Genomic DNA, 72,089 nt, shown 5'->3' with positions numbered 1-72,089 from the left:
CTGCTGACTGGGAAGGCCTCAGAGGTTGCGCCGTTGTAGGACACCGTGCTGTGCATGTTGTCGTGAAAGGACATGACCACAGCAAGCAGATGTGGTGGACAGCCAATCTTCTGTAGCAAGCTGAAGAGACCGCTTCGACTGACCAGATCAAACGCCTTCGTGAGGTCGATAAAGGCGAGGTAGAGTGGTTTATGCTGCTCGTGACACTTCTCCTGCAGCTGGCGTAGGGAGAAGATCATGTCCACTGTTGATCGGCCAGCTCTGAAGCCACACTGGGACTCTGGGTAGACGCGGGAAGCAAGGGTCTGCAGGCGGGCAAGAGCGACCCGGGCGAATACTTTGCCGACTACGCTGAGGAGAGAGATGCCCCGGTAGTTGTTGCAGTCGCTGCAGTCTCCTTTGTTCTTGTACATGGTGATAATGTTGGCATCTCTCATATCCTGGGGGATGTAACCCTCCTTCCAGCAGCGACAGAGTAGATGGTGGACCGGCTATAGCAGGACTGGTTTCCCGCTCTTTAGGATTTCTGGAGGGATTCCGTCGCTTCCTGGTGCTTTCCCGAAAGCGAGGCGGTCGATGGCTTTGCCGAGCTCTGCCGCAGTAGGTGGGGTGTCTAGCTCCTCCATGACTGGTAGGTCTGGGATGGCGTTAAGAGCAGTGTCTGTTACGGTGTTCTTCGTTGCGTACAGCTCGAGGTAGTGCTCGGTCCACCGCCGCATTTGCTGTTCCTGGTCAGTGATGACCTCACCTGTCTTGGACTTAAGGGGGGCGATCTTGGAGGGGATTGGGCCTGTTGCCTTCTTGATACCCTCATACATTCCTCGTGCGTTGCCTATATCGGCGGCTTCCTGAATGCTTCTGCACAGGTTTAGCCAATAGGTGTTGGCACAGTGGCGGGCGGTCTTCTGGACTTTGTTCCTGGCAGCCCGTAGAGCTTGAAGTGTACTGGGAGTGGGCGTGACCTTGTAAGCCACTAGGGCCTTCCTCTTAGCCTCGATCACGGGTTCCATTTCTTCCCAGTGAGCCTCGTACCAGTCAGCGTTCTTCCGCTCTTTCTTCCCGTAAGCAATAATGGCGGAGTTGTATATGGCGTCGCGGAGACGTGGCCAATTGGATTCAATAATGTCATCTGCCGCCACTCCCTCGCCGAGTGCATCTTCCATCTTGTTGATGAATTGCTGGGTCTTAACTGGGTTGCTGGCACAACTGGTGTTGATGCGTGGGCGACCCTTCATCTTGGAGTGGTGCGACCTCTTTGGCATTATGCGCACCTTGCTTACCACGAGGGCATGGTCCGTGTCGCAGTCTGCACTGTGGTAGCTGCGGGTGAGGAGGGTGCTGCCAATATCCGTTCTTCTGGTGATGACGAGGTCAAGCTGGTGCCAATGGCGGGAGCGGGCGTGCCTCCATGACACCTGGTGGATCTCTTTGCACTTGAAGAATGTGTTTGTCACGCACAGGCCGTGGTGACACGAAAGCTCAAGCAGTCGCTGACCATTCTCATTGATCTTTCCTCTCCCAAAGTTTCCAAGGCAGGTGGGCCAGGCCATGTGGTCGGCTCCTACTCTTGCGTTGAAGTCTCCAAGGAGATAGAGAGCGTTACTTCTGGGGATCTTGGATAACGCTTCATCCAGTGCATGGTAGAACTGTTCTTTCTCTTCGATGGTGGCGCAGAGGGTTGGGGCGTACGCGCTAAGAATGCTGACTGGGCCGAAAGTTGTTGACAATCGGAGGGTAAGTAATCTCTCTGTGCCTCCTGTGGGTGGCTCTATGCAGTTAACAAGCGTGTTCTTCACAGCAAACCCAACACCGTGCTGTCTTGGTTGGTCCGGAGACTTCCCTTGCCAGTAGAAGGTGTAGTTGGTTTCTCTGATAGTTCCGTTGTCGGCCAACCGGGTCTCCTGTAGAGCCACAATGTCGATGTTTAGTCGTGCCAGTTCCCTATCGATGACAGCGGTTTTCCTGGCACCATTGATCCACGGAAGGTCTGCAGTAAGTCCGGGGCACATGGTCCTGATGTTCCAGCTAGCGAGACGAAGAGCTGGAGGCTTCTTTCTTGTTGTTTGCTTGGAATTAACTGGTGCGGGTGTTTTGTGGCCCACTTTTCGAGAGGCGCCTCTCTGATCCCCACGCACCCAGTGGGGCAGGCGAGCCATGGCGAGACGGCACCTAATTGGCTGGGGCTGCCCAGCTTGAGGCGGGCGGTAGCTGTCCAGTGAGGTGCGATGACCTCTCCCACCGTCAGAGGAGACCCCTGACGCTCGTTTCCTTCACCAATCGGATGAGCTTATAACCGGTATCTGTCTCCTCCCGTGTTGAGTCGACATCTTGCGATGACGCTGGAGTGTCCTCTCCAGTGAAACTGAAGCTACAGAGCCTGGGCAGGGTGATATGGAGGGTCTGCTGTTGCCCATGCAGCAGACCCCCCCTCTCTTCGCAGCTGAAGGGTCCAAGGGAAAGACGAAGTCAATACAGCTTGGCTTCAGGTGCGCCGCAGGAGTTTCCGGTGTTGACTACAATGTCAAACCGCCTTAGGGACTCCGGCTCCGGATTTTCTGTCGGGGTTTACTCCCTTAGCCTTTCCCCTGAAGAGGTATGCCGCAAGGCAGCGGAGGTTTTTTGGAGTCAGAGTTTTCCTTCTCTGATTTTAGAGATGTCCTTCCTCTTTCCTGCTTTACAGGAGTAGAGATGGCCCACTTGGTGATGGTAAATAAGGCAAAAACCCAACCTACCAAGAGGAAAAAAAAAAGGCTGAAAATGCAAATCCCATTCCTCTCTGGTACAGTAGTTCCTCTATGTATCGCGGTTCACTTATCGCAGCCTCACTGTATCGCGGGATTTTAAAAAATATTATATTTAATTATTTATTGCTGATTTTTCACGATATCACGGGATTTTGCAGTAATGTACACATATGTTGTTAAAGTTACGTAGGTTTAAGAGTGTAGAATAAATGTAAGGTTCCTACTTCGCGGGGGGGGGGGGTCTAGAATGTAATACCTGCCGTAAGTGTAATTAGTAATTGCTGAATTTTAATGGAGAACACCTGGGACACAAGGGCGCGTGGCCAAGGTATGGTGGTATTTCAGGCACTACAGGAAATCAGCAATGGGAGAACCACTGTACAGCACTGAAGCCTCTGCTTCTGTCCAGGGTCAAACAGTTAAAAATAAAAGAAGAAAGACGAGGTGACTTCAAAGATATAGGTCTCATTAATGAGCAAGTCATTGTTTACTCAGGGTGAGCACTTCAGGTTAATCAAGGAAGTGCAAAGGGTGACATTCCAGACCTTCAGCCCTTTTAAAAGCCTTTCTTGAATCCCCTATCAAGATGGGCCCCTGTGTTTCTCCCTCCATAGTCTTCTCTGTGTCTTGATATTATACGGGGTTTTTGTCCCCTCTCTCCCACCATCTTATCTCTACTGCACCTATGACATGCCAGGAGCATTTTCTTTTCCCAGAAATTCCCCCTCTCCCATTATTCATTTATCCAGAACCTTGTCCTGGGTCAGTTTTCAGGAAACAGTTGTTGAATTATTGACTATCTCTGAGATTCAGAGTTTGGGCTTATGAACCAGGACTATTAGCAAAGATGCTCTGGGATGGTCTTTCTGGAATCTGGGGGGAATCTGGTATTGCCACTTCTTGGCAACTAAGGACAATTCTTGCTGTTATAGGAGGTTGTGTTTGAGGGTATAATACAAAAGAAAACCCACATGCTGTCCTTATGACTGTCCAGTGAAAGTGCCAAAGATGGGGGAGAGGAAGGTGAAGGGCAGGCACAGTGCAGAGGGCACAGGTGTTCTGAAATCTGCTTTGAGAGAAGCAGCTTAGGAGGATCAATTTGGCATCTTGGATAGAAGGCATATAGCCTCTCTAGATAGAAATTAATGAAATAGTTATAGCACATATATTCCAAAGATATGAGCTGTAGTAAATATTAATAAGGTGAGTCCATGTTCCAGAAGGGTAGACAGCATTATTTTCCACTGAATATTGCCAGTGATAATATATGCCCCTTTTGCAGTTTCTCCACTTTGCCTCCTGGTAGAGCCTTGAACTACATCTGATGAAAATGATAACTTAGGCTTGAAATGAGGGAAACCAAGTCAATAAAGGGAGCCCTTGCAAATGAATCCTTCCTGTGACCACCCTTGATGCCAGAGGCAGGGCTGTGGTGACCCCACTTTGGCACAGGGTCCTCTCCTCAGCCCATTCCATCTCATCTTTAAAGCCTTCATGACCTCTCATCAGCTGCATCCTCACTAAATTTTTTTATTTTTCTTCTACCAAAAAGGTCCCCAGAAAAAGTTAATACTAAGCCTGAACAATATAGTGCCATACATGTAAAAATGCATATAACAAGTGCTGGCGAGGATGTGGAGAAAAGGGAACCCTAGTGCACTGTTGGTGGGAATGCAGACTGGTGCAGTCACTATGGAAAACAGTATGGAATTTCCTCAAAAAATGAAAAATGAAACTGCCTTTTGACCCAGCAATTTCATTGCTAGGATTATACCTGAAGAATCCTGAAACACCAATTCAAAAGAACCTCTGCACCCCTATGTTCATAGCAGTGTTGTTTATAATAGCCAAGTACTGGAAACAGCCTAGGTACCAATCTGTAGATGAGTGGATCAAAAAACTGTGATACATTTATACAATGGAATACTATGCATCAGAAAGAAAGAAGGAACTCCTACCATTTGCAACAACATGGATGGAACCAGAGAGAATTATGCTTAGCAAAATAAGACAGACAACGAAAGACAAAAACCATATGATATTACCTAATACAGAAAACTAATGAACAACGCAAACAAATGTGCAAAATTGAACCAGAGGCATATAAACAAGGAGCAGACTAACAGTTACCAGGGAGGAGGGGGAGAGGGAAGGAAGAGGAGGAAGTAAAGGAAGGGTCTAGTCAAGGAACTAGTATAAATAACCCATGGACATGGACAATGGGGTGGGGATTGACTGTGGGAGAAGGGGTGGACTGGGTGGGAGGAGAGCAATGGGGGAAAAAGTGGGACAACTGTAATAGAAAAATGATAAATAAAAAAAAGAAAAAGGCAATAGGTGAAATAGTATGAAAATACTTATCAAAACTGTGTGTAAGAAATAGCATTTCACTTAAAAACTTTTAAGAATCTCACTGAATTATAAAATTATAGAATGTACAGAACATTGTATTTTGAAATTGCCTTAAAATCATTTGAACCTTTTATTTGGATAAATAATCCGAGGCTCAGAAAGATTACATAGCTATAGTTGATTAGTGAAAGGGTTAACAAGGTAAAACTGGTTACAAAGTGGAATATATGTATGGGAATTTGCGTATCTGTATCATTAGTTCACATGTTCTATTTTGAGGAGGCAAAAAACGCTTTCTTGTTAGTTATGTTGAGTTTTAGTTGTTAACTACCAATGACAAACAACTGATTTCAAGTTTGAACATTTCCCTCCTATCCCTAAACCTTTACAAATCAGCACTAGGTTTTCAGTTGGGTCAAAAGAAAATCTTTTTTTAAGGTCAAAAAAATAATAATCACAAAGAAATGGAGTGATTCCAATTTTACTCTAGCAGACAATGCAATTTCAATACCTTGACTAATATGGTTTATATACAACTTTATACAGTTTATTCTATTTTATCCTATGTCTCTGGAATGTGAGTGCTGGATGTGAGACTTTGGAACATAGAGATGGCTATCACCAAATAATAATCAATGAAGCAGAGATGTGTAATTATTTAGTTCACTTTGGGAGAGGAAAGATCAATGAGAATGGTCAGCGACTGCTTGAGCTTTCGTGTCACCACGGCCTGTGCGTGACAAACACATTCTTCAAGTGCAAAGAGATCCACCAGGTGTCATGGAGGCATCCCCGCTCCCGCCACTGGCACCAGCTTGACCTCGTCATCACCAGAAGAACGGATATTGGCAGCACCCTCCTCACCCGCAGCTACCACAGTGCAGACTGCGACACGGACCATGCCCTCGTGGTAAGCAAGGTGCGCATAATGCCAAAGAGGTCGCACCACTCCAAGATGAAGGGTCGCCCACGCATCAACACCAGTTGTGCCAGCAACCCAGTTAAGACCCAGCAATTCATCAACAAGATGGAAGATGCACTCGGCGAGGGAGTGGCGGCAGATGACATTATCGAATCCAATTGGCCACGTCTCCGCGACGCCATATACAACTCCGCCATTATTGCTTACGGGAAGAAAGAGCGGAAGAACGCTGACTGGTACGAGGCTCACTGGGAAGAAATGGAACCCATGATCGAGGCTAAGAGGAAGGCCCTAGTGGCTTACAAGGTCACGCCCACTCCCAGTACACTTCAAGCTCTACGGGCTGCCAGGAACAAAGTCCAGAAGACCGCCCGCCACTGTGCCAACACCTATTGGCTAAACCTGTGCAGAAGCATTCAGGAAGCTGCCGATATAGGCAATGCACGAGGAATGTATGAGGGTATCAAGAAGGCAACAGGCCCAATCCCCTCCAAGATCGCCCCCCTTAAGTCCAAGACAGGTGAGGTCATCACTGACCAGGAACAGCAAATGCGGCGGTGGACCGAGCACTACCTCGAGCTGTACGCAACGAAGAACACCGTAACAGACACTGCTCTTAACGCCATCCCAGACCTACCAGTCATGGAGGAGCTAGACACCCCACCTACTGCGGCAGAGCTCGGCAAAGCCATCGACCGCCTCGCTTTCGGGAAAGCACCAGGAAGCGACGGAATCCCTCCAGAAATCCTAAAGAGCGGGAAACCAGTCCTGCTACAGCCGCTCCACCATCTACTCTGTCTCTGCTGGAAGGAGGGTTACATCCCCCAGGATATGAGAGACGCCAACATTATCACCATGTACAAGAACAAAGGAGACTGCAGCGACTGCAACAACTACCGGGGCATCTCTCTCCTCAGCGTAGTCGGCAAAGTATTCGCCCGGGTCGCTCTTGCCCGCCTGCAGACCCTTGCTTCCCGCGTCTACCCAGAGTCCCAGTGTGGCTTCAGAGCTGGCCGCTCAACAGTGGACATGATCTTCTCCCTACGCCAGCTGCAGGAGAAGTGTCACGAGCAGCATAAACCACTCTACCTCGCCTTTATCGACCTCACGAAGGCGTTTGATCTGGTCAGTCGAAGCGGTCTCTTCAGCTTGCTACAGAAGATTGGCTGTCCACCACATCTGCTTGCTGTGGTCATGTCCTTTCACGACAACATGCACAGCACGGTGTCCTACAACGGCGCAACCTCTGAGGCCTTCCCAGTCAGCAGCGGAGTAAAGCAGGGCTGCGTCCTCGCGCCTACGCTGTTCGGAATCTTCTTCTCCATGCTCCTCCAATACGCCTTTAAGGACTGCAGCGAGGGTGTCTTCATTCACACCAGATCCGATGGCAAGCTCTACAACCTGGCCCGTCTACGAGCCAAGAACAAAGTCAAAGAGGTGCTCATCCGTGAGATGCTCTTCGCCGACGACGCAGCTTTGACATCACACTCCGAAGAGGGACTCCAGCAGCTAGTCACTTGCCTTTCCCACGCATGCAAGGAGTTCAGACTAGCCATCAGCCTGACGAAGACGAATGTTATGGCTCAAGGCACGGGGACTCCCCCATGCATCACCATCGACGGATACACCCTGGAGGTTGTCAACGACTTCACTTACCTCGGGTCCACCATCTCGAGCTCTCTGTCAGTTGACTTGGAGGTCAACCGGAGAATCGCCAGGGCAGCCACAGTTATGGCCAGACTGAACCGGCGAGCGTGGAACAATTCCAGCCTCACTGAGAAAACCAGACTGCGCATCTACCAAGCCTGCGTACTCAGCACTCTCCTCTATGGCAGCGAGACGTGGACCACCTACGCAAGGCACGAAAGGAAACTCAACAGCTTCCACATGAGGTGCCTGCGACGCGTCCTGCATGTCGCCTGGCAGGATAAGGTCCCCAACACCGAGGTGCTGAAGCGAGCCAATATGAGCAGTTTGCATGCAGTTCTTAGCGAGAGACGCCTCAGGTGGCTCGGCCATGTCAAAAGAATGGATGCAGGCCGTATCCCCAAAGACCTCCTCTACGGCGAGCTAGCAGAAGGCAAGAGGATGAGAGGGCGCCCAAAACTGCGGTTCAAAGACATCTGCAAAAAGGACATGACACAATGCTCCATCAATCTCAACACATGGGAAGTTCAAGCAGACGACCGCCTAGCCTGGAGGCTCGCGGTCAGGCAAGGTACGTCACGCGCGGAGGCTGCGCGCAACGAGGAGGCGGCCCAGAAAAGATCAAGGCGGAAGCAGCGTCAACAGCAGCAACAACAGCCATCTGCCTTCACCTGTAACAAGTGCGGCAGGGATTGTCACTCCCGAGTCGGACTGCACAGCCATTCTCGGCGGTGCAGATAGACTCTCAGGAAGCTACGCCATCGTCTCTCGAGACGGATGGCTGCCGACGACGACGACGACGATGAACTGTTCGATAGCTTACCTGGGTAACTCACTTCAATTAATTTTTCTAGTTTTCATCATAGGTATACAGTAGATGCTTAACGAATGCTCAGTGATGAGAATGAAAACTAACATTTATAAAGCATGATACACTCCATCGAATCTTTTCACACACAAAATACTAATAATTATAAAAGCTTCACTATATGTTGTGGAATTACAGCTAAATGAAAATGTTGTGAGACTACTATAAGCATTATATGCCTATCTCAATCATCAATTTATTTCAGGTCTTTTTTTTCTTTCTTTGTAAAAACTGACACATTAAGCTATTTGACCTATGAAGAGAGGGCTAAGAAGGCTTTGTGCCTTTTCGGGAGATATAAACATGTGATACTTTTTCAGCTTGTAAATATTAGAAGAAGTACCAAGAAGAAATGGACATATGCTGATATAGGGTCAATTTGGAATCTCCTGGGAAGATTTCCTAGTCTAGAGAAGTGAATGTGTGTAGGTCTGGGGACATAGTTTGTAGGGTTCTAGACTCAGTGACAATGAATGCAAGGAGAGTGAATGCTGGACATATGAAAAAATTAATACTGGCCTATATGTCTAGGAACAGAAAGTAAACTTTTTCTGTTTTCTTTGTATTAAGAGAAATTTAAACATAACAAAGGGTAAGGAGAATAATATAACGAATAACCCATATGTCCATTGCTTATATGTAATAATTGTTACTATTTTGCTGAAGTATTTTGAAGAAAATATATGTAGTATACATCCCTAAAAATTAAGGACCATTTGTCTTCATAACCTTAGTGTTTTTATCACACCTAAAATTAGCAGTATTTTCTAATATTATCTAATATCTATAAAATAAACTTCATATTATTATTTCATAGGCAAATGAAATTATGAACATTAAGTGGAAAAAATCCATTCTTTAGCAACTGATATTCATCTTTGTTGTCCACAAAGGTGGCTTGGTGTTGTAATAGCACTCTAGGGCTGAGGACACCTGGGTTCTGTTTTGAGGTATGCTGCTAATTCGTGGTGCAATCACAGACAAATTGCTCAACTTCTTTTCTCAGGTTCCTTGCTTTAAACAAAGAAAACAGAATAGATTATTTCCACTGGGGTTTACTTGAAGAGCTGATAATCGGTAGGCCTGAAGATTATTTGGCTCTGTTTTCACGCATTGTTGGGATAGTCCAGGAATACTGCAGAAACAAGTTGCTTTACTGTCTGTGTCCATTCAGGCTGCTGTAACAAAATACTGTCCCACAGACTGGGTGGCTTATAAACAACAGAAATTGATTTCTCACAGTTCTGAAGGCTGGAAGTCCCAGATCAGGGTGCCAGCATGGGTGAGTGAGGACCTTTCCCTTGGTCCCAGATTTCTCCTATCCTCACATGGTGAAAGGGGCTAGGGAGCTCTGTGGGATCTTTTCTCTAAGAGCACTAATGTCATTCATGAAGGCTCCACAAAGGCCCCATCTCCTAAACACTATCAAAATTCAGTATTAGGAATCAAAAATGTTAATTTGAGGGGGGCACAGACATTCAGACCATAGTCACAGACATTGTTTCTATCTAAGGCAGCATTCTTTCTCTGCAAGAATATACTTGTATCACTAACTCCTTACTCTTTTTTCCATATTATTACCCTGGGAGTGTCGCTGTGGCTGCTCCTTAAATGAAACTGAGTCAGAGCATTTTCTGAATTTTCTAGGGTGTCACAGGAAAGGAAATGCATGTCCCTAGATTTTTGTTTCTTGACTTGTATGATGGTTAGTTTTATGTGTCAACTTGGCTAGACTACAGTACCCAGATATTTAATCAAATACTAATCCAAGTGTTGCTGTAAAGGTATTTAGTTGATGTAAGTTTACATCTACCATCAATTGACTTTAAGAAAGGCAGATTACTCTCAATAATGTGTTTGGGCCTTTTTCAATCAGTAAGTCCTTAAAAACAAAAGCAGGTTTCTTGAGAAGAAAGTCTGCATCAAGACTGCAACATCGACTCCTGCCTTAGCTTCTAGCCTGCTAATCTGCCCTACAGATTTCAGACTTGTCAGCCCCCACAATTGCATGAGCCAGTTCCTTTATTCCATTAGTGAGTCTCTTCATACACACAATATATATCCTAGTGGTTCTGTTTCTCTGAAGAACCCTAACTGATACAACCTGTTTTATAGATCAGAATAATTTTAAACATTATATATCTTGCAAATTAACTTGGATTTCTCTAACTCAGGATTTTATTTATGTAGAATTCTAATTAGACAGATGTTACTTTGAAGTCTAACTTTTTAATATCTATGAAGAAAAGCATAGATCACAAATGGTAATGGTAATGGTTTACCCAAAAGGAGAATAATGTATAGATTGTATAGATGGAGAATGTATACCCTGGACTCACCTTCTAAACAACTACCTGAGTACAGGTTGGTAGCTCAGGCTCTGGTTTTGGGAGGCATCTAGACTAAGACAGTGACAGAAATTTTCTGTTAAAGAATGGCTTCAAGAAGCAACTGAACCTGTTGATTAGAAATAAGAGTTTAAAATAATTTATGTTAAAATCATTTTTACACAATGTTTTTCAACATTAATTTGGAACGCTTCTTTGAAAGAAATCTAACAAACAAAGAAAATTGGGTTTCCACTTCTATCCTTCCTCCAAAGGATATTTCTATTAGTTTGCTAAGCTGCTGTAACAAAATACTACAACCTGGGGAGGAGGTGAGAGTCGGCAGCGGCGGCGGCAGCCGTCCGTCTCGAGAGACGATGGTGTAGCTTAAGAGTCTATCTGCACCGCCGAGAATGGCTGTGCAGTCCGACTCGGGAGTGACACGGTATCTGTCTCCTCCCGTGTTGAATCGACATCTTGCGATGACGCTGGAGTGTCCTCTCCAGTGAAGCTGAAGCTACAGAGCCTGGGCAGGGTGATATGGAGGGTCTGCTGTTGCCCATGCAGCAGACCCCCCCTCTCTTCGCAGCTGAAGGGTCCAAGGGAAAGACGGAGTCAATACAGCTTGGCTTCAGGTGCGCCGCAGGAGTTGCCGGTGTTGACTACAACGTCAAACCGCCTTAGGGACTCCGGCTCCGGATTTTCTGTCGGGGTTTACTCCCTTAGCCTTTCCCCTGAAGAGGTATGCCGCAAGGCAGCGGAGGTTTTTTGAAGTCAGAGTTTTCCTTCTCTGATATATATATAACTCCTTTTGTAGTCTAAGAATTAAAACATTCCAGACCTACATGCCCAATATGATACTTTGTTGGTACTAAAACCCCAATACAGAGAAACTTATTTATATCCCAATTTCTAAAGACCTAAAATTCACAAAATCCAAATTCCCTAATTGTAAGAGACTCCGGGTCCCTTGGAGTGGATGAAGAAACTACTCAGACACTCACCATCTGAGGAAGGAAGGGAGGGGGTTTTCTCTGAGGAAAATCTCCCTTGTTTCTTTATTAGCCAGCGGAGGTGAGAGTAGGGCTTAAGCAAAAGGAATTTATTATCTCACAGTTCTGGAGGCTAGAACTCTGAGGTCAAGGCATTGGCAGAGTTAGCTTTCTCTGAGGACTGTGAGAGAGGGATCGTTTCCAGACTGTTCTTGACTGGTATATGGACATCTTGTCCCCACGTCTCTTCACGTTGTCTTCTCTCTACGTATGTCTGTGAGCCCAAATTTCCCCTTTTTATAAGGACACTAGTCATACTGGATTAGGACTCTCATGACTTCATTTTAACTCTGTTACCTCTGTAAAGACTATTTCCAAATAAGGTCACATTCTGAGGTACTGGGAATAGGATTACAACATATGAATTTGAGGGCGGGGGTCACAATTCAACCCATAACAGTATCTAAAGACTCTTAGATCACAGTTTGAAAATGAATACTCTCAAAATTCAGTTGTAAAATTAGAAACAATTCCACCCATCAGATTAACATTTTTATTTAATAGGATCACATTATGTAGATCCTTGAGGTAACATCAAAATTAAACATTTCACATGAGTGATATTAACTTTATTTTAGGGTAGAAATATTTCATGTGGAAACTTCTGCCCTCAAAATTCAGTGGTTTTCTTGTATCACAGATCTTTAAGCTTTCAGCAGATTGGAAACTTCTGTTTGGGAAAAGTTTTAGCCAAGGCCACAAAGTCTTACACTTTCATATAGTTTCTCCTATGCCTGGTCATTAGAATAGTTGGGTGTTGCAGGAAGACAGATCTCTGGGTAGGGGCATTCTCGTGCCCCACCACCCAGGTGGCATCCCGTGACTCAGGAGACGATGAGCAACTCTCGTCTCCGCCTTCGGCTTTAGGCTGTCGAGGCCACTGAGTCATGGAATCCTGGGTAAAACAGGTTCTGTTGTGTACTCCATCTGCTTCCTTGTTAATGAAGTCTTGATATGGAGCTGGCCTTGAGGATTAGTGGATCTGCCTTGCTTCCTTGACAAGTGCTAGATAAAACAGGAGTTACCCTGGCCGTATTTTACATATTAATGCTACTGTAAGAATTCTTTCACTTGTAAAATTCTCCTGTTGTTGGCTGGAATGTCACACCCTGTTCTATTTTTAGTAACTTTTGAAACCCTAATAAAAAGATGAGGCTTCTCGCTCTCCGCTGATGGTCTGAGCGAGCCACAGCCCTCCGTTCGTTACTGGCCAATCATCCTGCCTGCCGGATTTATTTCAGCGTCCGAAATCACAACCAACGCAACAGTTGGGCCTCCTATTAATCAGTAGTACAGGATGCCTGAATTGTTCCCTCCCTAAAGTTACTGTATAGGATTGTCAGATGCCAAAATACCTTATTAGTTTGGAACCTGACAAAATTTCATCAGGAAGAAAACCCTAATGGGAATATTAAAGGTTATTCTCAAAAGAGTGAAAGAGAAAACTAGCCTGAGCAATATTTTAAAAATAATAGATTTTATTTTGTAGAACAGCTTTAGATTTACAGAAAAATTAAATATAGTAGAGAGCATTTCCATGTACCCAACACCCTGCTTTCCCAATTAGTAACATCTTACAAAAGTACGATATATTTATCACAGTTGATGAACCAAATAGTCATCCATTCCTGTTAAGTAAAGTCCATAGTTTACTCAGATTTCCTTAGTTCTATTTATCATTTTATCTTCCAGGATTCCATCCAGGGCACCATATTATATTTAGTGGTCATATCTCTTTAGGTTCCTTTTAGCTATGGCAGCTTCTCAGATTTTCCTTGTTTTTAACAACCTTGACAGTTTTGAGGAATACTAAAATATTTTGTAGTGTGTCCATCTATTGAGATTTCTCTGATGTGTTTCTCATGATTAGATTGGGGTTATGCTTTTTTGTGAGGAAGACCACAAAGGTGAAGTGCCATTTCATCACATGATATCAAGAGAACATACAATTAACATGATTTATCACTGCTGATTTTTACTTTAATCACCTGCCTGAGGTAGTGTTTCTCAGATTTCTCCAATGTAAAGTTACCTTTTTTTTTTTTTTTTTTTTTCTGTCTTCATATCAGTAACTGTAGTCTTTGGAAGGAAATTACTATGCACATTTAAGAAACAGGGAGTTGTACTCCACTTCCTTGAGGATAGAGTATCTACACAAATTATTTGGAATTTTTTTGCAGGGGAGATTTGTTTCTTCTCCCACACTTACTTATTCAATCATTAATTATATCAGTATGGACTCATGAACATTCATTTTATAATTTAGGGTATACTCCAATGCTCCTTTATTTTGTTGCTCAAATTGTTCTTTGACTACTGGAAACTCTTTCAATTGGCTTCTGTGTCCCTTTGACATATCCCCACACTTAGTAAGTTTTCTGTCTTTGTCGTATTTCCATACTTTCTGGTGGTATAAGATGCTCTAGGCTCATCTTGTGTATTTCCTGTCCCAGTCTTATAATCAGACATCTCTCCTGGGAGCCTTGGTTCCTTTTATTGGAAATTGGTATTAGAAACCAAGGTTTGGGAGCTAGGTATGTTTGTTGCTACTGGAGTGTCATTATTTCTAGGCCCTGTCCGCAGACAGAGCAAGGAGATATATGCATATATATTGACCTGTTTATATACATACACACATCTATAAATATTTCTATATGTAACCATCTGTATCTATATTAAGCTAAACATAATATAGTTCATACTGATGTCTCCCATGCTAATCTACTTCAGTCTCTTACTTATTTATAATTTCCCATTCTAACAGTGAGAAACCTTGTTCCCACCATCCATTTATTTAATTGTTCAATTCCATTTTTCATGGACAGCAGTGCAGAATCATTAACCTGTACCCCTGTGGGAAATAACACCAACTAGAATATAGTGTTTATGTGCAGTTCCTTTTGCTTTTAATCTTATAAACTCTAGTCATTTTTAAAGTTACTTAGGCCAGAACCTTTCCCCCACTCCCTACTTCAGTAAAGTTGTCTCATACATTTATAAGAGTTCAATTCACTCGTCACTCTCTGCATTCCTTCTTGGAATCCCCAACCTCCTAACTGATTTTTAAAAAATCTTTCTTTAATAAAGCTCATCCTTTCTGCTGTACAGTACTCAAGTTTTGACAAATGCACAATATCATGTACCTACAATTATAATATCTTACAGAATATTTTCAATGATCCCACTCCCAAATTCCTTTACTTCATCTATTTAACCCTCCTCTTTTCTCAAATTTGATGTAGCAACTTAATATAACCCCCAGAAAATTCCACCTTGGATTTTTATGCAACTTAAAAAACTGATTAGAATACAAATGTAAGAGCAAATATCTAAAAATATATCAAACAATTCTGGGGGAAAATAAAGAACAAGGAGGTGGGAATTTCTCTTTAAAATATCAAGTCATTACAAAGCTTGAGCAATTAAAATAACTTGGTACCAGTTCAGAAATGTTCAAAGAGATCAGCTGAGTAGAATAGAAAGCCCAGAAATAGACTCATGCATTTAGGAGTTCTTGTTCTGTAATGGAAGTGATATTTAAATAAAGGGTGACAGGATGGATGAGTTGATAAACACTGTTGGAATACTTTACCTTCCATATGGAAAAATAAAATTAAGACCCCTATTTCACACAAAATACAAAAGCAAATTTTAGATAGATTAAAACTTGAACTATAAAAAACAAAACTAAACTTGTTTGAACAAAACGTAGGGAATATCTTCAGGAACTTGGATCACAGAGGGTTTCTTAAACTCGATACAAAAAGTACAAATCATAAAGGCAAAGAACTGATATTTGACTACATTAACCTTTTTTGTTTGAAAAAAATACATATAATCAAAATGTGATGAAAGGCACAAAAAAACTAAATAAATGTGAACAGAGACCAAAGGGTCTAGGAAACTGATATTCTTTATCAACATGTGAAATGATGCTCAACTTTATAGGTAATAAGGAAAAAAAAAAAATAAACCCATGCAAAACCATGAGAGACCATGAATCACCAATTAAGTGTTGGCATGAAAGTTGGGGAGAAGTAAATCTTTGAAATTTAAGTAGCAACTTAAATTATTGGATATATTGTTTTCATTACATTTTGTCACCTAGTTGCTGCTCCTTCTGTGTTCTGGTGACTTACTATAATCATACACGGTGTGGCAAAAATAGGTTTACAGTTGTAAGTACATGAAACACAGAGTTTATTCTTGTATTATTATTTATTAATTGTTCTATTATTTTCCACATGAACAACTGAACCTACTTCTGCCCCACCTTGTGTATATTTAAATCATTTGGAGGTATCAAAAAAGATATTACTCATGATAACTTAGTAATTATGCAAAGTCAAATGTTAGGCTTTCATTTTAAGGTCCATTTTCACATTTCACTCCTTTTCTTTGAATTAGCCATTTTATGAGGGCTATCTTGAGTTCCTCTTATGGAAAACCCAGTATAACAGTGTTTCTTTGATTTTATAATGAATGGTACAATTAAGATTTAATTAGAAGCACACTAGTAAGGGAATTAAAAGCTACTTTGAACCTGCAAATGAAATGTTCCACTTTTAAATTGCTCAAATGTTTCAACTCACCCTCTCTAAAGCTACCACATATAAGCTTAATTTGAGAAGCAGCTTTTTAAAATAACATGAGTGATTGTTACACTTAACCTCTTCCTTGCCATGAGCCCACCAAAACTCATTTTATCTCAAGAAGAACATGGTTCAAGGAAGAAAAGGGAACTTTGACTATATTTTCTTTACAAAGAATATTCTGTAGAAGTATTTAAGGGTGAGAAGACCTTACTCTCATTAATGCATGTCATACTTACTTCTCTCCACAAAGAAGCACATTTGGGAAGTGATTTATCCATCACATATGAATCAATTTTGAATAAATATGTAGATTTATATTTAAAACAATGTTTTAAAAAACTAATATTGATACTTCCTATTACAATGTCTTCATTATTGCTTCTAATCCCATAACCTTTTTTCACATTTAGATATATCATTTTCAAGACTGAAAGAGAGGGTACATTAATTTAGATGCAATTAAAGGCTCTCTCATTTGAATTGGGATTAGTTTCCTGAAAGGTATAATGGAATAGCAACTTAAAGGTTTGAGGTGAGAGAGTTCAAGGCTGCTGAAAATGAACTAACTACTGATCTATCTTGGTTATATAGGAAGAGGAATGTGTTTGCCCCAAACTGGATTTCAGGCAATTATGTATACAAATACCTAGGAATTGGAAGATTTCTGACAGCTTGGCCTGAAAGTTGAGAGTTAGTGTCTTAGAATCCTTTCCTATCTATCTTGTTCTTGACATCTAGGTCTAGAGGGCCTAATCATGGATTGAAGCAGAGAAATAACCAAGTGCTTGTGATCATTATAAAAATGAGAACTTGCAGGAAATATTAAACATACAAGGTCTTGACATTCACAGGATTATCCAGAATTTGTTTTAAATGGAGCGTATTTCTGGAATAAACTTATTACTTACATGTCTCTGTCATTAAGGCAATATATTATATTATCTTAATGAATACGTCTTCTAATAATGGGATAGATGACATTTTAAGATATTTTAAGAGGAAAATAGGAGGATTTTCCAGAGGTCATTATTTTAGAGAGATGGATAATTATCTCATGTTTATAGATCTCTAGGAAAGATGACTTAGTAAACTTGAACTTTAAATTTATCTTTTTACAGTTTTAGAATATAAAAGGAATAATAGTGGCCACTTATCAATTTATTAAAATCACATTTCTCTGAGAATGGAATTTATTTACTCAGAATATAACCAATTACTGTATATATGTGCACACATTCATGCATATGTGCATGTGTGTAACTTGAGCTTAAGATCAGAATGAAATAATAGGCTGGCTGCCCTGACTTCATATCATTCCATTCTAAAGCAGAGAAATTTGATGTTGGGTAGGTTTGTGTCAGGGACATTTATGATTTCCTTTAGACTTTATAAAATACTGGAAATAAGCTTATGGATCTTCAGTTCTTCCTGTATGGACTCCTAGATGTCTAAGAATCTCAGGCTGGAACCTGGTTTAAAGAATGGAAACAATTGAGTCACTGCGTGTCTAAATATTATGGTCATTTTGGGCACTATGATAACTGAGTTGAATCTCTGCAAAGCTGATCTAGATAATTAACATTCAGTTCTCTTTGAAATGGCTTAAAATCCAGGAATATACTTGTCACAATTAATTAATTCTTTTTGTGTAAGAATGGCTCAAAGAATGAACTATATTTAAAAAAAAAATACTTGTGGTATGAATTGAAAGGAATCCCATCCAAAGGCCCAACAGTCTCAAAATTCCTTCCTTTACCCAGACTAACTTAACATCACCCACTTCTTTTTTTGCACCATGGAGTCCAGTAGCTACTATTTATAGTCTATTTTTTATTAAGAGGGGAGAGAAGGGCCTTTCAGTGGACACCTATTAATTTTGTTATCCAGCCTCCCACTTCTGCAAGCTTTTCCCTCCTCCCTTCATCCAAATGGTCACAGGATAGCCTCTGAGCAACCATGGTTATAAATTATGACTGCCTAAGTCTCTTACTGACTATGGTTTGGACTGAATAGAGACTCAGCTATGGAAAATTTGGAATCAGGACTAAGATCCAGCCTTTGTCTAGGTTGAAATCTTCAATACAGGAAATATAAAAATGGAGTTTGTGCAGCCATATTTTCTACCATGAAGACTGGGTAAAGATACACACAGAGTGAAACAAAGACAGAGTTCCAGTCCCATTCTGAGACATGGCCTTGGTTTCATCCTTATAATTTCTACTTTTTGTTTAAGTTGACTTGAATTGGTTTCTATTTCTTGAAATGCAAAAAGATTCAACAGACATATGGTCTTGATGGAAGCCTATTGTCAAGCCCAACAGTCACATTATTGCCTCTATTAGATCAGCCAGGAGTTTATTCTCCAAAGTGCAGAGAGTACGGTCTCTGAAGATCTGGGTATGCAATCATGGTATCCCAGGAAAGTCAAATAAAATCTTGGTTTACATCTAACAGGTCCAAGATTTATATGTAAATGTGAATGTGTGTGTGTGTGTAATCAAGCAAGTAATTTAAATAATTGTCATAGTATTTAAAATGTTAGCAGACTAATAAGATGGAATGGATGACTTATGGCCAAGATGGAGGCTTAGACAGACACGCTGGGTCTCCTTCCACAACTAAAAAGGAATACAACTACCTCAAAACTAGAGACAACCTGAAGTTCCAGAAAATTGAGCTGCATTGAAGTCAAACAAACAAAGATATAAAGAAGAAACACTCATCTAGACAGGTATGAGGGGCCAAGCTGGGGCAGAGAGGACGCGGTGTAGTGGTGGCAGAGGCAAGCCAGCAGAAAGCACAGTGAAATGTTTTAAAAAGTAGGGAGGGACACCTGGGGAGGGCTCCCAGCACCAGACCAGACTGCACAGCTCACAGTCCCAGCACCGGAGAAAATAAAGCCTCATTGCTTCTGACTGTGCAAACCGGTGGGGTTTGGGGTGGAGAAAGAAACTGCCAGTCTCTCTGTAGAGTCTGCTTGTTTAAAGGGCTCCCAAGATCCTAGAACATCCGCAGACCCACCCACTCTGGAAACGATGGCCAGGGCAACAGCTAGAGGGGCGCCAGTTCCATACAGAAGTGGGAGAAGTGCCTGGAAAAGGGGTGAGTGCTGGGAAGGAGGCATTGTTCCCTCTCAGACCCCTCCTCCACATACAGCGCCACAATGTGGTGAAATGGGTTGCCCATATTGATGAATACCTAAGGTTCTTCCCCTTACAATGTAACAAGTACAACAGCTCTACCCAAGACACAGAGGCAAACAAGATGCCTGTCAAGATGAGGAGACAGAGAGGTATGGCTCAAAAGAGGGAATAGATCAAGGTTCCAGTGGGAGAACTAAGCGACAAGGAGATAGCCAACCTAACAGACAAGGAGGTAGACAACAGATGTAGAGTTCACAACACTGGTGATAAAGGTGCCCACAGGCTTGACAGATATGCTTAAGTATAGCAACCGCATAAGGGAAAAGTGAAGGCTATGCTAAATGAAACAAAGGAAAATCCACACAAAACCAATGGCGCAGGGAAGGAAACTGGAGTTCAAATCAATGATTTGGAACACAAGCAAGAAAAAAACAGTGAACCAGTACAGAATGAGGAAATGAGAATTGAAAAAAATGAGAAGAGGCTTAGGAACCTCTGGGACAACTTTAAACATACCAACATCCAAACATAGGGGTGGCAGAAGGAAAAGAGGAAGAGCAAGAAATTGAAAGTTTATATGAAAAAATAATGAACGAAAACTTCCCAAATTTGGTGAAGGTAATAGACATACAAGTCCAGGAAGCACAGAGAGTCTCAAAACAAGCTATGCCCAAGAAGGACCAACCAAGACAGATCATAATTAAAATGCTAAAGGCTCAAGATAAAGAGAGAATCTTAAAAGCATCAAGAGAAAAACAGAGAGTTACTTACAAAGGGGTGCCTATAAGACCATCAGCTGATTTCTCAAAAGAAACTTTGCAGGAAAGAAGGGACTTGCAAGAAGTATTCAATATGATGAAAAGCAAGGAGCTACAACCAAGATTACTCTGTCCAGCAAAGCTATCATTTGGAATGGAAGGGCAGATGAAGTGCTTTCCAGACAAGGTAAAGCTAATGGAGTTCATCATCACTAAGCCATTATTATATAAAATGTCAAAGGGACTTACTTAAGAAAAAGAAGATCAAAATTATGAACATTAAAATGACAACAAATTTACAACTATCAACAAAAGAATCTAAAAAATAAAAACAAAATCCAACTAAGCAAATCAGAATAGAAGCAGAACCATAGGTATGGGGATCATTTGGAGGGTTATCAGCTGGGAGTGAGAAGGGGGAGAAATGGGGAAATGGTGCAGGGATCAAGAAGTATAATTGGTAAATACAAACTAGACAGGGGGAAGTTAAGAATAATATAGGAAATAGTGAAGCCAAAGAACATATATGCACGACCCATGGACATGAACTAAGGGGAGTGGAACTGCTGGAGTGAAGGGGTGTACTGGGCAGAGGGGAGCAAAGGGAAAAATTGGGACTACTGTAACAACATAATTAATAAAATATACTTAAAAGATGGAATGGAGAGAAAAATATCTCCCCTATGGTACTGAGAGCAGCAGAATAGTTATTTTTTTTGTGTGTGTGTGTTTTGTTTGGTAATTTACTTCTCTAACTTTTAGGAGGAAAAAAATGACCCTGTCCATAGTTTTATCATTCAAATGCAGAAAACATAGCTCTCCATTCTCTATGTAAAGCTGAGGTGGACAGAGCTACAAAGAGCTGTATAATTACAATGTCAGTCAGCTCAGGAAAGAGTAAGACTTTCCTTGAATAGAGCATTTGGTAAGAAATAGAATTGGAAAGAAAATAAAATAGTTTGCAAAAGAAGCAAAGAAAACATTTGCTTGGTCTTCAAGTAAGCACAGTGGAAAGATGACAACAAGTAGTGTTTGCTCCAAATGTTGCCTGCCATAGGAGAATTGAAGAAGATCCATTTTCTGAGATATGGACATTCATATACTTTATTTTATTTGTAACAATTGCTTCCTTCTGTCATGTACACAGTGAATGGGACTAACAAAGAATATTTAAAATTTGATATTAAAAAGGCATACTGTATAGAAATAGCATCTTGGACTTCTGGTCAAGATGGAGGCATAGATAGACATGTTTCACCTCCTTACATGACCATAGAAAGAATTATAACTAGATCTCAAAACAAATAACAGCCAGAACCATCAGAAAATTGAGCTGTATGGAAGTCCAACAATCAAGGATTTAAAAAAGCCACATTCATCCAGATGGGTAGGAGGGGCGGAAATGCAGAGGTGGGCAGACAGTTGCAGAGACACGGTGTGGTGTGGAGAGCCTTCAATGGCAGTGGAACAGGTGAACACACATTCACATATGGTGGATAAAAATAGAGAAGGATACTTTGGGAGCAAGCAATCCCAGTCCCAGGCCAGACTGCACAGTCCAGTGTTCCAGCAGTGGGAAGATAAAGCCCCATATTTGGGCTAGAAAAACCAGAGGCATTTGGGGAAGCAGAAGAAACTGCTGGATTTTCAGGAGACATGGCTTAAAGGGCCTGCACAAATTTAGAATGTATGAAAACACACCCACTCTGGGATTCACCATCAGGGCAACAGCCAGAATGGCTCTGGTCACATATGGGAAGTGGGTGAAGTGACTGGAAATGGGGTGAGTGCCAGGCAAACCTCCATAAGCCAGGTAGCAGCATTTTCCCCTCTCTGAGCCCTTCACCCACACAGAGCCACAAAACAGTGAAGCAGGTTGCCCCACCCTGGTGATTACCTAAGGCTCCACCCCACACAATTTACAGGTACCTTTTATAATAGGCAATGCTACTAAGACAGGGTGTCAAAGCAGCTCTACCTAATATACAGAAACAAACACAGGGAGGCTGCCAAATTGAGGAGACAGAAATATGGCCCAAATGGAAGAACAGAACAAACTCAGAAAAAGAACTAAACATAACAGAGATAACCAATCTATCTGATACAGATTTCAGAACACTGCTGATCAGGATTCTCAAGAACAAATTGAGTATGGCAAGAACATATAGGAAGAAATGAAGGTTACACTAAGCGAAATAAAGAAAGACCCACAGGAAACCACCAATGGAGGAGAGGAAGCCAGAATTCAAATTAATGATTTGGAACATAAGGAAGAAATAAGCATTTAACCAGAATAGCAAGAAGAAAAAGAATTTTAAAAAATGAAGATAGTATAAGAGCCCTCTGGGACATCTCAAAATGCACCAGTATCTGAATCATGGGGATGCCAGAAGGAGAAGAGGGAGAGCAAAAAATTGAAAACTTATTTGAAAAAAATAATGAAAGAAAAGTTCCCTAATTTGGTGAAGGAAATAGACATACAAATCCAGGAAGCACAGAGAGTCCCAAACAAGTTGGACCCAAAGAGGATGGCACCAAAATATATCATAATTAAAATGCCAAAGATTCAAGATAAAGAGAGAATCTTAAAAGTAGCAAGAGAAAAACAGAGAGATACCTACAAAAGAGTTCCCATAAGGCTATCAGCTGATTTCTCAAAAGAAACTTTTCAGGCAAGAAAGGACTGGCAAGAAGTATTCAAAGTGATGAAAAGCAAGGACCTACAACCAAGATTACTCTATCTAGCAAAGCTATCACTTAGAATGGAAGGGCAGATAAAATGCTTCCTAGACAAGGTAAAGCTAAAGGAGTTCATCCATACCAAGCCATTATTACATGAAATGTTAACGGGATTTATTTAAGAAAAAGAAGACCAAAACTGTGAACATTAAAATGGCAACAAATTCACAACAATCAACAACTGAGTCTAAAACAAACAAACAAAGCAAACCATCAGAACAGGAACAGAATCATAGATATGGAATTCATTTGGAGGGTTATCAGCTGAGAGGGGGAAGGGTGAGAATAGGGGAAAAGGTGATCGATTAAGAATCATAGTTGGCAGATACAAAATAGACAGGGGGATGTTAAGAATAGTATAGGAAACGGAGAAGCCAAAGAACTTATATGCACAACTCATGGACATGAACTAAGGGGGGGTAATTGCTGGAAAGAACGGGGATACCAGATGGAGGGGGACAAAGAGGGAAAAACTGGGACAACCATAATAGCATAAGCAATAAAATATATTTCAAAAAAGAAATGGCATCTTGTTGATTTCTCTAGCATTCTATATATTCCAAAAAATTAAATGGATAATCAACAATAAGTAATAAAACATACTCTGAAACTTTCAAGAGATAATAAATTCCATATGTGGTTATTAATAACTGCTAAACCGGAGTCCTCAACCTCTAGGACATGGACCAGTACTTCACTCGGTGTGCTAACGAGTGAAGCTTCATCTTTATTTACAGCCATTTGCCATCACTTGCATTACTGCCTGAGCTCCACCTCCTGTCAGATCAGCGGGTGACGTTAGCTTCTCACAGGAGCATGAACCCTACTGTGAACTGCTCATGGGAGGGATCTAGGTTGCATGCTCCTATGAAAATCTAACATCTGATGATCTGAGGTGGAGCTGAGGCGGTGATGCTAGTGCTGGGGAGCAGCTGCAAAAACATTATTTTTAGCAGGGAGATTTGACAGCACAGAGACCATAATAAATCAATTGCTTTCAGACTCATATCAAAACCCTATCAATGGGCAGGGCAGGGGAGAGTAATGGGGGAAAATTGGGACAACTATAATTGAACAACAATTAAAAAAAAACCTATCAGTGAGTGGCAAGTGACAATTAAGCTACATCTGGTGGCAGGCTATAAAGCCATAACCCCCTTCCCCACCCCAGTCCATGGAAAAATTGTCTTCCACAAACCAATCCCTGGTGCCAAAAAGGTTGGGACCACTATAGTAAGCAATTAACAAGATTTTTAAATAGTGCAATTACTTTTTAATTTATAATTAAGTTATCTTTATTAATCAGGGTTCTGCAGAGAAATAGAACAAACAGGATGTGTGCATGTGGGTACATATACATATATACATGCATATATATGTTATGATCTGTCCAGAAGCTATTCAGCCATGTAATATGAAAAGTACAGACATTCATTAAAGAAGACACAAGATAGAAGAAACATTGTACATACGACAATGACACTTCAGTCCCCTTCAAAGCAGGCACCTTGTGGCCTCACACAGTTCTCCTAATCACCATCAGCTGCCCTGTCGTATTTTCCTAAATCTCATAAATGATCTGAAATCTCTTCCTTTTCAAAGGTGATTTTAGTTTTGGGAAAAGCCAGAAGTTACAGCGTACCAAATCTGGGCTGTAGGGTGACTGAGTCACTTGGGTGATTTGATGTTTCACCAAAAATCTCTGCAGAAGACAATGATGCATTAGTGGGTGCATTGTCGTGATGAAGCTGCCAATCACCAGTTGCCCACAGCTGCGGGCTTCTGAATCATCCCAATAGTTCCCATGGAGGAATGTTCAAGCTTAATGCAAAATTTGATGCAGATTCATTGCTCTACTTGCTCAGTCATTTTGAACATGATGGCCACACAGTACACATACTCACTCAATGGCATCTACAGTCCCCACTGACTAGTACAGTGAAGTTATTGTTCACACATGCACATTCCAGTCCACTCTCCTTGGCTGCCAGGTTACAATGATGTTGCACAAACTGTTCTTGTTATATTAACAATGGCTGGACTTTTCCCAGACACATACACAGAGAAAGTATAAGGATTGTCTCATGTAATCTGGGGACTGAGAAGTCACAAGGTCTGTAGTTAGCAATTCAGAGATTTAGGAGAGCTTATGTGTAATTATAGTCTGAGTCTGAAGGCCTGAGAACCAGGAGAGCTGATGTTATAAGTTCCAGTTTGAAAGCGGGCAGTCTCAAGACCCAAGAAGAGCTGATGTTTTAGTTCAAGTCTGGAGGCAGGGGAAAAAGAATCAATATTCCAGCTCTAAGCAGTCAAGTGGGAGGAGTTCCCTCTTAGCCTTTTAATTCTACTTAGATCTTCAATTGATTGGATGAGGCCCACCCACATTAGGAAGGGCAATCTGCTTTACTCAGAGTCTGCATTCAAATATTAGCTTACCCAGAAACATCCTTAGACACACCCAGAATAATGTTTAACCAAATGTCTGGATACCCCATGAACCAGTCAAGCTGACATGTAAAATTAACTATCATAGGTCCACCCCTTGTTAACTTGGCACCCTTATGCATCTTCTAAAACCAAACAATCTCTAAATAAAGACAATAACAAAGCCATAATTTTACCTAACGTGATACACCTATACTGCGTACAGCCAAAAACAGACTAACCCCTTCCCCATCCTTAGTGATGTTTACTCTTCTCTTTGACATCTCATAACTTAAATTCTATGATGTAAAATTAGCAATACTTAAATACTATGACACAAAGTAAATATACCTTATGTTATAAGAGAATAAGAGAGGGAAGAAAATAAAGATTTTATACACACATTCATAAAAAAATAAAGAGGAATACTTATGACAATTGCAGTTCTTGTTTCTATAACCAATCATATGTCAAAGTTGGTATTAATAACTACTTTCTTCCACTACTCATTCTGTATTCCCTTTGCCTATAGCAGTGGTTCTCAACCTGTGGGTCGTGACCCCTTTGGGGGTCAAACGACCCTATCACAGGGGTCGCCTAAGACCATCGGAAAACACATATATAATTACATATTGTTTTTGTGATTAATCACTATGTTTTAATTATGTTTAATTTGTAACAATGAAAATACATCCTGCATATCAGATATTTAATTATGATTCATAACAGTAGCAAAATTACAGTTATGAAGTAGCAACGAAAATAATTTTATGGTTGGGGGTCACCACAACATGAGGAACTGTATTAAAGGGTCACGACGCTAGGAAGGTTGAGAACCACTGGCCTATAGCAAGCACCTTAACTGGTCATGGCTCTTTACCTGGTGGGGTCACCCAAAACTCTGTTCCTGGAGGATCTGGGCCAATAGTGGTCCTGCCTGGACTGGGTTGGAGTTTTACATTGGCCTTAATCACAAGGCATGGTAATACCAAGAGACATTCTAAGGGATCTCCTGTTTTCCAGATATACTCTTCCTTACTTCCATCATGAAGCAGTAGTCCAAATTCCCCTTGGTAGTCAGGATCAATCACCCCATTCAGCATAGTTACTCCTTCCTTTGCCTGTTGTTTCAGATGTGTGAGGAGCCCAAAGCAGCCCAGTGGCAGCCTTAACTTCCCGTTCAATGGAATCATTGTTGTATCTCCTGGTGGAAGCATTCCCTCCCTTTGGAACTAAGACATCTGGGCGAGCAGAACATAAGGTCCTGGGAAAAGGAAGCAAACATTTTGCTAGTGTATCATTAGGGGTAATAGTGAGTAGTGCTACTCCCATATCCACTTCTTGATTCCTTACCAATGAATTTTGGCTATGGTAGAAACAGCATCATATATTAGATATCTAATTTTCAATAGATTTTTCTGTTATATCAGGAAATGGATTCAGTGATCATAATTTGGTCACTGATAATACAAATACTAACATGCACATATGTATATTTCTATTCATTTCTTTATAGATCAAGTCGATCGATTGGCAGCCGTCCGTCTCGAGAGACGATGGTGTAGCTTCTTAAGAGTCTATCTGCACCGCCGAGAATGGTTGTGCAGTTCGACTCGGGAGTGACACGGTATCTGTCTCCTCCTGTGTTGAATCGACATCTTGCGATGACGCTGGAGTGTCCTCTCCAGTGAAGCTGAAGCTACAGAGCCTGGGCAGGGTGATATGGAGGGTCTGCTGTTGCCCATGCAGCAGACCTCCCCTCTCTTCGCAGCTGAAGGGTCCAAGGGAAAGACGGAGTCGATACAGCTTGGCTTCAGGTGCGCCGCAGGAGTTGTCGGTGTTGACTACAACGTCAAACCGCCTTAGGGACTCCGGCTCCGGATTTTCTGTCGGGGTTTACTCCCTTAGCCTTTCCCCTGAAGAGGTATGCCGCAAGGCAGCGGAGGTTTTTTGAAGTCAGAGTTTTCCTTCTCTGATGTGTGTACATATACATAAATATATATACATATACATTTACATTTATTTTTATATCTATATATATTTTCAACCACTGTTATTGCTAGTTCTGATCTAACACCATCGAGTTCATCCTACTTTTCCCCCTTTTCATATTTGTAACTTCCTTCTCCAACAGTGGAAAAAACAGACTCCCATTATCCTTAATATATTTGCTTGTTTGATCAATCCCTTTAAATGTAAGCAAACTCCCAGTCACTGCTGCCCCCTCCTCTCTATGGAAATCCTTCTTACCTCACTCAGGATGCTCTCCTCCCCCACCAAAGTCCTCCTCTTGTTTTGTAGATGCTACATCTTTTAGTATTTACTTGAAAATATGTTGATACAAACTTGAAGTTCTAATAAGGTTCATCTATGAGAAATATGTTTACAACCATATAGTCTGTCAGGTAAATGTGATTAAATGTCATTGTTTTAAAAATATCTCCTAATAAAGAAGCCATAAAATGCTCTATTTCAGGATGAGAGATTTGGAAATAAGGAGTAAATACATGAGACTCTGCAAAGTGTCATAAATGAACAATATAACTTACACATTCCATGTGTTCATGTCATTCTAGTCAGGCATGCGAAGTTTATAGGCATTAGAAATTAATTTACTGCACTTTTTGAATATTAAAGAATTAGAAACATGAAAGCATAAGTTTTGGCCCCGGCTGGGTAGCTCAGTTGGTTAGAGCATTGTCCCCATATGCCAAGGTTGGGGGTTCAATCTCTAGTCAGGGTACATACAAGAAGCAACCAATGAATGCATAAATAAGTGGAACAAATCGAAGTTTCTCTCCCTTCTTCTCTTTCTGTGAAAATCAGTAAATAAAAAAAAGAAAGTATAAGTTTCTACTGATGTATCAATGGGAAAAACATTTAAAGTTGATGTGCATTTGCACTACATAAATTCAATGTAACAAATGTATTGAGTGCCTACTATGTCCATGTCATCAGGCTACTTGGAGAAAACAGACTATGAGGAAGAAGAAGAAAGATGTAAAAAGATGTAGCATCTACAAAACAAGAGGAGGACTTTGGTGGGGGAGGAGAGCATCCTGAGTGAGGTAAGAAGGATTTCCATAGAGAGGAGGGGGCAGCAGTGACTGGGAGTTTGCTTACATTTAAAGGGATTGATCAAACAAGCAAATATATTAAGGATAATGGGAGTCTGTTTTTTCCACTGTTGGAGAAGGAAGTTACAAATATGAAAAGGGGGAAAAGTAGGATGAACTCGATGGTGTTAGATCAGAACTAGCAATAACAGTGGTTGAAAATACATATAGATATAAAAATAAGTGTAAATGTATATGTATATATATTTATGTATATGTACACACATCAGAGAAGGAAAACTCTGACTTCAAAAAACCTCCGCTGCCTTGCGGCATACCTCTTCAGGGGAAAGGCTAAGGGAGTAAACCCCGACAGAAAATCCGGAGCCGGAGTCCCTAAGGTGGTTTGACATTGTAGTCAACACCGGCAACTCCTGCGGCGCACCTGAAGCCAAGCTGTATTGACTCCGTCTTTCCCTTGGACCCTTCAGCTGCGAAGAGAGGGGGGGTCTGCTGCATGGGCAACAGCAGACCCTCCATATCACCCTGCCCAGGCTCTGTAGCTTCAGCTTCACTGGAGAGGACACTCCAGCGTCATCGCAAGATGTCGATTCAACACGGGAGGAGACAGATACCGTGTCACTCCCGAGTCGAACTGCACAACCATTCTCGGCGGTGCAGATAGACTCTTAAGAAGCTACACCATCGTCTCTCGAGACGGACGGCTGCCGATCGATCGATATGTACACACATACATATGTATTTGTGTACATGTATTTTCCCTGGCTCTGTACACAGGGAAAGCCTAATAGCAGAGGCACCCCAATAATGACCACACATAGTGCCCAGATGGTGGCTTCTTAATATTATTCTTCACTTAAAACAAACAAAAACAAAACAAAACAAAACAACCAAGAATCCTTGGAGAAATACCTGGTTCCACCACTGGGGCAGGAAATGCGCAAATTTAGCCTGAGTTATCTTGTGCCAGAAAATAAAGATGTGCTTGAAGAATGATGGGGACATAACAAGAACACACCGAAACCAGATTGAATAGGCTCCTACTGGCCAAATCTGGGACAATTTGACCATCAAATTCAGTTTTTTGGTAACAAAGATGAAACAAAACACAGCCATCACAAGCAAATTTAGGAACTCAGAACAATAGCCAAACAGATTGGGTAAAAAATAACTCTAAGGCCCCTCAGGAACATAAATTAACACCATAAGCTGAATAAAATTTAGTATAGTAACTCTGCAATTTACAAGGCAAAAATGAAAGCAGGATGACACAAAGCAGCTGAGAAATAATTTTGTACACTTGTCAGAGAACTGTTTTCCAGATCATTAGCTTAAATTCTTTTTACACCCCAGCACTGGTATCAGGACGTTTGTTAGAGTGTACCGTACAATTGCCTTGAGTGTGTCAGAAACTGGATGGGAGTTTGAAGTTGAGAGGATTTTCCAGATTTTTGGACTGGATGAAATTTGTACTGTACCCCAGGAACCCCTTCCCAAGCACACCTAGACATTAGCCATCCTTGGACCAGGCTACAGAGTGAGAGAACTTTTTCCTTCGCTGTCCAACACAGCACCACTAGCTGGACGCAGCTATGTACAGCTAAATAAAATTAAACATTCAGTTTCTTGGTAGCGGTAGCCACATTACAAGTGTTCATCATCCACATGTGGCTTGTAGCTACTGTATTAGACAATGCAAATAATCTTTCTATCATTACTCAGAGTCATTGGACAGCACTGATGGAGACAGTTTTTTTTTTTTCCTAAAGAAGAGAACCAATTTACTACATTCAATACTGACTTCTCTGCCATTTTTCTGTAGAAATACTGGTTTATTTTATTAAAAATAATAACTAACTAGTTATTATTTTTAATAAAATGAGACACTATTCTATTGTTTTAAAAACCTACTTGTGTTGGTGGTTTACTTAGTGAAACTGATCCAAATGTTTGGCTGCCATTGCACTGCCATTTACTAATTCGAGGCATGGCACTTGGAGGACATTTAAGAGATGTTTATTGTTGGGTGAGTATACCCAAGCAGGGTATTGGTAGTATCTGCTTAGAAGGTTACACTGCCAGTTTTCTATTTTAGCCTGTAAATGCTGCCCTCAAGACTGTAAAGGAGGAAAGAGGAAGGACATCTCTAAAATCAGAGAAGGAAAACTCTGACTCCAAAAAACCTCCACTGCCTTGCGGCATACCTCTTCAGGGGAAAGGCTAAGGGAGTAAACCCCGACAGAAAATCCGGAGCCGGAGTCCCTAAGGCGGTTTGACATTGTAGTCAACACCGGCAACTCCTGCGGCGCACCTGAAGCCAAGCTGTATTGACTTTGTCTTTCCCTTGGACCCTTCAGCTGCGAAGAGAGGGGGGGTCTGCTGCATGGGCAACAGCAGACCCTCCATATCACCCTGCCCAGGCTCTGTAGCTTCAGTTTCACTGGAGAGGACACTCCAGCGTCATCGCAAGATGTCGACTCAACACGGGAGGAGACAGATACCGGTTATCAGCTCATCCGATTGGCGAAGGAAACGAGCGCCAGGGGTCTCCTCTGACGGTGGGAGAGGTCATCGCACCTCACTGGACAGCTACCGTCTCGCCATGGCTCGCCTGCCCCACTGGGTGCGTGGGGATCAGAGAGGCGCCTCTCGAAAAGTGGGCCACAAAACACCCGCACCAGTTAATTCCAAGCAAACAACAAGAAAGAAGCCTCCGGCTCTTCGCCTCGCTAGCTGGAACATCAGGACCATGTGCCCCGGACTTACTGCAGACCTTCCGTGGATCAAGGGTGCCAGGAAAACCGCTGTCATCGATAGGGAACTGGCACGACTAAACATCGACATTGCGACTCTACAGGAGACCCGGTTGGCCGACAACGGAACTATCAGAGAAACCAACTACACCTTCTACTGGCAAGGGAAGTCTCCGGACCAACCAAGACAGCACGGTGTTGGGTTCGCTGTGAAGAACACGCTTGTTAACTCCATAGAGCCACCCACAGGAGGCACAGAGAGATTACTTACCCTCCGATTGTCAACAACTTTCGGCCCAGTCAGCATTCTTAGCGCGTATGCCCCAACCCTCTGCGCCACCACCGAAGAGAAAGAACAGTTCTACCATGCACTGGACGAAGCGTTATCCAAGATTCCCAGAAGTAACGCTCTCTATCTCCTTGGAGACTTCAACGCAAGAGTAGGAGCCGACCACATGGCCTGGCCCACCTGCCTTGGAAACTTTGGGAGAGGAAAGATCAATGAGAATGGTCAGCGACTGCTTGAGCTTTCGTGTCACCACGGCCTGTGCGTGACAAACACATTCTTCAAGTGCAAAGAGATCCACCAGGTGTCATGGAGGCATCCCCGCTCCCGTCATTGGCACCAGCTTGACCTCGTCATCACCAGAAGAACGGATATTGGCAGCACCCTCCTCACCCGCAGCTACCACAGTGCAGACTGCGACACGGACCATGCCCTCGTGGTAAGCAAGGTGCGCATAATGCCGAAGAGGTTGCACCACTCCAAGATGAAGGGTCGCCCACGCATCAACACCAGTTGTGCCAGCAACCCAGTTAAGACCCAGCAATTCATCAACAAGATGGAAGATGCACTCGGCGAGGGAGTGGCGGCAGATGACATTATCGAATCCAATTGGCCACGTCTCCGCGACGCCATATACAACTCTGCCATTATTGCTTACGGGAAGAAAGAGCGGAAGAACGCTGACTGGTACGAGGCTCACTGGGAAGAAATGGAACCCGTGATCGAGGCTAAGAGGAAGGCCCTAGTGGCTTACAAGGTCACGCCCACTCCCAGTACACTTCAAGCTCTACGGGCTGCCAGGAACAAAGTCCAGAAGACCGCCCGCCACTGTGCCAACACCTATTGGCTAAACCTGTGCAGAAACATTCAGGAAGCCGCCGATATAGGCAACGCACGAGGAATGTATGAGGGTATCAAGAAGGCAACAGGCCCAATCCCCTCCAAGATCGCCCCCCTTAAGTCCAAGACAGGTGAGGTCATCACTGACCAAGAACAGCAAATGCGGCGGTGGACCGAGCACTACCTCGAGCTGTACGCAACGAAGAACACCGTAACAGACACTGCTCTTAAAGCCATCCCAGACCTACCAGTCATGGAGGAGCTAGACACCCCACCTACTGCGGCAGAGCTCGGCAAAGCCATCGACCGCCTTGCTTGCGGGAAAGCACCAGGAAGCGACGGAATCCCTCCAGAAATCCTAAAGAGCGGGAAACCAGTCCTGCTACAGCCGCTCCACCATCTACTCTGTCTCTGCTGGAAGGAGGGTTACATCCCCCAGGATATGAGAGACGCCAACATTATCACCATGTACAAGAACAAAGGAGACCGCAGCGACTGCAACAACTACCGGGGCATCTCTCTCCTCAGCGTCGTCGGCAAAGTATTCGCCCGGGTCGCTCTTGCCTGCCTGCAGACCCTTGCTTCCCGCGTCTACCCAGAGTCCCAGTGTGGCTTCAGAGCTGGCCGATCAACAGTGGACATGATCTTCTCCCTATGCCAGCTGCAGGAGAAGTGTCACGAGCAGCATAAACCACTCTACCTCGCCTTTATTGACCTCACGAAGGCGTTTGATCTGGTCAGTCGAAGCGGTCTCTTCAGCTTGCTACGGAAGATTGGCTGTCCACCACATCTGCTTGCTGTGGTCATGTCCTTTCACGACAACATGCACAGCACGGTGTCCTACAACGGCGCAACCTCTGAGGCCTTCCCAGTCAGCAGCGGAGTAAAGCAGGGCTGCGTCCTCGCGCCTACGCTGTTCGGAATCTTCTTCTCCATGCTCCTCCAATACGCCTTTAAGGACTGCAGCGAGGGTGTCTTCATTCACACCAGATCCGATGGCAAGCTCTACAACCTGGCCCGTCTACGAGCCAAGAACAAAGTCAAAGAGGTGCTCATCCGTGAGATGCTCTTCTCCGACGACGCAGCTTTGACATCACACTCCGAAGAGGGACTCCAGCAGCTAGTCACTTGCCTTTCCCACGCATGCAAGGAGTTCAGACTAGCCATCAGCCTGACGAAGACGAATGTTATGGCTCAAGGCACGGGGACTCCCCCATGCATCACCATTGACGGATACACCCTGGAGGTTGTCAACGACTTCACTTACCTCGGGTCCACCATCTCGAGCTCTCTGTCAGTCGACTTGGAGGTCAACCGGAGAATCGCCAGGGCAGCCACAGTTATGGCCAAACTGAACCGGCGAGCGTGGAACAATTCCAGCCTCACTGAGAAAACCAGACTGCGCATCTGCCAAGCCTGCGTACTCAGCACTCTCCTCTATGGCAGCGAGACGTGGACCACCTACGCAAGGCACGAAAGGAAACTCAACAGCTTCCACATGAGGTGCCTGCGACGCGTCCTGCATGTCGCCTGGCAGGATAAGGTCCCCAACACCGAGGTGCTGAAGCGAGCCAATATGAGCAGTTTGCATGCAGTTCTTAGCGAGAGATGCCTCAGGTGGCTCGGCCATGTCAAAAGAACGGATGCAGGCCGTATCCCCAAAGACCTCCTCTACGGCGAGCTAGCAGAAGGAAAGAGGATGACAGGGCGCCCAAAACTGCGGTTCAAAGACATCTGCAAAAAGGACATGACACAATGCTCCATCAATCTCAACACATGGGAAGTTCAAGCAGACGACCGCCTAGCCTGGAGGTTCGCGGTCAGGCAAGGTACGTCACGCGCGGAGGCTGCGCGCAACGAGGAGGCGGTCCAGAAAAGATCGAGGCGGAAGCAGCGTCAGCAGCAGCAACAACAGCCATCTGCCTTCACCTGTACCAAGTGCGGCAGGGATTGTCACTCCCGAATCGGACTGCACAGCCATTCTCGGCGGTGCAGATAGACTCTCAGGAAGCTACGCCATCGTCTCTCGAGACGGACGGCTGCCGACGACGACTGGTTTATTGTATGGAGTTTCCAATGTTTACCTATAGCTGATTAAAATGGGCAGAGCATGGAGTATTCTACTTATTTCCAGGTGAATTCTTCACATATACTGGCTTTTGAAAGTTCTCCTTCCACAAATTTTTTACAACTATGTATCCTGGTAAACCCCAGTCATAATTTCTTTCCTCTGATCTAGCCCAATGCGATGGCTTGTGGATAATAGAGAGGCAACATCAGCTTCTTTGTTTTTGAACCTCTAGACAAAAGGAGTCCAACAATTCCAGCAAAACCAGGAACAAGTCTTGGGAAAAATCCAGGAGGTACATTTGAATGATACTCATAGCTGCATAAGCATCACTGAACCAAACTTTGAATCTTGGGCTCAGTTTGAGAGTGCAGTTCTGACACCAACTTTTATATGGCTCGCAATACTGTCAGAAATGTGAGACGCTTTCTTCAAGTTGAGTCTGGCTCTTCCACATATTTAGAAACGAAGTGGAGTGAAAGCTCATTAACCTCCAAGGAAGTTTTGTGAATTGACTCCCTTTTCTGTGATGCACAGACTTTGAAGGTGAGCATACTTAGGCTCTTAGGCCCCAGGGATCTCTGAATAGCCTTGAACGTGTCGTGGGCAGCGGAGACTCTTGCGGGTCCATGATTTTTTGTTTGTTTTGTTTTGTTTGTTTTTAAAGCTTGAAGCCCTACCAGATTCCACTACCAAAAATAATCAACAGACGTTTTTACTCTTTCCGAACAGGATGACGGTAAATTTATGTTAAAAACACCAATAAAAAATAATCTGCAAAGGCCCTGCTAGCGGTCTTAGGGCACTCACTCGTAATTCCCACGAGACTGTCTTTTTGCGGTGTGACTTATAGAACGCAGAGAGTTCCCAAAGCGGTGGGCGACCCAAGGCCACGACCTCGGAGATGTAATTGTTTGAAGTGGTGGACGCTTGTCTTCACAGGACGGGGGAGCCTCGGTTCCGTGGCCCACATCCAGGCACCACCCCGGGTCTCGCGCGCCCCTCTGTCAGCCGCCCGACACCGATCGTGGGTCCGAGGCCGCTCGAGTGTGCGCACTCTAGCACGCGCGCGGGCCCGCGAGCCTCGAGAAGCCCCTGGTAGCCAATGGGGCGGGGCGCCGCGCGCCGGGGGCGGGGCAATGACGCGCGCACCTCGTGACCACACTTGCGGCCTGCGCTCGAGGAAGCCGGAAGCAGAGGTGGTCGGCGGTACCGGCCTGGGTTGGGGAAGCGGCTGTGAGCGCCTTCGGGTGCGTGCACCCCACGATGGGTCCCGACGCGACAGTCGCGGGGCAGAGGTCGTTGTTACTGCCGCGGCTGCTGCTGGTACCCCTGCTGTGGTCGGGGTACGCTCTGGGCACGCTCGCCTTGGGCAGCACCCCCCACAGGGTCTTGTATGACCTCCTTTCGGAGCGGCAGCTGCGGGTAGTGGAGGATCTGTCTCTGACCCTCCTGGGGGGAGGAAGGCGAGGGCCACAGTCGCTACCCCCGGACCTGCCGGATCTGGATCCTGAGTGCCGGGAGCTGCTGCTCGACTACGCCAACAGCAGCGCAGAGCTGACTGGGTGTCTGGTGCGCGGCGCCCGACCGGTGCGCCTCTGTCAGACCTGTTACCCCCTGTTCCAACAGGTCGCCAGCAAGATGGACAACATCAGCCGAGCCGTGCTGGTGGGTAGAGGAGCACACCCGGCATCTCTGGCGTGGAGGGTTGGGAAAGGAGGAAGACGTAATGATGGTTAACTCTGGGTGGAGCTCAGTTTCCCTAGCTGTAAGAAAAAGGGGTTGGACTAGGACTGTAGAGTTGGGAGCACCAAAAAATGGGGCAGGCATTATAGGGCTTGGGGCTTGACTTTTTGCCTTCGTGGCGCTGTCGGGCATTCTCTTAGTGTTTACAGATATGACTAGTTTTCTTGGGGCTTCTTCACCCCCTAACTACCCTTCCCCGCCCTTAACCCCCTCCCCCAAACTCCACCACAGCTTCTTCTTAATTCCACCTGGAGTTCCCAGGAAGGACCCTTTCCTGAAATTCCAAGTAGAGTCGGGAAGCTGTAGTGTGGTGGTGGTTAGGACCTTGAACTTTGTAGCCAGAAATGTTCAGATCCATCACTTCCTGGAAGTTTGATCTTGGATTATTTTAGTCTTAATTTCCTCCTTTTATTAGCAGTATACTCTCAACAGGTTGCATACTCTGTGCTTGTTTTCTCACCTGTAAGATGGGGATAAAAGGAACTATTAGAAAATTGGCACATAGTAATGGTTCTTAGTAAATGGGAGCTAAAATAGTAGGAAACTTTAAGTATACCCTTGTCCTCCTATTCTTGGTGCCCTTAGAGCTTTTCTGGTCATGTGGTAGGTGCCATGAGGGGCTTAAAAATAAAAAAAAGATATGTTCCTGCTCTTAAGAACCTTAGAGGGTTTAGAACAGGAAAGGAATAGAGTGTCAGGGCTGGTGGGAGTCACGAGATGTGGGTCGGATTTGCCTTGTAAAGGAAAAACATGAATAACTTTGGGATTGCGGAGTGGGGAAGTTTCTCTTGTATTGAGAGCAAAAGCAGTCTCATGAAAATGTGGTTGGAATTATTTTTAAAATCATAGTTGATTTGACAAAATACAGACTTGTATATAGTTAAATCTTGCTTTAAGTCAGCCTGATATTACTTAACATAATTTTTTTTTTTTTTACATAAAGAAGGGATTTATTTGCATTAAATAATTCCTGTGGTCAATCTTACTGTAAAGAGCTAGTTTTTAATGTAGTTTCAATAAAGTTAGGTTTACGTGCAGTATTTTTCAGGCATACCTCTATTGGGTATAGCAAGGGGTACACACACACACACACACACACACATACATCTCACTATGATTTAAAATAAAGCCCCTAAGACCTGTTCCTTCAACTATAGCAGGGCATTCAATGGCATCATATTCTGTTTTGAGTAAAGGGGAGTTGTTTGTGGCCAGAATGACTGTGATTATGATGCAAAGCTCAGGTTTTTTAAGGCAACAAATGCTTTTCTCATTTGTATAGATACCGCAGAATTAAGAAGAGGTTAAAAATTACTGCAGTCTGTGTAAAACTTTCCACATGAATTCCCCCTCCCAGAGTGGGAGTGGCAGAAACTTCTCCTTTGTGCCGCTCAGATTCTTCAAGTGATATGGCTCTCCTCATCTTTGTGTGAAAGGAAGAGAGTAAAGAAATTCAAAGGCAGAAAAACCCTTTCCCCAATCTGCATTTTTTTTCTCTCATTCTAGACTTTGGTCTCCTTCACTTCCTTTCCTTAGAGTTGGATATGGTATATTAGCTCAAAAGTAGGATTTCTACATTTCTGGGGTACTTCATGGATTTAATAGGGTTTTTTGAATTGGTTTGGTAATTGAACTATCATGTCTAATAATGAATATATGGAAAATATGTTCTGAATTTCTTAGGAGTGAACTTGAAGGAATCAGTTGTTTTTTGTGTTTGGGGGTGATGTGGTTTTTCTCCAGAGTAATTATTTTCTTTGACTCACATAATCTTTCATTTAGGTTAGTTTACTCATTAAGCACATGCTATTCTTAAATATTGGGCTGGTAAAAGGATGTGGAAGGAAAAGAAGGATTAGGTTCAGGCCTCAAACTTTCAGTGTAGGTGGGAAAATAAACCTATATTGAAGAAAAGAAGATAAGAAAAAAATCATCAATATTAATGTATAAATTGTATGATAGCAATTCAGAGCAGAAGGGTGAAGGATATGCTGAATTAAAGAGGGGAACAGAGGAAGGTGGTGTTAATCAAAGAAAATATACAAGCTGAATTTGAACAAAACATACTTTCTCATCTCTTTAGAGTGAATCCATGTCCATGGCTTGATTGAGAGAGGAAGGGAGTATAACAATGAGGAATATAATCAAAGGTAAAAATTAGCAGGTTACTTCTGTGGTACAGCAAGTTAATTCATTTAACCATAATAGAGTTATGCAATGAAAATTCTATTTTCTTGTTACTTCCTTTTTGAACTACTGAGACAAGGATCACATACAGTTTTATTATCTTAAGGTAAAGAATACAGTGATTTTTTGAAACCTGAATGTAGAACTGATGGATTCCCCCTTCTTTAGAGTCATACTTTCTTCTTTTAGTTTAAACTGATAGGGATGTGGTTTCATTGAGCTGTTTAGCATCATCAGAGTGATTTCCAGGATGCTTTGGCCCCATAAATTCTGAATTGCTAAGCTCTACCTTATTTGACTTGGTTTATTTAAAATTTATGTAGAAAGGTGTACAGATGTGTGTGTGTGTGTATCTTTATGAAGGTGCTAGTGATTGGGGGTGTGTACCTAGAAGTGTTCAGCATACATTTAGTGTAGCTTAATAAGTAAATTCTTAGGAATATAGACAAAATTGGAACATAGCATAACATAATAATCTCTGTCTTTCATTAGAAATCAGAAAACATAATACTTCTTATGTATTCATTCAAAAAATTATTGACTACCTATTATGTGCTGGCCAGTGGTATCTACCAGGGAATGTAGTTGTGAATGAGTGGAGCTTGTAGTGTGGCAGGGAAAACAAGAAACATTTTATTATATAAGTAATTACTTAGTTCAGGTGTGGTAGGTATGAAGGAAAAAATCTCAGATGTTACCAAATCATATAACAGGGTACTGATCTTTACTTGGGCTGGAGGTGGATAGAGGGAACAGTGATTAAAGCTGACCCTTAAAATTTGAGAGGATGTGGGACAGGGGAGAGAAGGTTTACATATAAAGAAATATGAGATAAGAGTCTAGTGTGTTTGAGGACTAGAAAAAACTGGAAGCATTGTGAGCCAGAAGATTAGGAAGCTGAGCCTGAAGAAATAAATAGGCAGATGCCTGGTCATGTGGGCCTTGTAGGGTATATTAAGGGTTTTAGACTTTGGTTTTAAAGCAATGCAATGTTACTAAAAGTTATAATTCTGCAGAACAACATGGTCAGATTTGTACTTTAAAAGGCTGTTTTGGCTGGCTACGTGAGAGAAAATGGAGGGGCAAGACTGGTGAGGGTAGAGAAAAGTAGGTGTGGGGAAATGAATTGAAACTCTTGCAATGGTAAGAGAAATGGTGGTGGCTAGGCTATATAGGGGCCTTTGTGATGGGAAGAAATGGGTAAATTTCAGAGATGTTTAGGAGATAAAATTGACAAGACTTGGCAGTTAATTGAATGTAGAGAGTGAAGGAAAGGAAATGATGATTTCCAGTGTTTTAATAAGAGCAGCTTAGTGAGTAGCATTGCCTTACACCCAAGTGGAGGGAGGAACTTGTTTGGTGGGGGGAATATCACGAACCTGATTTTAAAATGTTGATTTTGTGGGGTTTATGGTACATAAAGTGGAGATAATGTATATGTGGTAGGATATATATGTTTAGAGATCTGGATTTGAGATAATATGTTAGGGAGTTGTTATCATAAAAGTAGTGTTTGAAGCCACGGCATGATGAGTATACTTGATAAATGAGTAAGGCATGCTAAAAGTTGAAGACTTGGGTAGAGAATAAAGTTTCAAAGGAGACTGAAACAGAAGAGTCTGAGAGATGAAGAAAAGTTAGGAGAGTGTGGTGTCCTGTAAATAAAGGAAAAGAGAAAGATTGGTTATTTGTGTCAAATCCTGGTGAGAGGAATGGAAGTGCATCTGTCAACATTATCATTATTGGTGCCACAACAAGAGTAATTTTGATGGAGTGCTTGGGTGAAAGCAATATTAAAGTGGGTTAAATAGTGAATGGAAGATGAGAAAGTAGGAAGAGTAAATCTACACAACTGTTGAGGAGTTTTACCTTAAAGAGGAGATAAGATATTCAATAGGTCACTACAGAGAAACACGGGACTCAGCGACTTTCTTTAATATCTTTGTTACTTTGTCCTTCTGTTTCTCTGTGTCTTCTCCCCTACTTCCTTTCTTAAGATGTCAGAGACCTAAACATGTTTAAATGTTCCTGGGAAGGATCCTATAGAGAAGATGAAGATACAAGAGAGAGTGGAAAAAGTAAACAAGGTCAGTTTTCCTGAGAAGGCAGAGTAGAGGGAATCTAGGGCGTCCACACAGAGATGAGCCTTTGACTTTCTGTGCTGTAACAGGAAAGTAGAGGGAGAGAGTGGATGTAGAGGTAGGCAGCCCAGAGTTTCAGCTTGATAACTTCTCTTTTCATTGTCAACTAGGAGGCCAAATGTTCTCTTGAGAGTAAAGGGTGAGAGGGATGTTGGAGTTTCAGGGGAGAGTAGGGAAGATTGGAATAGTGGTTTTAAACAGGGGAGAATGAGCTGACAGGAAAGTGAGAAGTGCATTTTGGGATTATGGATTTATTGTAGAAATAGTCTGCTTGGTTGTTTGCTTTTTGTCATACAGGCAGGATGCAAGAGGATGGTTGGGTTTATTGTGGGTAGGGTTCTGCAAAGTGGTTGTGAGTAGTTGAGTATTAAGAATTTAAATATAAACCAAGAGCCAGTGATTTTTATCACATGCTAGGTGTTGGGAACACCAAGATATAATACAAAGTTTCCATCCTGAAGGAACTTCTGTCCAGATGAAGAACCTAAGCATATATAGGTGGATATGACACTTTAAGAAACTGACCCTCAGAGTGATTAAGTAACTTAGGCAAAGCCATGTAGTGGAAGAGGCTGCGTTTGAATTCAGAAGGATACTACTACCTATTTCAGAGAGTTGTTAGAAGGACTTAATGAGTCACACATTTGTAGCATTTAGAACCATTAGGTACTCAACAAGTACATAATCATCATTGGGATTATTTATCTTCTCCCTTCCACTTCCACAGTTGCCACCATCTTTACATCATACCTGAACTATGGAAATGGTTTAATTAGTCTCTTTGCCTACTTACCCTACATATTATAACTTAGAGACCTGTGTTCCCCAAACTCTGCTTTTCATGTCACTCTCCTGAAAAATCTTTAAAACTTTCCCACTATCACCCTGACCGGTGTGGCTCAGTTGGTTGGAGCATCGTCTCGTAAACCAGAAGGTTGCAGGTTTGATTCCTGGTCAGGGTACATGCTTAAGTTGCAGGTTCAGTCCCCAGTCAGGGCATGTTTGAGAGGCGACCAATCGATGTTTCTCTCCCTCTCTCCCTCCCTTCTTCTCTCTCTAAACTCAATAAGCATGTCCTCGGGTGAGGATTAAAAAAACAAAAAAGTTTTCCACTGTCTGAATCTCTTGACCCTCAAGACTCTTAATAACCTTGCCCTAAATTGTCCCTCTAATGCCTCTACTTCACAAAGATATACTCTATTCTAGCTATATTAGCCTACTGAATACTCCCTGAATACCATGTAATCATTCCTCTTCCCTTTCTCAGGATAGGGCTTAGTTCAAATCTCACTTCCTCCATGAATTCTTCCTAATTGCTCCCAACTACACTGAAGTCTTTCTCAACTGAACTTTTATTCCACATATTAACCACTCACACTAAGCTGCCTTGATTTTTTAAAATAGGCAGTCATCTGCTTATGAAGATTCAACTCATGTAACTGATTACACTTAGCCTACAACACCCACTTAGAGCACTTCAGGTTGGCAGCAAGGTTGCTAGGTGAAATAGCATGTATCAATTCCTTGCTAGGTGCCAGACATTGTGCTAAGTGATTATGTTTTGCAGGACTTGTGACATTGAAACTGAACCTCAGAGAGGTCACCTCAGCTTCCCAAGATGGCCAGCTTGTGAATGAGGCTTGTCTCACTCCTTAGGTTATGCTCTAATATTTAAGAAGTGATAATAGAAATTTTCTTCTATGTCTGATATTGCTCTGAAAGCAATTTCAGGAAAGGAGCTTTCAAAATGCTTTGTTTAATTCACTATTTTAAAGGCAAATGTTCATTTGGATGCATCTTTTAATGAGATGACAAAACAAAGCCACAGGGAAGGTAACCATCCTAAAATGAATATCAGAGATATTGCAAAGCAAGAATTCTACCATAAAGCCCTCCTTCCCTCTTTTCTCCCCCCACATGGATGATCAGTGTTTTTCTAGTCATCAGTTTTTCTCTTTCATTACTCACCACACTGTTTCTGTCTGGGGAGGTTCTTGAAGCCCCAATGTTGATAGCATTCCCTTTTTTGTATCCTCACAACAACAGGATTCTTACAGTGTCTGGTAAGTAGTAGGAGTTCATTAACTTTGAAAGAATGAAGGATCATCAGGACTTAGTTCCTTGCTTGGGGCAAAAGCGAAAGGAAATATATAAAGACCAAATGATTTAGAAACTTGGATTTATTATTTGCATAGTGTGAGTTTCATTATTAAAATGATCTATGGAAAGCATATTCTTTTATCTGGGTACAGACTATTTGGATGTTTACCAAAAATTACCCAGAGGATGAAACTAAATGTTTTGTGATCATTTATCCATCAGATTTTTTAAAAACCACGTAAATCATATATGTTCATCATAGGAAAATTTAGTTTGAAAGAAGCAAAATAAAATAAACATCAGTATGTGTCCATTATTCATACATAGCCACCGCTACATTTTGTGAATAGCTTTCCATTTTTTTCTACGCATGAAAAATAGGAAATATGACATGCATACCATTTGGGCCTAAGTTGTTGAGATTGTGCTATAGAAGCAGACACTTACTTATGAAGTGAAGATTTTCTTGCAAACAAACCTGGTATTAATAAATGTTAGCTGCTCTTGTTTTATTACAATTGTTATTATTAATGAAATCATTATTTGAGTATATCAAACAAAATTAAAATGCTTAGAGTAAATATTTTAATTATTTTAAAAGGTTTAAAAAAATTCTTTTGTCTTAAGTTGTTTGGAACTCTTAAAAATACTCTGGTTGTATCCTTCCCCTCCCCTACCTTCTCATTCCCTTCCCTGTTTTTTGTTACAGAATACTTCAGAGAGTCAGAGTTGTGCCATAAGTCTCTTAATGACAGATAGAATACAAATAGTCCTGATTCTGTCTCAGTTTTTTAATTCCACATGGCAGAAGGCAAATTGTGCAAGTAAGTAATTTTTTTCATTTTTATGTTGTAGTTATGATTCAGTAGTATAGATGTCAGATTTTATGTTAATGAACCTTGAAATCTCTGAATCTGTAGAATACTTTTTATTACTATGTTTAAGTGAACTGTGATTAGCATCATGGTTTATTAGTGGGAACTATTTGGGCAAATACTGAAAGGCAGAAGAGTGTGGCAGTTAACATCATGAGCTTTGCAGTCAGACAGATCTGGTTTTGATTCTAAACTTTGCCACTTATCAACCCTAATGTACTAGCTGTCAGACCTTGGGCATGTAACTTTGCCTCTTGGGACTTCAGTTTTCTCATCTGTAAACTGGTGGTAATAATGGAACCTACCTTATATGATTGTCTTGAGGATTAAATGAGATAAATCATGTAAAGCACTTAACTCAGTACCTGGCACATAGTTAATGTGCGAGAAATATTAACTGTTTAATAATAATTATGACACTTTTAATAATCTGTCAAATGGTGCTGGGGTGATGATAACATCTGTTGTTTTTTTTAAAAAGCAAAATGTATGAAAGAAAAATACCATATGCTATCACCCAATATAGGAGACTAATGAACAACACAAACAAATAAACAAAATTGAACAAGGAACAGAGTAACAGTTATTAGGGGGGAGGGGGGAGGGAGGGAAGGGGGTAAGTAGGGGAAGGGTTTAGCAAAGGAACTAATATGAATAACCCATGAATATGGACAACAGAGTTGGGATGGACTGTGCGAGAAGGGGTGGGCTGGGTGGGGAGTAGCAATGAGGGAAAAGGTGGGACAATTGTAATAGAAAAACAATAAAAATTAAAAAATAATAATTGAAGAAAAATTTTTTAATTCGCTTTTACCCTTCTCCCCCCAACAATCACTACACTGTTGTCCATGTCCATGAGTCGTTTTTCCTTTTGGTCAATCCCTCCATCCCCTAACCTCCTTCCCTCCACACCCCCACACTGGTTGTCATCCTGCTCTCCATCTATGAGTCTGTCCCCATTTTCCTTGTTAGCTCAGTTTGTTCATTAGATGCCACATATGAGTGAAATCATACGGTGTTTGTTTTTCTCTGGCTTATTTTATAGTATATGTTCTCCAGGTCCATCCATACTGTCACAAAGAGTAAAATTTTCATCATTTTTATGGCCAAGTAGTATTCCATTGTGTAAATGTCCCACAGTTGTTTTATTCACCCATCTATTGAAGGACACTTGGGCTACTTCCACATCTTTGCAATTGTAAATAATGCTGCAATTAACACAGTGGTTCTTATATTCTGTCAGCCTGCCTGACCCCATGCACAAATGGGCCAATAGCAATCAAGAATCAGTTACAACAGAAAGGCCCACATAACCCATACGAAGGACATTTCTGGAGCACCCAGCTTAGGTGATCAAGGAGACTGCGTCACTGGGTCTCTCAAGTCACCTACTATATAAGGCCACTCTACCAAAACTGGGAGTCATAGCATATCTGTCTATTACATAGAAACAAAAACCAAGAGATAGCCAAATTGGGAAGACAGAGAAACCTGCCTTAAATGAAAGAACAGGAGAAATCTCCAGGAAAAAAAGAGCTAAATGAAGTGGAAGCAAGGAGTTTATCAGATATAGAGTTCAAAAATGGTTATAAGGTTGCTCAAGTAACTTAGAACTACAACAACATGAAAAAGGATATAGAAACCATAAAAACGAACCAGTCAGAAATGAAAACTACAATATCTGAAATGAAGAATACACTGGAAGGAATAAACAGTAGGTTATATGAAGCAAAGGACTGAATCAGCAATTTGGAAGACAAGGTAGAAGAAAACACCCAATCAGAGCAGCAAAAAGAAAAAGAAATTAAAACAAATGAGGACAGTTTAAGGGACCTTCGGGACAACATAAGAGCAAGGGATTGAGAATCTATTTGAAGAAATAATGACCAAAAACTTCCCTAACCTAGTGAAAGAAAAAGACACACAAGTCCAGGAAGCTCAGAGTCCCAAACAAGATGAACCCAAAGAGACCTACATCAAGACACATCAGAAATAAAATGGCAAAGGTTAAAGACAATGACAGAATCCTAAAAGCCATAAGAGAAACAGTTATTTACAAGGGAGCGCCCATAAGACTGTCAGTTGATTTCTCAACAGAAACATTTCAGGCTAGGAAAGATAGGTATGAAATATTCAAAGTGATGACAACCAAGGACCTACTTCCAAGACTACTTTATGCAGCAAAGCTGTCATTTAAAATTGAAGGAACAACAAAGAGCATCACAGACAAGAAAACCCTGAAAGAGTTTGTTACCATCAAACCAGCATTACAAGAAATGTTAAAGGGCCTGCTTGAAGAAGGAGAAAGAGAGGGGAGAGAGGAATATAGTTAAGAGAATAAAATGGCAATACGTACCTATCAGTAATCACTTTAAATGTAAAAGGCTTAAATGCTCCAATCAGAAGACATAGGGTAGCTGAATGGATAAGAAAACCAGACCCATATATGTGCTATGTACAAGACACCCACCTCAGAATGAAAGATACACACAAACTAAAAGTAAAGGTATGGAAAAAGGTGTTTCATACAAATAGAAAGGAAAAAAAGCTGATGTAGCAGTGCTTATATCTTGACAAAACAGACCTTAAAACAAAAGCTATAGTAAGAGACAAAGAAGGATACTACATGATGATAGAGGGAGCAATCCACCAAGAGGATATAACACTTGTAAACATATATTCACCCAAGAGGAGCATCTAAGTATGTAAAGCAAGTATTGCTGAATATAAAAGGAGAGACTGACAGTAATGCAGTCAAAGTAGGGGATTTTAACACCCCATTGACATCAGTGGGTGAATCTTACAGAGAGAAAATCAAGGAAATGGTGGCCTTATATGACACATTTATATCAGATGAATTTAATTGATATCTTTAGAGCATTTCACCCCAAAGCATACATTTTTTTAAGATGCACATGGAAATTTTTCTAGGATGGACCACATGTTAAGACATAAAACAAGTCTCAATAAATTCAATAAGATTGGGATACTGGCTAAGATGGAGGTATAGGTAGACACACTGTGTCTCCCTCACAACTAAGAAGGAGTTTACAACCACTTCAAAACTAAAAAACCCAGAAGATTCAGAAAATTGAACTACGTGGAAGTTCAACAAGTAAAGAAGAAATATTCAGCCAGACAGGTAGGAGGGGTGGAGCCGGGGCAGAGAGAATGAGGTGCAGTGCTGTGGCAGCAGCTGTGGGGGCAGCGCTTGGCGGCAGCAGCTGGCGGTATGGTTAGCAGCAGTGGTGGCTAGTGGCAGCGGCACAGGGACTGTAGCTGCAGCGAAAAGCACAGTCATACGTTTTAAACCTGGGAAGCGGTTCCAGCCCCAGGCCAGACCAATCCCAACCCCAGACCAGACCACACAGCTCGAGGTTCCAGTGAGGGGGAAGATAGAGCCACATTGCTTCTGACTGTGAAAACCAGTGAGGGACTGGGGCAGAGGAAGAAACTGCCAGTCTCAATGGAGGCAGCTTGTTTAGTATGGGAAGGGGGAGAAGTGCTTAGAAAAGGGGCAAGTGCAGGGAAAGCAGCACTGTTCCCTCTCTGACTGCCCCCCCCCCCGCCAACATACAACACCAGTGTGGTGGAACAGGTCAACAGAATTGCTAAATAACTAAGGTTCCGCCCCTTACAACGTAACAGGTGCTACAGCTCTACCTAAGACACAGAGGCAAACACAGAAAGCTGTCAAGATGAAGACAGAAGTATGGCCCAAAAGGGCGGGTCAGATCAAGGTTCCAGTGGGAGAACTGAGCAACAAGGAGATAGCCAACTTAACAGACATATAGTTCAAAGCACTGGTGATAACGATGCTCACAGACCTGACAGAAAATATTAATCATGACAGGGAAGAAATGAAGGCTATATTAAGTGAAATGGAGGCAAATCCACATGAAACTAGTGGTGAAGGAAAGGAAACTGGGGTTCAAATAAACAAATTGGAATATAAGGAAGAAATAAACAGTCAACCAGTACAGAATGAGGAAACAAGAATTGAAAAAAATGAGAGGCTTAGAAACCTCTGGGTTAACTTTAAATGTGCCAACATCCGAATCATAGGGATGCTGGAAGGAGAAGAGGAACAAGAAATTGAAAAGTTATGTGAAAAAATAATGAAGGAAAACTTCCCTAATTTGGGGAAGGAAATACAATATTCCCTCACTTATCACGGGAATTACATTCTAGACACCCCCCCCCCCCCACGATAGGTGAAAATCCGTGAAGTAGGAACCTTACATTTATTTTAGTATTTATATATATTTTAAGGCTTTATAAACCCTCCCACACACTTACTTATAAACCATTCCCAGTCCCTTATTAACCTTTCTCACTCCCTTATTAACCTTTTCCACACTTTTATAAACACTACTTATGTTCTTAAATATATTTTACATTCTTAAACCTTTGTAACTTTAACAACATACGTATACAGTACCGCAAAATCCCGTGATATAGCGAAAAATCCTTGATAAATAATTAAATGTGATATTTTTTAAAATCCCATGTTACAATGAGGCTGCGGTAAGTGAACCGTGATATAGAGAGGGACTACTGTAGACATACAGGTCCAGGAAACACAGAGAGTCCCCCCAAGAAACTAGACCCAGGAAGGACCACACCAATACACATCATAATTAAAATGCTAAAGGTTAAGGATAAAGAGAGAATCTTAAAAGCAGCAGGAGAAAAGAAGAGAGTTACCTACAAAGGGGTACCTATAAGACTATCAGCTGATTTCTCAAAAGATAACTGCAGGCAAGAAGGGACTGGCAGGAAATATTCAAAGTGATGAGTGGCAAGGACCTACAACCAAGACTACTCTATCCAGCAAAGCTATCATTTAGAATGGAAGGGCAGATAAAGTGTTTCCCAGACAACATAAAGCTAAAGGAGTACATCATCACTAAGCCATTATTATATGAAATGTTAAAGGGACTTATTTAAGAAAAAAGATCAAAACTATGAACGTTAAAATAAAGTCACAGCTATCAACAACAAAATTAAACAATAAAAACAGAAACAAACTAAGCAGACAACCATAGTGGGAACAGAATCATAGGTATGGGGAATATGAGGCGTGTCAGCTGGGAGGGGGAAAGGGAGAGAAGGAGGGAAATAGTGCAGGAATTAAGCATAGTAGGATGGTGCAGAGTTGATGGGGATGTTCAGAATGGTGCTAGAAAGGGTAAAGTCAGGGAACTTATATGCACAGCCCATGGACATGAACTAAGAAGGGTGGAACTACTGGAGGGGGGCGGTGCCGGGTTGAGGGGAGCAAAGGGAAAATAAATTGGGACAACTGTAACAGCATAATCAGGAAAACAAAGCATTTAATAAGATTGAAATCATATCAAGCACCTTCTCTGATAATGGTAGGAAAACTAGAAATCAATCAGAGGAAAAAACTGAAAACACATAAAAACATGAAGGCTAAATAACGTGTTACTAAACAATGAATGGATTAACAGTGAGCTGAGGAACAAATCAAAAGATACCTTGATACAAATGAAAATGAGAACACAACAACACAAAATCTATGGGACAGAGTGAAAGCAACCCTAGAGGAAAATTCATAAAATTACGGGCCTGTCTCAAACAAGAAAAATCTCAAATAAACAGTCTAACTTTACTCTTAAAGGAACTTGAAAAAAAAACAACAAGCAAAGCCCAAAGTGTATAGAAGGAAAGAAATAATAGCAATCAAAGCAGAAATAAACAAAATAGAGACTAGAAAAACAATACAAAAGATCAAAGAAACCAAGAGCTGGTTCTTTGAAAAGATTAACAAGATTGACAAACCTTTAACCAGACTCATCAAGGAAAAAAGAGGACCCAAATAAAATCAGAAATGAAAGAGAAATAACAACTAACACCAAAGAAATAAAAAGGATTATAAGAAAATATTATGAACAACTATATGTCCACAAATTGGACTTTTGGAAGAAATGGATAAATTCCTAAAAATGTACAATCTTCCCAAACTGAATCAGGAAGAACCAGAGAATCTAAATACAACTAATGAAATTGAAGCAGTAATAAAAAACTTATAACAAACAAAAGCCCTAGACCAGATGGCCTCACAGGTGAATTTACCAAATATTTAAAGAAGAACTAACACCTATCCTTCTCAAACTATTCCATAAACTCAAGAGGAGGGAAGACTCCCAAGCTCATTTTATGAGGCCAGCAATCTATTCATTCCAAAACCAGGTAAAGACATACCAAGAAAGAAAATTGTAGACCAATATCCCTGATGGCTATATGTGCCAAAATCCTTAACAAAACATTAGCAGTCTGGATTCAGAAATACATATGATCAAGTGGGAATTGTTCTGGGAGTGAAAGGTTGGTACAACATCTGCAAATCAATAAATGTGATACATCACATATACAAAATGAAGGATAAAAACCACATCATTGTATCAATAGATTCAGAAAAAGCATTAGATAGAAACCAGCACCCATTTATGATAAAACTCTCAGCAAAATGGGAGTAGAGGGAACATACCTCAATGTAATAAAGGCCATATATGACAAACCCACAGCCAGCATCATATTCAATGAGCAAAAACTACAAGCGTTTCCCTTAAGATCAGGAACAAGACAGGGTTGCCTGCTTTCACCCCTCTTAGTCAACATAGTACTGGAAGTCCTAGTCACAGCTTTCAGGCAAGAAGAAGAAAGAAAAGGTATTCAAATGGGAAAGGAAGAAGTAAAATTGTCATTTGCAGATGATATGATACTGTATACAGAGAACCCTAACGATTCCACCAAAAAAACAGCTAGGACTGATAAATGAATTCAATAAAGTAGCAGGATACAAAATAAATATCCAGAGATCAGTTGCAGTTTTATACACCAATAATGAACTACCAGAAAGGGAACCTAAGAAAACAATACCACCCACAATTGCTTCAAAAAGAATAAAATATCAAGGAGTAAATTTAAGCAAGGTTGTAAAACTCCTGTACTTGGAAAATATAAGACACTGAAAATAGAAATTGAAGAAAACATAAATAAGTGGAAGAATATGCCATATTCCTTGACAGGAAGACTTAACATCATTAAAATGTCCATAGTACCCAAAGCAAGCTATAGATTCAACACAATTTCTCTCAAGATACCAATGGAATATTTCATAAAACTAGAAAAATATTCCAAAAATTTATATGGAACCACAAAAGACCTAGAATAGCCACAGAAATCTTGAGAAAGAAGAATAAAGTTGGAGGAATTATGCCACCTGATACCACATTATACTTACAAGGCCATAGTAATGAAAACAGCATGGTACTGGCATAAAAACAGACATATAGATCAATGGAACAGAATAGAGAGCCCAGAAATAAACACAATCCTTTATAGTCAAACCCTTTGACAAAGAAGGGAAAAAACATACAGTGGGGTAAAAGTAGTCCATTCAATAAATAGTGTTAGGAAAATTGGACAGATAGATGCAAAAAAATGAAATCAGACCATCTTCTTATACCATACACAAGAATAAACTAAAAATGAACTAAAGACTTAAATGTTAGAAGAAAACATTGGCAATAAAATTTGGACGTATCTCATAGCAACATTTTTTCTGATATATGACCCCTGGGCAAGGGACACAAAAGAAAAAATAAGCATATTGGACTACATCAAACTAAAAAGTTTTTGCACAGCAAAAGAAACCATTAACAAAATGTAAAGACAACTCACTGAATGGGAGAACATATTTGCCAATGATAAATTTGACAAGAGGTTAACATCCAAAATTTATAAAGAACTTAAAAAACTCAACACCAAAGCAATAAATAATCCAATTTAAAAATGGACAGAGGCCCTGGCCAGGTCATTCTATTGGCTGGAGCATCATTCCATGCACCAAAATGTTGTGGGTTTGCTCCCTGATTGGGGTGCATATGGGAGGCAACCGATTGATGTTTCTCACATTGATTTTTCTTTTTTTTTTTTTTTTGTCTCATACTTTCCTCTCTTTCTAAAATCAATAAACATATCCTTGGGTGAGGAGTAAAAAGAAATGGGCAGAGGACCTGAATAGACACTTCTCCAAAGAGGGCACACAAATGGCCCACAGACGTGAAAAGATGCTCAGTTGTCTCTAATTATTAGAGAAATGCAAATTAAAAACAATCAGATACCACCTCGCACCTGTCAGAATGGCTATCATCAGAAAATCAATATACAACTGTTGAAGAGAATATGGAGAAAAGGGAACCCTCATGTAATGTTGGTGGGAATGCAGATTGGTGCAGCAACTTTGGAAAGCAGTATGAAGTTACCTCAAAAAATTAAACATGGAACTGCCTTATGACCCAGTGATTCCACTTCTGGGAATATATCTAAAGAAACCCAGAACACGAATTTGAAAGAATTTATGCAGCACTTTGTTCATTGCAGCGTTATTTACAATAGCCAAGATTTGGAAGCAGCCCAAGGGCCCATTTCATATATGAGTGGACAAAAATTGTGGTGCCCTGGCCAGGTGCCTCAGTTGGTGTGTCATCCTGTTCACCAGAACATTACAGGGTTGAATTCTGGTCAGGGCACGTATGGGAGGCAGCTGAACAATGTTTCTCACATTGATTTCTCACCCCCCCCCCCCCGCCCCATCTCCTTTTCTCCCTCTCTTCCTCTCTCTAAGAAATAAGAAAAGTAGCAGTACATTTATGCAATGTAATACTTGGTAGTAAAAAAGAAGGAAATTTTACCCTTTGCAACAGCATGGATGAACCTGGAGAGCAGTATACTAAGTGAAATAAGCCAGTCAGGGAAAGACAAGTACCATATGATTTCACTCATATTTGGAATCTAATGAACAAAGTGAACTGTCAAGCAAAACAGAGACAGACCCATAGACAGAGAGCAGGCTGACAGCTGTCTGAGGGCAGTGGGTTTGGGGGCTGAGTTGGGAGGTTGGATGGACTGAGAAAGGAAAATAAAAAGAAAAAACTCATGGACATGGACAACAGTGTGGGGATTGCCAAGGGGAGAGGGTGTAGGGCGGGGTGGAGGAGAGTATACAGGGGTTAAATGGTGATGGAAGGAGACTTGCCTTGGGATGGTAAACATACAATATAATATATAGAAAATGTGTTGTGGAACTGTGCACCTGAAACCTGTATAATTTTGTTAACCAGTGTCACCCCAATAAACTGAATAAAAAGGAGAAAAAGTTTGCCTAGGATATTGTCATTTTGTAATTTAGGAAATCAAAACATACTACCCCCAAATATGGATATAGAGACCAGAATATGCCATGAGGATGTAAAGTACAGCATAGAGAATATAGTCAATAGTATTGTAATAACTGTATATGGTACCAGGAGGGTTGGAAATATTGGTGGCAGGGGCGAAAACTTTGTAAAATATATGATTATCTAACCACTATGCTGTACACCTGAAACTAATACAAAATAATATCAAATGTTAATAGTAATTGAAAAATAAAATTTAAAAAATGTGTTTTTAACAGACTTAATATGTTATCCATTTTGTAGGATATATCTTTTGATAGAAAATGACTATTTCTTTTTTATATAATTATATAGGTAAAAATCATTTAAAATGAATAAGTGGCTATTAGAATTTGAAAAAAGAATATTATTAAAATATAAAATGTAAAAGTTAAAATATTTGTTAAAGAATATTAAAATTGATTCACTGCCAAAACCACCTTATTTTTACTACTTGACTTAGTTGTGGGTTGGCACCTAGTCTTTGCGGTTATTAGAAACAAAGGCTAGAACCTTAATTAAAGAGAGAGTATTATCCATGAATTACTCCCATCTTTTTATCTTTAGACTCGCTATGTCTTTCAATGATATTAGTCTTGGTAGGTAATATGTTTTTGGAAATTGATGGAGATTCAAAAGAAGTGATGAGAGCTCAACTCATCCAATTCACATTACAGATAACATGGAAACTAGTTCTTGTGGAAACTGCTAAGAAGTAAAGAAAATATATCAAAGAATTCTTCTGTACTGAATTATGAAACTGTTATCAGAAGTAGATTGTGGACATAATAATAGCCTTTTATTTCCCGAAGATTTTATTTATTTATTTTAGAGAGATGGGAAGGTAGGGAGAGAGGCAGGGGTACATCGACATGTGAGAGATACATTCATCAGTTGCCTCTTGCACACCCCAAGCTGGGAACCTGGTCTGCCACTAAGGCATGTGCCCTGACTGGGAATCAAACTGACGACCTTTTGGTTCGCAGGCCAGTGTTCAATCCACTGAGCCACACCACTCAGGGCAGGATATCATTTATGTAAGATTTTTAAAAACTGTAAAACAGTTCTATTTTTTTTCTAGACTTTATGTGAAGCCTCTTTATCAGTATTTCAGGCAAAATTCCCACCAGCCTGTTTCTCTGATTTCCCAACTTGCAATAGATTAGAAAGAGCATATGAAAAAACGTTACCCTGTTAGATGCAACAAATGACCTGCTAGTGAAGATGGGACACAAAACTATTAAATTCGACATAGAAAAGCATAAAAAAATCATAGGAATTAGGTGAAATTAATGCAGGTTAAACAGTCTTATGCCTAAACTGCACTAAGAGTACCCTTACTAAGGCAATATTTGATAACTGATGTTCATAATTAGTATGTTGTTCTGTCAAAAGTCAGTTTAAATTTTATTTGTTAAATTGTTTTTATAAAGAGAGGAGAATATGTAATTATTTTAGATATTTTCATGAAAATGCTTATGATAGAAAGAAATAACCTTTGGAAAATAAAAGGGGTAAATTTCCTGTATGTAGAAAATTTCTCTTATGTAGAACACTTCAAGCTTATTTGAATAAAGAATTATTATAGTACAAAACAGAAGGTGATAGTTTCAGAGAGAATTGATAATATATAATTGTTGCTTGAGATATGTTAATATGCTTTTTTGGTCTTTTTTGACAGATTGTTTAACGAACAAAAGTGAAGAGTTATCAAATAGCACGTTATCCTTCTTCAATCAATTTAATAACACCTTGACCTGCTTTGAGCATAACCTTCAGGTATTTTGTATATGATACTTGAAATTTAAATGCTGCCTTGTACAAATGAATAATAAATAATTCCAACTCTTATGGCATTAATTTTTTATATTTATCTATACATAAAATGTAGAGACATTAGTGGACTTAGATGTCTGCAAAGTTCTTCAATTACTAGCCCTTAGGCAAATCATAAAAACTTCAGTTTTCTTTTTTGTAGGGTAGGGATAGTAAGATCTCTCTGGCCTACCTTCAAGTATTTTGTAGTGAGGACCCAATGAGATAATGAGCTGAACGCATTAACTGAGGCATGTGATTGTTTAACTAAAACATAATGTTGCTCTGTCTGATAGTAATTCACCTTGAATTTGTTTATGCAGTAAGGTATTTGCGATGCAGTATGATTATATCTGTCTATAGGAAGCAATAAACTTTGTGTCAATATTTGCTTATGTGTTTAGTAGGTAACTTTGAGGATTGAATTATAATATAAAAGGTAGCCTTCAACAAACCTACCTTGGTGGTTTTTGGCTTTTCCACCTCTGGTCCTTGAATGTTGGTATTGGAACTTTTCCTAGTGATGGTGAGGGGTGAGATTGGAACTCTGGTAAACTCATATATTTTAAAACTTGCTTAACAAGTAAGTAATCCCCACAAATAGATGTAAACATGTTTAGGATATAAATATGCATGATTTCTTCTGTATTACACATAATTAGGTATTTCTTTGACAATAATAAAAACTATTTGATGAACATTTCTTAAACTATGTTCTGCAAGATGTTAATATATGGTTCTTGTACTAATAAGTTTGGGAAATTCTTTACTATAGGACTTCAGAATTTATGGTAATTTTTGTATACAGCATCTATTAAACCTATTTTCCCAGAAACTCTTTGGCTTAAGAGCTTAGTATTCTCATAAATGTATTTTAGGGAAATTAGCATTTTCCCTGGGATGTTAGTTGCATATATTTTTCCTAGTTTGTTGTTTGTCTTTTTATTGTGCTTTTCTTTTTGTTACGAAGAAATTAAAATTTTTATGTTAGATTTATCAAAAAATTTTTAATGGCTTGCAAATTTTGTGTCACACTAGAAGGCCTTTTCCCACTTTGAGATTTTGTTTTTAAAATTCTTGTGTGATTTCTTTGAGTGCCTTTGTGGTTTTTATTGCTATGTCAAAATATATGTGCATTTTATACTTACCTGGCAGGGGAGATACCATGATCACGAAGGAGTTTTTCCCAGGGCGAACCTTATTCATTGCACTCCGGATGTGCTGACCCCTGCAATTTCCCCAAATGTGGGAAACTTGACTGCATAATTGGTTGTAGTGGGGTCTGTGTTCGCGCTCCCCCGTTTTATATATGCATTTTAAATTTTAATGTAAATGGCTAAATTACATCCCCCATCAAGGGTCTGTGCTCAATTAAAAACAAAAAAAGATTTTATTTATTTATCTTTAGAGAGGGGGGAAGGGAGGGAGAAAGAGAGGGAGAAAAACATCAGTGTGTGCTTGCCTCTCATGCGCCCTCAACTGGGGTCCTGGCCCGCAACTCAGGCATGTGCCCTGACTGCGAATTGAAGTGGCAGCCCTTTGGTTTGCAGGTCGGTGTTCAGTCTACTGAGCCACACCAGCCCTGGGCTCAATTTTTGACTGGACACTTCTGGCCAAATGTACAATTGTTCTGTGAAAAACAAGCAATGGGCTATTTCTTGTGGCAGAACTAAAGGGAATCTTAGTTTCTCTCGCAAATAGATGGTGAGGGTAACATTGTGGGGCTATATCATTTTAAATCCTTTTATTTTCCTTTCTCTTTCATTCAGATTTTCAGTTAACATAGCATTTCTCGGGGCTACAAGGTAAAGAATATAGTTAACTGACTCCTTAGAAAACTTGTTCTTGGAAAGATAAAGTGTCAGGCCTGAAATTGAAAAAGACTGAGATCCGCTAACATAATTAATATTATATGTATATCTATCACCTTCACTTTAGATTATACAATTCTTTGGTGTTAGTCCCTTTTTGTTGAGTAGAAGGGCCTGGATGATAACCCCTGGGGTAAGAGGGTTGCGAGAGGATGTAGTTTCAGTGCCTTTTCCTTTCCCATGAAGAAAGTCCTCTCTGTGGAAGTCAACACAGGCAAGGGCATGTTTTATTTATTCGGTGAAAGTAGCATAGATAAGAGCAAATAAATTACAAGATAACTTAGGAAGTTTTTGGTATTTAGGTGTTAGTAATTTGGCAGATGAGCTAGTGTTGTCCTTAGTTAACAGTGGCTAGTGCAACGGTTTTCAAAATTTAGGGACAATTGGAAAGTGCCAAATATTTTGCTGTGTGTTTTACATACCAGGTTTCTAATCCTTGGGACCTGTAATTCAGGTAGTGAGTCTTCTTTTATACATGATAAAACTGAGGCTTAGAGTGATTTAGCAACCTGCCCAATATCATAGCTCAGCACTTTAACATATTATGTTGTTTCCTGTTTTCTAGGAGGGCAAATAGCTTACGTTAAAGAGATGTGATGTTTATTATGTGTATTACATGTGCCTTTGACATTTTAGGGGAACATACACAGTCTTCTGCAGTTAAGAAATTATTCAGAAGTATGCAAAAACTGTCATGAAGCATATAAAACTCTGAGTAGTCTGTACAATGAAATGCAGAAGATGAATGAACATGAGAATAAGGCCGAACCTGGAACACATTTATGCATTGACGTGGAAGATGCAGTAAGTGCTTTGCCTCTAGTGTGATAACATACATATTTTGCAGTGTTGTTGAATGTGCCTTCAGTACTATTACTCCTTTCAGAGGTATACTGGAATCTTCATATGATGTCTTCAACCAGAAATAACTATCTCTAAAGTAATAAAGTTTAAGAATATTCTGATCTGTCAAACTATAATGGAAATTAATCAGTTCTTCATAAGTGAGTTGATAATTTGGTACATTTTGTTTTTTTAGTTTGATAGTGCATACCATTTTCTGAGATGTGAGCTTTGTTATATGTTTACATTTTAGTTTCTTAAGCTTGTGTTGCTAATTCAGGAAGTCTCTAAGTTCTGCCGTATTCGTTTCTGAAGTCATTACTCAATTACTTCTTGTTCCATTGCTTTCTTTCTTTATATCTGAAATTTTTTACTTGTATATTTAATTATAGTCTGTCTTCCCTCACCAGAATATAAGCCACATGAAGATAAGGACCTCCCATTCCTTTTTTTTCACTGTTCAGTTTTTAGAACAGTATATATGGTATATAACAGACCCTTAGTAATATGTATTGATTGAAGGAATGGTCAACAAAAAAGCTTTTTTCTCCGTTGTATAGCCTGCACTTTCATGGGGTGCCACAAGATGGCGATCATGCCTTTTTATGGGAGTATGATGCCTGAGTTGAGGCATTAGAACAGTGATTTTCTACCTTTTTCATCTCATGGCATTCATAAACTAAAAACTAAAATTCTTGGCACACCAAAAAATATATTTTTTTGTTGATATGACCAAAAATAGGTATAATTTTGATTCATTCACACCAGACGGCTTTTTGTATTGGCCGTTGTCATGTTTTAAATTTGATAATCTAAGGGAAGAGATCGGTACTCATGAATAAATAGTCAGGTATTACATGTTTTAAAAATTCTTGGAGCACACCGATTGAAAATCGCTGCATTAGAAGAAAGTGAGAAATTATTGGCTAAAAATAGAGAACTTAAGGTCAAACTTGATAAACTTAATGGTTGAGAATGATGAGTGTGAATTATCATAGCTGCTCAGAGTTAATTATAGTGGATCAATAATATTCAGGATGGCAAAAAGCACTTAAAATGATGCACCATGGGGATTCTTATTGTTTTTTACTGCTTTATTTCCAGTGTCTAGAATAGTACCTGGCTTCTCATAGGCTCTCAATAAGTAACAAATATATATTTAAAATAATAGCCTATTTTATTGTTTTTAAAATAAAGATAAAAACTGAATATTGGTTCTGTGACATAAGTCGGATTACACAGGAAATCAATGTGACCGCCTATTTGCAATAAGCAAAACTTATAGTAAACATACAATGTACTATTTATAAACCATATCTCAATTAAACAAAATCCAGGAGATAACAGTTTTCTGCATATAATTTGATAGTTTCCTTATATCAGCCTGTTTGTCAAAAACCAAGAACTCAGTGAAGGTGAAGTACTGCTGCCCCTAACTCATATCTTTTGTATGCTACTAAGTCGTCGTCGGCAGCCGTCCGTCTCGAGAGACGATGGTGTAGCTTCTTAAGAGTCTATCTGCACAGCCGAGAATGGCTGTGCAGTCCGACTCGGGAGTGACACGGTATCTGTCTCCTCCCGTGTTGAATCGACATCTTGCGATGACGCTGGAGTGTCCTCTCCAGTGGAGCTGAAGCTACAGAGCCTGGGCAGGGTGATATGGAGGGTCTGCTGTTGCCCATGCAGCAGACCCCCCCTCTCTTCGCAGCTGAAGGATCCAAGGGAAAGACGGAGTCAATACAGCTTGGCTTCAGGTGCGCCGCAGGAGTTGCCGGTGTTGACTACAACGTCAAACCGCCTTAGGGACTCCGGCTCCGGATTTTCTGTCGGGATTTACTCCCTTAGCCTTTCCCCTGAAGAGGTATGCCGCAAGGCAGCGGAGGTTTTTTGGAATCAGAGTTTTCCTTCTCTGATGTGCCCTGACTGGAAGATCGAACCAGCGACACTTAGCTCACAGGCCGACGCTCAATCCACTGAGCCAAACCAGCCAGGGACATGCTACTAAGTAAAATATTAATATTATTTAATAAAGTTTCCATGACTCATTAAGTATTAGGTACTTAAAAATTATTTGCCCCAAGTATGAATCTCTCATAATATTTCAGTTAAATATTAAGCATTTCATAGAGAAGCCTTATAAAGTTGATATTTTTATTTTCATCTAAAAATACTGCAGTAAGCTTAGAGATTACATATGTAACATGAAAAAATTTTGTTTCTTTTGTGAGTCTTAGGCCTGCCCCAGTTTTACTGAGATATAAATATTAAAGTGTTATAATATGATGATTTGATATATGTATACATTGGGAAGGGATTCCCACAATTGAGTTAACACATCCATCACATCCTGTAGTTACCCTTTTAAATCTTTTTTTAATAAATGAAGCATGGTCTAACTATATTCTTATTGATAGAGGTTCTCTGTTTGAACTCTGAAAGATTGACATTATATGGACAGTATTATGATTTTAGAATATGAAATTTTTATGTGGTATAAATTTATGCAATGACTAATTGTGAACCACCTTATTACTGGCAGAAGAAATTGTCCTCAATTATTCATAGATTTTTTACGATGTATATTTAGTCTAAATTTGGAGTGCCTGTTTAGTTATTAACAAAATAATTGTATGAAATTGAAGACCAATTAAATATAAAATAGAGTAATATTATTTGTTACTGTTCCAGATGAACATAACGCGAAAACTTTGGAGTCGAACTTTCAACTGCTCGGTCCCTTGCAGTGACACTGTGCCTGTAATTGCCGTTTCTGTGTTCGTTCTTTTTCTGCCTGTTGTTTTCTACCTTAGTAGCTTTCTTCACTCAGAACAAAAGAAACGCAAACTCATTCTACGTAAGTGTCTTTTTACAATTGTTCATTTATCTAGATAAAAACTTGTCTTTTAAAAATTTAGACCTGTTTTAGAAATGATATGTACTCTGAGAACTCAAACTATATTAGCCTAAGACAGTTCTCTACTTCAAATTTTACAATTATGCTTACTAATGAAAGAGATGTGTAAGAAGTTTATATGTACAGATAACCTAAAGTCAACATACAGAATCTTTCAGTTGCTTTAATTGAGAGAGCTAGATTCCCTGGAAAAAGGTTGGCAACAGCAGAGGGATAAGCAACAAAGATTTTGCATACCTGAAATGGCCACGGTAAGGAGATAGCGACAGCGCTTAGGGCTGTTGGAGCCATAGCAGAAGCACCTAAAAGTGCAGCAGGCAAGGACAGACTATACTTACACACAGTTTGCTTATGAACAAATTGAAATAGCAGTTGCAAGAGCCTTACTCGACATACAGCATGTGCTTGATACAAATTCCTTTCCTTTGTTCCCATCAAATAAGGCAGAGCAGAGAAAGCATTAACTAGAAGATTCCATCTAGGTGAAGAAAAGTGATTCTAAGTCTCGTGAGTTTCTTGTTTATTATCAGAATGAAAGTATGAGCTTATCTTTCAGTGATTTTTGTTTTTTAAAAGAAAACTTTTTTTGAGAAAAAAGTTAGGCTTTTTTTCCTCTCAAATATTATTCCTAGTCTAGAAACCTATGACATAAAAACTCTTTCACCTATAAACTTCTTTCTAGCACTTCATGGTTTTTCTAACTTTGTTTCTAATATATCTAACTTTAAAAAAGATTACTTGTACATCAGTTTGAATAGAATTTGTAATGTCTTATCACCTTAAAAAGCTAGCTCCTGGAGGGGAGAGTCTTTACCATGGGTGTATTTATTTAGTAAAGCTTTTTGAAGATTGCCAGCATTCAGTAAATATGTAATATCTCACTCCTAAAAACACTTATTTAGAATAATAATGTAATATTGCAGGGACCTCACTATTGGGAAACTTTATTTTTCAGGGCTTGGTGTACTTTTTAAAGTTTAGCATCTTATTTGCATTGCAAATCTATGTAACTATGAAAATACTGCTTCTCATCAGGGTTTTTGTTTGTTTTCACAGTAAAAATTACTATCATCTACCTGCTTGTACAAGTCACAAATGTTCTCTTTTAATTTCTTAATTTTTTTCTTTATTTCCCCATCTCCCCATTCCCTTCCTACTTATTTTTTCCCTTTTTATTGAATTTATTGGGGTAACACTGGTTAACAAAATTATACAGGTTTCAGGTGCACAGTTCCACAACACAGCATCTGTCCACTGTATTGTGTGCTCACCACCCCAAGTCAGGTCTTCGTCCATCACCATTTATCCCATATACCCTCTTCCACTTCCCCCTACCACCCCCCTCCAGTGATCACCATGGTCTTCTATTCATGAGTTTTTTCTTTTTTTCTACCCCACCTCTTTTCAGTCATCAAGTACTACCAAGCCTACTTCCAAACATATATCTTAAATTGTCTTTTTTAGCCTGGGTCATGCTGTCTTGTCTGCACTAATGTAGGAATCTCTTAACTGGCATCCCTGCTTGCATTGCCTGACCCACTACAACCCATCTCCATATAATGGTTAAAGTGCCTTTTTAATCACAAATTTTACTCTGCTCCTCTCTAACTTGAAACCCTTCATGTTCCCCTAGAATAAAATCCAAACTTTTTTCCAGCGTCTGCTCTCCAAGCTGTATGTGACCTGGCCCCCATCTACCTTTCTGTTGTGTCCACTCCTCCTCCTGCTCCTGAGGCCATATGTACGCAGTCTGGCCTTCTTTCTGTGCCTCTCAGATACTCATTCACAGTGCCTCTTTCCAAAGCTCGTGCACTTGTCCTTCCCCACTTTTCCTTAACTAGTGCCTTGTCATCCAGGTCTTAGGTCAAAGGTTACTTACTAAAAGAGACCTTTTATGCCCCACCCCAACCGAAGAATGCACCCTTCTTTTAATTCTTCTGTAGCATCTTTCTTATAATGGCACTTAATCATTATTTAAATTAACTTTTTAATTTATTTTCTACCTTATTTGTTTGTCTCCCTTGAGTCAACTGTAAGCCCCATCAGAACAAAGATTTTGTTTGTCTTGTTCACGAGCATCTACAAAGTACCTGGCCCATAGTAGGTGCTCAAAAATATTGGTTAAATGAAAACATTTTACTTAATATTAGCATTTTCTAGAGCATGTTTCTCGAAATATTAGTCTTGTAAATTACCTTTTATGAGCTTGATAATATAGCTGAATATAAATTAAAGACTGAAGTTGCATTCCCAAAATTTATTAGTAGAACTTTTGCATAATAGCTGTTAATGTTACACAGAAGCATTGTTTATGAGTTAAATTATAAATTTAAGGAAATGCTAGTGTAAGCAAACAGTTCTTAAGCTATTACCTCATGGACATTTTAATTTACTTTTCTTTATGCTATCATTTTATATGTCCCCATTCATCAACTCCTGTAGTAGGAATTAGGGATAAAACAAAAACAAGGTACAGTCCAGCAAGTTCTCAAATAACTTTGTTGTTTTATTGTAATACTGATGAGATGCCTTAGGAGCTCAACTCTTGTTTATATAATTAGCCTGTAGTAAACTTGGTTTTGCACGTCACTTCTCTTAAAGTCACAGAACCTGTCGATGATGTTAAGTGAGGACTTACTGTACATTCCCTCAAAGTACACACTGAATATAGTCCAGTTATTACAACAAATGTGGTAGAGGTATATATAGTGTGGTTGGACCACAGATGGGGATAAGACTAACTGCATTATGGGTGTTTGAAGTCACCATTAGATGATCCCTGGGGTAAAGTTTTGATGGATGTAGGGATTTGTCAGAGAATAAGCAGGCAAAGAATCTATAAGTACTTATTGGTATTGTTGATTAGTTTAATAAATTTGGTAATTCATAGAAATTAGATTACTTCTAGTAATTTTAAAAAACATAATTGGAAAAAAAAAAACCTTTTAATTTAGTTTACCTCCCAAATCCCCTAAAGACTTAAGAAGTAAACTTTTAGCTTAGGTTGAAGCAATGCACTGTTCTAGGAAGTAGTGCTGTTATCTTGCACTTAGAGAGATGGTCAGGGGAGACCCCGATAGAACCCTGGTTCTCATCCTTGACAATATGTCAGAGTTGTCTGCTGAGCTTAAAACAAGGACAAACAAAAAACTCATACGCCTAGGTCCCAGTGCAGACCTTCTAAATCATAACCTCTACTCTACTGTTGAGAACTTTTAAAGTATGTAGATTCCTACTTATCCAGTATAAGATATTTTCACCATGGCATGATTGTTTCTCATTTCTGGAACAGGAGAAGCATTTATGTTCACCTGTAAGTACAAAACATATTACCAGGCCAAATAGCCATGATTTTTAAAAAATTAATGGTTCAGTCCCATTAGCATCATGGTTAAAATTTATTATACATCTTTTATTAACAGCTATATATCTTTGTATATGTATTTGTGCATGTGTAATATACAACTCACTTTTTTTCTTTCAACTCACTTTTCTTTATAAGCCACTGAAAATTTTTTTTAACATTACAGTTATTTCACTGAATTAAAAATTCTATTGAATTTATTGGGGTGACCTTTGTTAGTAAAATTATATAGGTTTTAAGTGTACAATTCTATAATACATCACCTGTATGTTGTATTGTGTGTTCACCACCCGAAGTCAAGACTCCTTCTGCCACTATTTATCCCCCTTATCCTCTTCCGCCTCCCCCACCTCCCTTTCTCTCTGCTGATCACCATGCTGTTGTCTGTGTCTATGGACTGAATTCTCTTAAGAGAAATTTAATTTGGATTTCTAACTTAGACTTTTGAATATGTAATTTTATTATACCTTATGACACTTCCATTTTATGAGTACTTTCACCAGTATAACATATTTAAGATGGTGATGTTCGATATGATATAAATTATGTCTGTTTTACTTGGTACTGCTTCTAACAAAGTCAAATGCAGCTTCCAGCAAAGTTATGTTTTTAGAGGTTGGTAGATAAAAATATAGACTTAGGTTTTAATTCTTAGAAGACTGAACCTTATTCTGATTCAAATAAAGAAGTAATAGATGAATACATAGTTTTTTTGAGTACTATACATAAAAATAATGAATAATCATGTTTAGAGAATTAAATGTAAGTTAAAATTTAATATTTTTGATTCATATAGCCAAACGTCTGAAGTCCAATACCAGCTTTGCAAACATTCAAGAAAATTTGAACTGAAACCTACAAAATGGAGAATTAACATCTTATCCCATGGATGAATGGTGGAAGATACAGCTTGGTCCAAAAGAAGATAAAGTTCTTAAGAAATACAAGAACTTCATATCTATTTTTAAATAAGAATTTTCAATTTTTCCTTTTCCACCTCCTTTTTAAGGGTTTGGGTATTTTTCATTTACAGGCATAGCAATGTTGTCTATTTTAAAGTGTATTTGTTACAATAACAAAAGATGCAAGAACAATCTTTGTTTTATTTTGTAGGCATATCATTACTATGTGAGACTTCTGGTATCTTCTTATTAACAATATCTCAAGTAGCAAAGTTTTTGAAAACTTTTAACATTTAAAAATTAATCAGAGCAAAGACTTTGAAAAAGAAATATACTTGCCAAAAAGTAGCAGGTCCAAAAATTAATTTAAATTACCATTGCAGTATTATTGTTACATATATACTTAATATGTCATATGTTATAAATAATATGTAATTCAATCTCTAGTTTCTTTAAAGTCATTTTGAAACCACTAATTATAAGCTACCCTAACAATTTTTAGAAGTGGGAAGGCACATTACATTTATCTTTGTAAAAAGGTTTATGAGAACTCGTTTCTTACTTGACTTTTATAAATAGTATTTTACACCTTATTTTTGCCTTTATTTCATAAGTAATTTGAAATCATTGGACTGCTTTATTATATTCAGGGCAAGATGGATTCTTTTTATACCAGGGATTTGCATTGTGAATTACATTAAGTTATTTGGCAATTTATAATTTATTGCTATTTTAAATCCAATGTAGAATTATCACACTGTATTTAAGTTGTGACTTTTTAATAGAGATTTATTTTCTCTTAGGCTATATGGGGATATTTGGAGGAAAGATAAAGGAGTAGCAAAAAAAGCTTAAGGTCAGAAAATGGACACGCGACCTGAGGGGATACTCACAATAAGATAGTTAAATGGTTCATACTAGAGGTTTGAGTCAGAATGAGAGCCTGATACAGAAAGCAGTTAGGTTATGATGATGCTTACCTTTTCCTAAATTATTTATATCAGGTACAAGTGGCATGACTGATAAGAAGTCAAATATTTCACTCTCAGAAATCATTCTATTTTGGAACGTTTGTATCAATTTTTTTTTTTTTTAAAGTTTCATTTCAGAATTGTTTACAGTTTTTTCCCCCCTCAGGTTTTTAGTGTTAAGGATTTCATTTGTTAATTTCTTCCTACTTTCTTGGTGGAAATAGGCTTTGTATTAAATGTTGAGAAACAAGAGTTTGGTTAAATGTTAAAAGAATTTGAATACTGTAGTGTACTGTAAAATACTCTAGAGAGAGACAAGAAAGTGTTTTTATTTTATTTTTTTAATGTTTACCATATAGGCAGATGAAAGAAAAGGCTTATCCTTGAATAGGTAACATATCCACAAGCTGTTACAGTTTTCCTAGTCTGCTGTGATCCGTTAAAAAATGTGCTAGGGTTCTGTTGTTGCTGCTCCCGCTGCTGATACTAATAGCACTATTATGATTTGAAGCATATAGTTGAGGGCCGTTGAAAGCAATCTTTCATTAACGCAGATAAAACCAGTTTACATATGCAAAGGTAAAAAATGGCATATTTGATTCTGTAAGTGGTGACTCTGAGCACTTTTGAATATTATGTATTTCTGAAAACCATTGCTTTGGAAATGTTTGCTAATAAGCACTTTTAAAAAGAAAAGGCAATCTTTACTATTTTTCTGGTTGAGTCACTGCTCTTTAGAAGTAGCATTAGCAATAGATTTCAAAGATAAGTATTAAGTACTACCCTGACGTGTGTAAACATTACAATTTTTTAGTCATATTGGAAATATTTGCATAGTTCTGAATTCTTAGATGCCTAGCATATGTGTGTACAAGAACATCTTTTTTTTTTTTGACAGTTTCAAAGAAGGGAATTAGTTTAAGGAAATTATAGTGCCATATTTGATTTTAAATACATTTTTAAAACTTCAGCTGTAATTAAACATCACATTTCGGTTTTCCAGATACTGAGTTTAAATATCTACTTTAAAAGTACCATTTATCTTATAATTTTGTTGCAAATAAAAATGTACTTTTGGATTTTGTTGATGTTGGATTTGAGAGGTTGGAATAGCATCAGCTATTTTAAAGTGTAACTCTAAATTAATGAATAACACCAAGGTTTAGTTAGTAAATGTTCCTTCTAATGGGACCAGTATTTTGTAAGTCTTTTATGGATGGGCTCTACTTTTTACTGCAATGTACTCCTTGTAAAATATTTTGAAATGTTTTCCCAAAACAACATTGTAGTTGGGTTGCATTTCTGACCAAAGACTTGACATCAGATAAATAAAAGACATCACCAGCAATGAATTGTGAAGGCAAAAACATACTAGTAACCTATGTAACATTTTAAATTGGAAAATATTATGTCCCAAGTATATATATATATTCTGAGCTAGAAGAAACCTTAGAGGTCATCTGGTCATGGAATCCTAGAGCTGAATGGAGTCCCTAAAAACCACTTAATGCAACCTTTTATCTGCTTTTTAGAGGGTTCCCTCTAAAAAGTCGATCACTTATTTCCTAGCATTGTAGTGCTCCATATTTATGGCTGAGCCATTGTTTGATAGACAGCTCTAAAATTGAGACTTGAGATGCCTAATCAAATATTTCTCCACTCTACTTATCTTGTAAAAACTCCATAAGATGATTATATTGATTATAAAAAGGACTTTGTCCTATGTTGAATTATATATGTAGCACATAAAAGTGACAATTCTACCAAGTTTGCTTATTCTAAACTATTACATTGTGTATAATAAATATTATTCATATATATATCACATTTAATGACCAGTAATTTTCTTTGTTTCCTTGGAACTTAAGGGGGCTTTTCAAAGATAATATGACTGATTTGTGTTTCTAAATATGTGGAAATTTTCAATAATGATTTTAAAACCTGTTTTTCCTATGATAAGCATTTGTATTTTTAAAAAATCTATCCCAGTACCCAAATGTAACTAAAATATTTCAAACCCTTTTGAAAAGAATATTCCCATTTTAGCTACTATTACAGTAATTCTTCCATTGTCTTAACTTAAATATCAGGATTGTATAAAAAAGATTTGGCCAATAGCATTGGAATTGAAAAGCAATTCAATAGTTGTAATTTTTGGAATAATTATAACTACAATATGGATAGGCAGGATTGAAAATTATTAGCTTATCCTGTTTTCACTTCTGGAACACAAGAGTAAACAGAATAAGTTAGGAGAAGGTTTCTTGCCTGTGTTGTGTCACTTTAGCGGCAGGGACCCACAACATAAAGCCTTACAGTCATCCCTGTTTCCCAGAGGGAACCAGAATTATTTCTTTCCTTTTCCCCTATTTCTACCTCATTTTCTACATATACTTTTAGTGCTATTGCCAGTAATGTAATAGGAGTTGAGATACGAAGGGTTTGACCTTGGCTTTTAAAAATCCTCTTTATATCCTGGCTGTTCTCCACTAAATAAGGTACAGAGACCCTTACTAGTCAAAATCTAACATTCCTCCTAACACTTATGCTCTAATGCTTTTCTCCTAGGATTTGGAGAATTAATTACTGTGGTGTGGGTAAACAGCTAGCATTAGGATGTAGAGAGCTTAAGTGAACAGGACTCTCCAGATTGAATCTCCTCATACCTCCACCCTCTGATTCTTGAATATTTAAATAGGAGGAACCTAGGAGTTGCAATCTGCATGGAAAAGGGGATTTGGGGGTCACTTGTCTTCAAGCTGTAGGTGCATGGCAAATTCCCTGTGTATTACTGGATTGTATACTTAGTAGGAGAGGCTTTGAGAAATGTTGGATATTACAAAAGGGCTAAAGCTTTGCTTGACAACACTGCTTGGTGCACTTTGCCCACTGTCCACTCAGGACTTACTCATTGCTCCAACCCAAGATCTGAGAGAAAATCAGCAGGAAATGGCTATTTAACTATTTTGGCTCCTCCTTCTAGGTTTGTATCCTCTGCATCAGAAGATTTTGTTCACTTTTGTTCTTCGGTTTCCTAATACCACAATAGATGGAATCATGGGAACTGTCCTTCATTGGCTATTGTCACTAAATCTGTACCACTCATTCTATGTCTTTGAAACACCAGGGATGGGATTGTGATAAAGTCTAAGTTTTCCAGTACTTTAAAGAAATCACTCCATTGCCTTCTGACTTGCGAAGTTTCTGATGAGAGGTCTACTATAACTCTTATTATATATAATGCTTTTGTTTATTTTCTCGCTGCCTTCAGGATTTCCTCTTAATTTTTGATTTTCAGCAGTTTTACTATGATGAGTCTAGGTGTGTTTTCTTTGTATTTATTCTGCTTGGAATTCTCTGAGCCTCTTGGGTCTTTTTGTTGTCTTTTATTAATTTTGGAAAATTCTCAGCCATTATGTTATCAAATATTTTTTGCCCTGCTCTCTCTCTCCTGGGACTCCAGTTAAATTTATGTCAGACCATTTGAGATGGTCTCACAGCTCTGTTGGATGCACTCTTCTGTTTTACTCACTCTTATTGTATTTCAGTTTGGATTATTTTTGTTGACTTGTTTCAGGTTCACTGATTCTTTCCTGTGCTGTGTCCAGTCTGCTGATGAGCATATCAAAGTGATTTTTCATCCCTTGATATTGTATTTTTACTTCTAGCATTTTCATTGGTCTTTTGTAGTTTTTATCTCTCTGCTGAAATTCCCCAGTTTTTGCTTGTTGTTCACCCATTCCACTTTAGCATTTTAATCAGTTATTTTATTTTACTTTTTTTAAAAAAGGATTTTATTTATTTAAGAGAGGGGAAAGGAGGGAGAAAGAGAGGAAGAAAAACATCAATGTGTGAGAGATACATTGATTGCTTGCCTCTCACATGCCCCCAACTGTGGACCTTGCCAGAAACCCAGGCATGTGCCCTGACTGGGAATTGAACAGGTAACCTTTTGGTTCATAGGCTGGCACCCAGTCCACTGAGCCACACCAGCCAAGGCTAATCACAGTTATTTTAAAGTTCCTCTTGGATAGTATCAATATCTGGGCCATCTCTGGATCTAGTTTAGTTGACTACTTTATCTTTTTAGCAATGGGTTATTGTCATTTTTCTTGCTTTTGAATGTATCTTATAATTTTTGATTGAATGCCAGACATTGCATTTAAAAGAACAATAGAAACTGGAGTAAATATTATTTATACCTGCAAATGGGCAAGTCTCTCCTTCTCTCAGCCATTAATGTGGAGGGATCAAGTAACTCCCAACAGTAGTTGATCTGGATTTGAGTTTTATTGCTGATACCGTTATTCAGTATAACAGATTTCAGATTCCTTCCGTGTGGACAGCTGCTGCTTTTATGTTTAGTGTGTGGAATGCCAGAGTTCTTCTCAGTGTTCTTGCTTCACCCTCAGCTTTCAGCCGACTGTGCACCTGTACGACAAGTGAGACCTCTCTCTGATCCTACTCGTCTCTTAGCTGTAGAGATCTGTTGCATGTTTCTGTGTGCAAGGCTTGTGGTTGGGACAGGCAGTGTTTTTGCCCCTCTCGCCTCAGTCTCATGCAGGCCCTGGGCTTTTTCAGCTTTAGAGATGGGCCATCCTCTCTTGGTGGCATTCGGACTTTGCATTGTAATGGGAGAGGGTCTTAAATGAGAGCTCGTTTCCCGTTCCTCTCACTGGCAGCAGACTTCTGCTTTGTATCAGTGCAGGTCCTGGTCTCAAGTGCATTTCCTGTCCCCCCTCCAGCATTTGATGACTTTTGCTTCAACTCCTCCACCACCACAACCAACCTTTTTCCTGGGACCAGGGGATAGGAAGGTTTTGTATCACTCCTCTTAAGTTCTAAGGGATTAAACTGAAATAAAATAAAATAACCCAGATTGGTAACTTTGGAAACCGTAAAAAGGAACAAAATCCGCAAGAAAAAATATGTAGTAGTGAAATTAACTCAATGGAAGAGTTTTATAGCAAATAAGACATAGTTGAAGATATAATTAAGAATATATTAGAAAAATATCTCCAGAAGGAAACACTTAGGAAAATTATTTTAGAAATACAGATGGGGTGTAAGATATAGGGAATGCAGTAAAGTTTAATATAAGTGTATGTAGAGTCCTTGAAACAAAAGGTAGAATATCAGACAGAAGCAATTTTTAAAAAGATAATAGCTGAGAATTTTCCCAAACTGGTGAAATAGGCACAAATTATAAAGCCCAAGCAGAATTTAAAACAAAGCAAAAAATGAAACAAACCCTAGTCGCATATACAGTAAATGTAAAACAAGGGAAAACTTACAAAACATCCAGAGAAAAAAAGACATTACCTTCAAAGGGGCAATAATTAAACTTATTGCTGGCTTCTCAAAAGAAATAATGAAAGCCAGAAGGCAAATAGAATGTTTTCAAAGTGCTAAAAGAAAGTAACCACAATCTAGAATTCTATGCCCAGCAAAAAGTGTTCTTCAAAATTTAAAGGGAAATAAAGGCATCTCTGGACATGAAGACATAATATTACAAGAAAGCCTGCATTAAAGGAAATACTCAAGACAAGTCTTCAGGCAGAAGTAAAATGAACCTAGGTGGAAAATCACAGGGGCACGAAGAAAAGATTGATGAAAAGTGGATAAAACTAATTAAATACTGAGTGTATATAACAATAATGCACTGTGGAGTTTAAAAAATTATATATAAAGAGGATGAAAACAATACAATAGCATGAAAGTCAAGAGCAGATTCGTGGAGTTAAAATATTTCAAAATAATTGCATCGACTGGAAAGTAGGTTCTATCTTTAGGCTGTTCCTGGAAGTTGAATTGACTGTCAAGTGGGTATTGGTAGGGAATTTTGTTATTTTAATTTTTAAAGTTAAAAAAATTTTTTTGTGTGTTAACACTATTGCAGTTGCCCCCCATTGCTTCTACTCCTTTGCCCACCTCTACCCAGCCCTGCCTCCCCTTCCCCTGGGCTTCACTACACTGTTATCTGTGTCCATGGGTTATGCATATGTGTATGTCTTTAGCTAACCCCTTCACCATCTTTTATCCAATTCCTCCCACCCACTCCCTTCTGACATTTGTCATTCTGTTCTATGTATCCATACCTTTGGTTCTATTTTGTTCATTAGTTTATTTTGTTCATTAGATTCCACATATTAGTGAGATCATACAGTATTTTGTCTTTCTCTGACTGGCTTATTTTGCTTAGCACAATAATGTCCAGGTTCAGCTGTGCTCTCGCAAAGAGTAAGAGTTCCTTCTTTTTTAGAGCCATTGTGTAAATGTACCACAGCTTTTTTATCCACTTTTTTATCTACTGATGGATACTTGGGCTGTTTCCAGATCTTGGCTGTTGTAAATAATACGGCAACAAACACAGGGGTGCATATATTCTTTCTGATTGGTGTTTCGGGATTCTTAGAATATATACCCAGGAGTAGAATCACTGGGTCAAAAGGCAGTTCCATTTTTAGTTTTTTGAGGAAACTCCACACTGTTTTCCACAGTGGCTGAACCAGTCTGA

General features: G+C 39.9%; 1 protein-coding gene, 1 non-coding gene and 1 pseudogene across 2 annotated transcripts; 2 read left to right on the top strand and 1 right to left on the bottom strand.

Moving 5' to 3' along the window:
- Window positions 1–34,599: 34,599 nt before the first annotated feature.
- LOC150007578 (MICOS complex subunit MIC26 pseudogene) lies at window positions 34,600–35,568 on the bottom strand (annotated as a pseudogene).
- A 208-nt stretch (window positions 35,569–35,776) lies between these two features.
- Window positions 35,777–67,390, top strand: OSTM1 (osteoclastogenesis associated transmembrane protein 1). Its single transcript, XM_090280573.1, has 6 exons — window positions 35,777–36,263; window positions 43,479–43,593; window positions 54,574–54,671; window positions 57,215–57,382; window positions 60,110–60,275; window positions 64,496–67,390. The coding sequence occupies exons 1-6, from the start codon at window positions 35,862–35,864 to the stop codon at window positions 64,549–64,551; spliced, it is 1,005 nt and encodes a 334-aa protein (XP_090136699.1). The 5' UTR covers window positions 35,777–35,861; the 3' UTR covers window positions 64,552–67,390.
- LOC150007577 (U1 spliceosomal RNA) lies at window positions 55,848–56,009 on the top strand. The gene has a single exon (XR_016512083.1). It is a non-coding gene; the product is annotated as a U1 spliceosomal RNA (small nuclear RNA).
- Window positions 67,391–72,089: the final 4,699 nt, after the last annotated feature.

The sequence above is a fragment of the Furipterus horrens genome, unplaced genomic scaffold, assembly GCF_987537825.1.
Source record: "Furipterus horrens unplaced genomic scaffold, mFurHor1.1.pri manual_scaffold_6, whole genome shotgun sequence".
NCBI lineage: Eukaryota > Metazoa > Chordata > Mammalia > Chiroptera > Furipteridae > Furipterus > Furipterus horrens.
The sequence above is the reverse complement of the archived record's forward strand: the minus strand, read 5'-3'. Positions and strand labels throughout refer to the sequence as shown.

What these genes read in the sequence shown, in the direction of transcription:
- OSTM1 (XM_090280573.1), top strand. Translation starts at nt 35,862, where the DNA reads ATGGGTCCCGACGCGACAGTCGCGGGGCAGAGGTCGTTGTTACTGCCG. An exon ending in GCAGAAGGCAAATTGTGCAA is followed by an intron (nt 43,594 to 54,573) that starts GTAAGTAATTTT and finishes CTTTTTTGACAG; the next exon opens with ATTGTTTAACGAACAAAAGT. An exon ending in GAAACGCAAACTCATTCTAC is followed by an intron (nt 60,276 to 64,495) that starts GTAAGTGTCTTT and finishes TGATTCATATAG; the next exon opens with CCAAACGTCTGAAGTCCAAT.